General features: G+C 58.7%; 1 protein-coding gene across 2 annotated transcripts; it reads right to left on the bottom strand.

The window, feature by feature from the left end:
- Positions 1-23,350: 23,350 nt before the first annotated feature.
- CXXC5 (CXXC finger protein 5) lies at positions 23,351-59,260 on the bottom strand. 2 transcript variants are annotated; one of them, XM_084215913.1, is made up of 3 exons: positions 59,118-59,260; positions 29,067-30,152; positions 23,351-24,305 (listed from the first exon to the last, which is right to left on the bottom strand). In XM_084215913.1, the coding sequence occupies exons 2-3, from the start codon at positions 29,850-29,852 to the stop codon at positions 24,264-24,266; spliced, it is 828 nt and encodes a 275-aa protein (XP_084072039.1). In that variant the 5' UTR covers positions 29,853-30,152; positions 59,118-59,260; the 3' UTR covers positions 23,351-24,263. The 2 variants fall into 2 exon arrangements, with proteins under 2 accessions (XP_084072039.1, XP_084072038.1); XM_084215912.1 differs by having other exon boundaries at positions 23,351-24,308.
- Positions 59,261-65,707: the final 6,447 nt, after the last annotated feature.

Consider the following 65,707-nt stretch of genomic DNA (forward strand, 5'->3'; position numbering starts at 1 on the left):
AGCCAGTCCGGGCTGCAATTACAGTCCTCGCCAGGCTCAGCAGGGTCTGGGAAAAAAATAGATCTCAAGAGCTTCACAAATGATCACTAGCTCGCTCTTCGGGGCGCGGGGATTTTAGGGCACCATCTGCTCGCTGCGTTCTGCCAACACAGATCCTAAAAACTCCTGGGTTTCACCTGGCTCCTGGAAGAGAAGGAGAGCAAGGGAGAGCCCCAAGGCTCCCGCTGTGCTGGGAGTGAGGGAGGGGAGGCTGAGGCTGGGGAGGTGATGCTGCAGGGCTGAGGCTGCTGCTACTGCTAGGAGGGCTTAGGGTGGGACGTGAGAGCAGATCCCACAGAGAAAAGGGGGTGGGAGGTGCAGAGGGAAGCTGGGATGAGGTTTCCCACTCCCACTGGGACTGACCCTCCCACAGAGGGACGGTTCTCCCAGCCTGGGGCATGCCCAGGCGTAGCTCTGCTGCTGGTGCAAGCCCGGAGCTGGCAGGAGCCCTGTGAGGGTGTCTGTGTGACCAGAGGGACAGCACCCAGCCTGGCATCCCCTGGGCAGCTCACACCACAGGTCAGGGCACTTCTGAAGCCCACACAAGCCATTCAGGACACCAAATGCCACCCCCAAGCTTCTGGCAGGCTTGGCTGCCCTCAAGGTGGTGCCCACCATGGGGACAAGAGCGTGTGACAGCAGAGGGTGGTGGCATTGCTGCCTGAGGACCTGTGCTGGAACCAGGGAGGGCAGAGTGCTGGCTCTCCAGGGAATCTGTCACTGTAACTGGGGGATTCCCTTTAAGCTTCAGCCCACATGCCATTGACCATGGTAAAATCTGATGGCAACAGCATTTTCCACTGTTCCAGGGCAGTTTCTAGGCAAGGATTGGCAAGCTGCAGAGAGAGTAGGAGAAGGCAAAAAGAGCTATATGGAAAAATAGATGGAAATATATGAGAATCATAGTGTGATTCATGGGCTGTCCTGTGCAGGGCCAGGAGATGAACTCAGTAGTCCTTATGGGTCCCTCCCAGCTCAGGATATTCCATGATTCTCTGATCCTGTGTATTGTGCTAAGACCAGCAAGCTCTGGTTTTGAGCCAAACCAGCAAACACTGAAGTGGTGCAAGTGAGAGAGCCAGGTTTGACCTTCAGGCTCTGCCAGGACTAAAGTAACGTGCAAGGGGAGTGTCTGTCCCACCAAACTGAGCTCCTGGAGACCACCACACTGCTCTCAACACATAGGAATTGTGTTTTCTTTGAAGCTCTTTCAATCTCCAAGTCCTGCCTGGCAATTATACACATTTTCAGGTCTGAATTTGCTGGCCTGTCTCTAGACATATGCTGTATGATATGATATGGAGCAGTTGGGCATGGGTTTGCACGCAGCAGCACCGTCTGCTTCCGAGTGCTCCTGCTGTGGCTCTCTCTGCTCCTTCAGCTCTCTGAAACCTACAGATTCATATTTGGATGAACAGGAGGCTGGCTCTGCATCTCAGCATGGGCAGGGAAGGGGTAGACCTCAATCCAGCAGACCAGGGACAGAGTTTAGGACAGGGTGAGCAGGTCTGTCACCACAGCTGGATGCAGGTCACCCAACTCTCCATGCTTTTCCCCAGAATGTTGACCATAAAGATCCCAACATCAGTGAGGAGGACCATGACTGTTCCTGCAGTCAGGGAATGGGATGTGGCAGGCTCTGTGGGATGCATTAAACCCAGCCCTCCTGCCTTGCTTTCCAGGGCTGTCCACAAAACCAGCAGGCACATGTTTCCTGCTGTCCTCCCCAGCCTTGCCTAGGATTTCTGGGCATGAGAGTCATTCAGAAACATAGTGGGCAGACCAGAAGCTGATTTTGGTTCCCATCAGTAGGTTCCAGAGTTAAAATCAAGCTGTACCATGGCAAAGATTGTCCAAGGAAAGCAACTGCACGCCCAGACACGGTGGGGTGATGCCTGCAGCTCCCAGCACACTCTGGATGTGAGGGCTGGCTCTGCCAGTCTCCTGCCTTTCCCTGGCACAGGACCTGGCTCTCTGCAGGGTGCCCTCCATCAGGACACGTTGCAGCAAGGCTCAAGGGCAGATTTCCCTCTTTGCAGTGCCCACTGAGGGTCTGACCAGGGTGAGCACCCTCGAGCACACCCCAAAGGGCTGCGTGGGCAGAATCCTGTCAGTTTGACCTACAATTCATCCTGGAAGTGGTTCCTGAGGTTCCCACTCAACAGCCAGGCACTGAGTGTGCCTCTGGGTCATGAGCAGGGCCACAGCATGTCCTGGCTAGAGCCCTGCAGTTCCACTGGCCAGCAGACCACCCTGTTCTATGTCATGACCAGCCCTGGGAGCGTCCTGGGCTCAGGGGGCAGTGACACCTGGCTGAGCAAGGAGGAAGAGCCATTCCAGAGCTACAGGCGCAGAGATCCCATCCCACATGGGGCCCAGGCCCTGCAGCAGGGAGGTTCTGAGGGCCAGTTTGGAGGCCAGATTGGAGATGTCCCTTCCTGCCCCTTGTTTCCTCTTTGGAGAGCTCTTACTGCCACAGGGATAAGAGGAAGGCCTTGGCCTGGCCTGGGGATGCTCCCAGCAGCTGCCAGTGAGGCAGAGGTGACCAAGCCTGACCCCCACAAGTTTGGCACCCAGTGAGGTGTCAGTCCCCAGTGACTCCATCCCAGCTCCCAGCCAGAGCCAGCTTTACCTCCCTGTGCAGGAGGGAGACCCTGGCTGAGCGTGGTGTTCAGCCTGAGCTCTCCAGCACTTTGCCAGCTGCCTTCCCTGCACTGTGTAGGGTGGGGGGCTGAGGTTTCCTGGCTCCTTGATGTGTTCTGCTCCTCCTGGTTTGGCCCTGATGGAGACACGAAGGGTGGTGATGGTTTGTCCCTTCTGATGAGGTCTTGCTGCCCAGGAAACCCTGCAGTCCTCAGGCTGGAGGAACCACAGAAGCACAGAATCACTGGGTTGGAAGAGAGCTTCAGGATCATTGAGTCCAACCCAGCCCCAACACCTCAACTAAACCCTGGCACCCAGTGCCACATCCAGGCTTTGTTAAACACACCCAGGGATGGGGACTCCACCACCTCCTCGGGCAGAACATTCCAGAACTTTATCACCCTTTCCATGAAAAACTTTTCCCTAATATTCAAACTATATTTCCCTTGGTGCAGCTCGAGACTGTGGGTTCTGTCAGTGCTGCCTGGAGAAAGAGCCCAGCCCCAGCTGAGCACAGGCACCTTTCAGGAGCTGTGCAGAGTGATGAGGGCACCCCTGGGTCTCCTTTTCTGCAGGCTGAGCACCCCCAGCTCCCTCAGTGGTTCCTCTCAGGGTTTGTGTTCCCAGCCCCTCTCCAGCCCCGCTGTCCCCTCTGGATGTGCTCAGTGTCCCAAGGTCCTTCCCAGCCTGAGGGGCCAGAGCTGGGCACAGCACTCAGGGTGTGCCCTCCCCAGTGCCCAGGGCAGGGGAAGGATACCCTCCCTGCTCCTGCTGGCCCCACCATTCCTGAAACCAGGGGGTGAGAGCACAGCCTTGCCTGTGACCCTCACAGGACTGCCAGCACTGTTGTTTAAGGGCTGAAGGAGGTCCCAAATCTCAGTGGGAAACATCACAAGTCTCCACATCAGAACATCTCCAAGTCCCATCTTCCAGGGAGTCCCAGCTGAGTGAATCCTGGACCAGGTCTCTGCACCACTGAAACTCCTTCCTGGCCCCAAACACCACGAGTGGCACCATTTCTGCTGCCTCAGCCCACCAGCCTGTGCTCAGGGCCACAGGAGGATGGAGTCCCCCCTGGAGCCCACCGTGCTGCCACACCTTGGCCCCCAGCTCCCCTGCCCACCACTGCCCCTAAGAAGCCAAAGCCACATGCCTTGCTCCCAGCTGCTGGAGAACAGCCAGGAACCACTTCCAGACTGCGTCACCATATTCATGGCCTCTCCTGGGCTATATTTAGTTTTGTGACTGCAGGTTTTTCTGGACGTCGAGTTGCTAAAGAACTGGCACTCCCCACTCAAAGCAGAGCACATCCCCAAGGGGAACTGAGCTGGGAGGGGGCAGCTGAGCTAGAAGGGGGAGCTGAGCTGGGAGGGGGGAGCTGAGCTCGGAGGGGAAGCTGAGCTGGGAGGGGAGAGCTGAGATGGGAGGGGAGAGCTGAGCTAGAAGAGGGAGCTGCAGGAGCAGAAGGATTGGAGCATCCCCCAGGTGAGGTTTGCCTTGCTGACAGGAACAACCAGCACACAGCAATTTTAGCCCTCCCTGTCTCCTCTGCAGGGAAGTGTGTGTGGAGCTGGGCAGCCTGTGCAGAGCCAGTTTTGTTTTGCCACAGCCAGCAGATCTGGAGAGGATGTGAACCTCAGTGCCAAAAGCTGCCTTGCAAAGAGGTCACAGAAAACACAGAGGGAGAGAGGGAGGAACGGTGGCTGTGCTGCACACCAGCCACTGTGCTCTGCAGGTTTTTTATGAGTCTGAGCTCAGTGCACTGACTCAACCAGCACAGCCTCCCTCTGGTCCCCTGGGTGCTCCAGACTGGCCTGCAGCACAGCAGGGCATGGCAGGAGAGCAGCTCTGGGCATCCCACTGGTTCCCTTTGGCTCAGGTACAGCTGGGAAGCTCCAGACCTTGTGATTCTCCTTCTGCTTCACTCTGATACCTGGGACCATCCTGGGGTGGGACCCGAGCCCAGGAGGTGCCATGGATGGGGTATGGGCTCTATCAAACCCCAGTGCAGAACAGGGGGAGCTCTGAGCAGCCTGCTCTAGGGGAGGATGTCCCTGCTCATGGCAGGGAGTGGAATGAGAAGAGCTTAAGGTCCCTTCCAACCCCAACCATTCCAGCATTTTATTTTATCATTCTGTGAAGCCAGTGCTTCTATGCTCACCTGGCTTGAAAACATCTACATTTCTCCTAAAGATTTTTTTCACTATTCACCAGGAGATTAATTAGCTGCTTGGAGACCCCAGACATTAATTATTGATGATGAAGCCAGTGCATGGTGACCCATGGCCTTAGACATGGCACAGGCACCTCTTTCCAGCCTTGAGGAAACCAAAAACTCATTTGGAGTTCATTGTGTGAGGAGGTGGAGCAGTCCTGGAATGTTGACCTCAACAGAAAGTGGCAGAATTTCCCAGGTCACAGGGGACCTCAGGAGGTCTCTGGTTCAACTTTCTGCTCCAAGCAAGGTCAGCTGCCAGATCTCATTGTCCAGTAGGGCTTGAAAACCTCAGAGGATGGAGACAGTACAGATTTCCTGGGCAAGCTGCTGATGCTTGGCTGCCTTCATGGAAAAAAAGTGTCTTTATCACCAGCCCGTGCTTCTCTTAACTTACCTCATACCTGTTGTCTCTCTTCCTCTCACCACACACTGATCTGAAGAGTCTGGCTGTCTTCTCCAACAGCTCCTCACAGGTACTGCACTGCTGCTTTAGGTCCCTCTGAATCCTTCTCAAGTGGTAGGGATAAATCTCAAGGATTTGAGGTCAAGGATAAATCTTCCACTGCTGTTCTCATCATCCTGGAAAGGGGAAGAAGTACCTTCAGAAAGAAATTAAAAAGAAAAAAAAAAAAAAAAAAGAAAGAAAAGAAAAAAATAAAAATAAAAAAATAAGATTACCAAAAAGGAAGAGAACTCCCTCAAACTCTTGTGACCCTCTTCACTCCAATCCCACTAAAGGTGGCAGCAAATGAGGAGATCCCATCCCATCATACTCTGGGCTGCTCTAAGAATCAGGAACAATAAATCAACTGACTTCAGTCCAAGATGTTCCCATCTCTTTGCTGACACCAGATAACACAGGGCTGTGAATATTCCCAGCCTGGAACACCTCTGAAGGAAAAGAAGCTGCTGTCTGCAAGGCAGGGAAGCAGAGGTACTTAACAGGTAAAGCAAGGGAAAAGGAGGCTCCAGAGGTCTCAGGTAAATCCATTAATCCCACTGTGCCTTCATTTTCCATGCTGCTTCTGAGGAACCAGGGCCTGAATGCACAAAGTATCTGCACAGAGAAGCAATTGCTGCTGATCAGCCTCTTCCCCTGGCTGAAGCTTCTGCCCTGTGCTGATTTCACAGACCCTCAGCATGAGCCAAACCCAAAAATCAATGTTCCCATGGTCAAGGTGAGCTCTGCAGGAGGTGAGCTACATCTTTTTCCATGTTGACAGCAAGATGAAGCAGGGCTGGAGGCACAGGAGGTAGTTCCATCCATCAGGAGCAGATCTGGTATCACCACCATCAACCATCATCAACCATCTTCCCCCTGCCTCCAGCAGTGTCCCTGCAGTGTCTCCTCAAGCAGCACTGACCAAGGCCAGCCCTGGTCACAGAGACAGTAGTTCCAGATGTGGCAGCTGTGGACAGGTAGGCTGGAGACTGGAGGTAAGCAGGGATGTAGAAGGTGTGATGGAAACGGGAGGTTAAGAGCAGTGTGGAGGGCAGGTGGTGTGGGGAGGAACAGGACATACCCAGAGATGACCAGGCAAGAGTGACCACGAGCTTTGGGTCTGCTGGAGAGGACCAGCTCCCATGACAGAAGGCCACTGTGAGCTGGCATAAAGGTGAGAGCAATCCAGGAAGCCTTTGGAAGCCACCAGGAGACTTAAAGAGGTTCAGGAGATTGTAGGGCTCATCTCGAGCTACTCATTAGCCACAAGGACTCTGGCCTTTCAACCGGGCTAATTACTGATTGCTCAAAGGATAACACTTCCCACAGCTGCTAAACTTGCTGACACTGGGCCCTGGATGTCTTCTATTCTGGGAAGGGGGAGTGGAGTCTCCTAGTGTGAACTTGTGGAGCTGGGCAAAGCCACACTGGAGCAGAGATAAAGTCAAGGACAGCTGCAGCTGCTTGGCAATCGTTCAAAATGAGCCACGAGTCACTGACTTGGCTATTCTGGGACCAGCTGAAGAGCCAGAGCTGGGGAGAACGAATTCATGGCCTGCTCACACAGAAATGGACTGCAGCAAGCCTGGACCTGACCGGTGTTCAGGCAAATTGGTCAGGGGCCCGATGGGAGGCTGCAAAGCTCTGTCCCCGGTTACCAGCAAGGAGCTGTGGCTGCAGATCTGCCTTGGGACTGATCTACCACAGCTCACAGGTCTCCAGCACAGCTCACAGCTCCCTGAAAGTCACAGAGAGAAATCGCTGCTTTGAGGACTTTTCAACCCTTCAGGTTGCCTGAAATTGGGTCAAAGCCTTTGCCCAGGGCTGCCATGCCTGAGAACAGCTGCTGCTGAAGCTTCTAGAGAACCTAGCAGAGGTTTCCCAAGTCAGAATTTACTGGGGAACGGGGTGGATGAAGCCTGTGGTATTCCCTGAATCTACAACCAGTGACCAGAGTAATCCTCTCAAATCTTTGCCTGAGGCAAGGAACCTGAATTGGAACCTGAATTGTTTATGTGCTGCATTTCCCAGCTTTTGGGTGGGAGCACTGGGCTGGGAGGCTCTGATGTGGCCCACCAGTGCCTGTTCCCTGCCTCCAGAACTCCCAGCATTGCTGGGACTGACCTGACCCCTCCACACAGCCCAGTGCAGGTCACCTCCAGAGCTGCAAGACTCAGATACACAATTAAGCTCGTTGGGAGCTCACCCAAAGGACACCAGGCCTTTTGAGGTCACTCACTGCATATGCTGGAAAGCAGATATGATCTCATTAGGCAAATATTTATGATCAATATTGTCCACATTCTGGCAATGAGCAGCATCACTTGAAGCTAGAAGGTCTCCAGGGATGGATGTGGGTTAACAGAAGAGCCTGGGCTGAGCGTGAACCTCTGCTCACCTGGCTTGAAAACACCTACATTTCCCCTAAACATTTTTTTCCACGATTCACCAGGAGATTAATTAGCTGCTTGGAAACCCCAGACATTAATTATTGATTATGCAAAAGATTTTGTTCATCACAGTTGCTGAGCTTGTCAGTGCTGAGGACATCAGGATGGAGGGGAAGTCTAGGTAGGCCCTGGATTTGCCACCAGTTTCCCATGGTGGCGCCTCTCTGCAAGGCAGAACAGCTCCAAAACAGGAGCCAAGCGTGGCAGTGAGAGCCCCGCTCAAACACAGCTGCCCTGAGGGGCAGGAAACTGAGGCACAGGACGGCGTGACCCGTTCAGGAGACAGAAAAAGCACCCCCTGCACCCTGTGGCGCCTGAACCGAGCTTGGGGCTGCTCCCGGGACGTGCGGGGGGCAGACATCCAGCATCGCCTCCCCTGGCAGGGACACGGCGGCCCCAGCGGCACAGCCCGGTGCCAGCAGCCCCTCCTCGCCCCGGCTCCCCGGGCAGCGGGAGCCGCAGCCGCGGCGAGCGCGGGTGGCAGTGATAAACCTCCTGCAACGCCCGGCAATTAATCTTGCGGAGCGGTGAGTCAGAGTCACCCGGAGCTTCCTCCCCTCACCCAGAACCAGCCACCGCCGTCTCCAGAAGCTCTCGGCTCCAGGGACCTGCAGATGCCACCTGGCTGGGGAGAGGGATTTTTTTATTTTTGTGCTGTGCCATCGCTGCGAGGTGCTGGATTCCCCTCCGGACCTCTCTGCTGCACTCAAGGGAAACGAGACCCACACGCATGTGCCCGCCTGTCTCTGCAGAGGAGTGGGGTGCTTGACTCCCGGCTTCTCTGACCGTCAGGAAGGCGAGAGGGAGATGCCATCCTCATGATAAAGCCCATATAAAAAAAGGTGTCAAAAGCCAGAGGGGAGGAGGAGGCAGGAAGGACTTAAATAAAGCTCCCGGGAAGGAACGGGTATATTTAACTCCCACCAAGCAAATGCCCCCGCACATTTTCCCCCTGTCCCCACCCCCCAAAATCTGCGGTGCTCCCCAAACTTTCCCAAGCTTTCCCGGGGAAAAGCCTCTTCCCGCCTTGCCCTAGGCATGAATGCAGTTTGCAGTTTTAACAGCAGATGTCTCTCCTATTATGATTTATAAAAATGCTTAAAATAAATAATGCAAACATATTTACAGGAATGAATTCCTGCTCCTGAGCGCGTTTGTCACTCGGAGGCTCCCGAGCAGGAGCGCCTCGCCGCCTGAGTGCCTCCCGCACAGCCTCCCGCTGCCCCCCCGCCGCCCCCTCCCGCCGGCGCTGCGGCGGCTGCCAGGAGCCCAGGGCAGGGTGGCCAAATCCCAAATCCCCCCCCCAGCCCCTCCCCAAACCCCGGGTCTGGGCCCACACCAGCGTTTCAATACAAATGTTGTATAATCAACGTGTTAAATATTTAAAATGGTCGTGCAGGAGAGCTGCCCGGCGGTGCCTGATTTCACACATCCTGACAATTTCACGGACCTCTGGGCTTACGTTTCTTGGCAAATAATGAAAGGCGGTGGGAGCCCCCTTCCTCGAAGGGCACGTTGGGGAGGTTTGCCCTGGCCGCAACTCCCTCAAACGCGATGCGACTTGCGCAGCGCCTCTCCCACCTCCGCGCCCAGCCATGTCCAATGCTTTTAAGCGTGACCTTCGCGCGGGGCGGATGCAGCCGTCACGCCGCCGAGGTGACTCAAAGGCAGAGCGGGGGGCCGGGGAGGGGGGCACGGCCGGGGGCAGCTGCCGCCAGAGCCGGCGCTTCCAATGGAACAACTTTTTTTCCATGGCCGTTCCCGCAGCCGCGCTCTTTCCGGCGCGGTGCACACAAAGAGCCGCGTACCTGCGGTGATGCGAGTGGCCCAATTAGCGCTCCGCACCCAGCCTGGCCGTTTCCATAGCTTCACAGCACAGCGCTTCCCTCTCCCGAGGCCATCGGAGCAGGACCCGGCATCTTATCAGCGATCATCCTGCCACGCAGCGCTCCTCCGGGCCCTACCTGCCGACGGCCAGTCTCGCTGGCAACGCAGGATAATATCTTTTCCCACCAGAGCCGGGCGAAGATTTCTTCCCGCTGTAATTTTGTCTTGCTTCCAAAGCCTCTTGCATAACCGGTGCCGAGGAAGCAGAGCACAAAGCAGGGCAGCTACAGGAGCTCCCCCGAGCTGGGGATGGGGTGAGAGGCTGGCCCAACCTGGAGAACATCCTGAGAGGTGTTCCTTCAGTCCTGCCGAAGGAAAGGTGAGGGAAGGCATTGAAAAGGACTAATGTGTCTCTCTGGCCAAACTCCACTGGCAAGCTGTGAGGCTCAGCCAGGAGGACAGGGAGGTGGAAGGCAGAATTTTCTCCCCAGTGAGCCAGATCCTGCTTGGGTGAGAGTCCAGAAGGACTCCCAGTCCATGGTAGTCCAGAACCACAGCCTCTCAAAACAGGCACAGAATTTGGGCAGGAAAGCCTGCTCCAGGAGGAGGGGGGTGTTTGTGGCCTCCTGAAGGGGTGACTTGCTCTAGCTCCTTGCCTTCTTGCAGGTTCCCTGTGCAAGGAGCAGAAGCACAGGGCATGTAGAGGCATGAGGTGACTCTGCTGCAGCCTTTGTCATGGAGGAGAGACACATTCCAAGTAGCACAAGCAGGAAAATCGTGAACTGAATATGCTGACATCCTCCAAGTGAGGGTCTTGAGTCCTTCCCCACCTCAGCCAGAGCCACTGCCAGCGCTGCACGTCCCATCCACCCTATCCTCCACTTCCCAGCTCCAGAGCTGGCTCTGTGGGCAAAGCCAGGAGAGAGAGCTGCCAGCCTGGTCAGAGGACCGTGGCCGTGCCAGCCATCACACCCTGCACAGCCCAGCAGGATGGTAGCAGCACGCACCATAAAGGCTGCTCAGCACTCTGCATCCTCTGGGTGTTGATATAGGAAGGGCAGATCCCCACATGGATCCATCCACAACTTCCCAAGCAGGCTGGAATTGTTAACACTAACAGCTCATCACTAAAATCTCTGATTTCAGAGGGGCTCTAATTAATTCTTTCAGGTGACCAGCAGTAGTACCTGGGGGAATGGCCTGAGCTGTGTCAGAGGAGACTTAGGTTGGATATTTGGAAAAGATTCTTGTCCCAAAGGGTGCTCAGGCACTGAACAGGTTTCTCAAGGAAATGGTCATGGCCACAAGACTGACAGAGTTCAAGATGTGCTTGGTCAAACCTCTCAGACAAACACTGGGATTGTTGGGATATCCCATGCAGGGCCAGGAGTTGGACACAATGATGGTCATAGATTTCTTCCAGGTCAGGATGTTCCATGATTCTATGATTTGGGAATTTGGGCTCCATCTGAAAGGACAAGGAGCATCTGTTATCTTGGGAAGAGCAGTGTTTATTTTGTGATTTCTCTGGTATTAGAGGAACTTTGTGACTTTTCACTTGCCATCTAGTAAAGTCATTTATATCAGCAGTGGATAAAACCAAGAGCCTCCTGCTGTTCAAAGCAACACTTTTTTGTTTCAGAAAGAGCATCTAGAACAGTTCATTTTGGGTTGACCCAAAGTTATTTCTTTCCCTTGGGTTTTTGATTTAACAGCCCAAACAATACAACCCCACTCTTGCTCCCAGCCCAAGGATACTTTTTGCCACACATCAAGTGCCTGCTTGAAATTTTCCATGCTTTGTGGCTGACTCAGACTACATTTTTCTCTCCAAAATTTAAGCAAAAACTCATTTCTGAGAAGAGAGCTTTGCCCACCAAGCAGGACCATGAAGCTTTCCCACAGCCTTGCCTGGAATCAGGAATAAGATGGCTGTGCTGGACCTTACTCCATTTCCCAAGGAGTTGCACATGCACTTGGGGGAATTACCAGTCTCTGGGAATGGCTGTTTGCAGAGTAGCTTGCAGCATGGAAATGCCACAGAATTTGCTCAGCCTTTGGAAAACTGGGATATTCCAGGGAACAGAGGGCAGCCATGAGGATGGACACCGTGGAGCATCACTGTGCCCAGCAGCTGGTGCCCAGGGAAAGGGCACAGCCAGGGTCTGCAGGGATGAGATGTTCCCAGCCATGCTGATGTGACTCAAGGACTTTGCAAGATGGAAGTGGAATGTTTGTGTTTTTTCTTCTTTCTGGTGTTTGGTTTTTTGGGTTTTTTTTTTTCCCTAATCTCTCTCTGCCAGGTTTGAAAGCTGCACCGGCAGGACAGCTCAAACTCTGGTGTGAACTCACCTGCCTCACACTTCACCCCTGCTGGTACAGCCTCCTGGATCCCACCTGGGGGCAAAGAGAGGTGATGATGCCATGGATGCAGCAGACAGAGCAGCTTCCTCCAGGAGCTCACACTATCAGAAGAGTTTCATTTCCCAGCAGAGCTCCAGAGGCAGCTGGAGAAGGAGGCAGGGGACACCCAGTGAAAGCAAGCAATGCCACTGGGGCCAAGGAAATCCACAGGACTGTGGAGAAGGAGCAGAACAAGGCTGACAGATTCAAGAGTGCCTGTGCCCCACCATGGCTGTCCTTTCTGAGCCACATTCCCAAACTGCACCACCAGCCTTGGGTGGCACCTGCCCAGAAGCACCTGGGCACTGTGCCTGCCCTTCAGGAAGGCTGCAGAGGGAAAGGCCCAGGGCAGGTCCCCAGCTTCCTGCAGCTGCTGCTGGGCTGACAGCCGTCTGTGCTGGGCAGCAAAGGCACGTCCACCCCTGCCTGTGCCCACAGCATTGCCCCACCCAGATGGGACAGGCTGTGACCTGATTGTGGGAGGAACAAAAAGGCTCCCAGGCAGCAAATGCAGCAGCCCAAGTTGTGCTGGGTGTCAGCTCAGCTCTGCTTGGAGCTGACATGACTCAGGACAACCAGCACACTCCTCTGAGACAGCTGCAGCAGCAGAGACATGGCAAGTGAGGTCCATTTCCCTCTTTTCCCTGCTGTCCTGGAGCTCTGACAGTGCCAAGAAAAGCAAAGATGCCCAAAAACTGTGACTAGAATATGAATGTGATGTTCAGGCTGTGGCAGTGGCTGTAACCCAGCTTGAACTCCCCAGCCATCCTGAGCTGCAGGCAGCAGGGATGAGGCCAGCCCAGCTGAAAAACCCTCCCTCCAGCCCCAGCCCTCCTGTCCCAGCATGCCTGCACCCCTTTGCTTGCCCACGGAGCTCTCCTGCCTGCCTGTGCCACAGCCCGCTGTCCTTGGCATCCCCAGGGCACAGCAGAGGTTGTGGCAGTGTCTGAGCAGATGCTGAAGGAGAGGGAGTAACCCACATGTGGTCATGCCTGGGAAAGGTCCAGGCCACTGGGTTTGGCCATGATGGAGAGCAGAGTAAGGGATGTGGACGTGAGAAATCTGCCAGCTCTGAGCACAGGGGGCTGCACCCGCAGGCAGTGAGGGGGTGCCAGGGCTGGACACCCCTGCCTGAGGGCTGTGGTCAGTGGGGCCCCACCAGCCTCCAGCTCTTTGCCTCTGAAAAGGGCCAGAAACCTCAGGAAAGGCTTCTGTGTGCTATATCCAGTGGAGCAGGACTGCCTGACCCTCCCTTTCCATGGGCAGAATTCCTCTGCACTCAGCCAGCTCCAGCCCCACAGAGCCCAGCTGAAGAGCTGCCTCTGGTTTTCCACCCTCAGCACACCAGAGCAGAGGCTTGGGATGAGGCAGAAGGGCCGTGTTGGACTGACAACATCCAGAGAGCAAGACTGAGCTCCCCAGGATGCAGCAGCCATGTGTGAGCCATGCCCTGCTTGTAGGGACTGTGCCTATTCCAGTCATGGTTTGGGGTTATCTTGCCCCACTTTGGAGATGATTTGTCCATGGCTTGAAGGATGCTCCAAGGTCCTGTGGGCAGCAGAGGCTTTGCCTGTTCTTGTGCTGGAGAAGGGCTTGAGCAGGGCTTTGCTCTCCAGCTGGGCAAGCCAGCAGCCAGGAGGGCAAGAGCTTTCCTCTTGCCCTTCTGGAGAGGGAGGGCAAGAGGGAAGGAGGAGGAGAAAGAAAGGCTGTGGCAGATCTGCTCGAGCAGGGCTGTGGCAGCACCAGGATCTGTGTTAAGAACTGGCTTCCCCAAGTTTAGGAGGCTGAGAGATGCATGGAATAAATTACTTGTGACACCGACTCCCACACTTCCAGACTCACACGGGATTTAGCCACCAGACTCTGGGTAAGTCAGCACTGGTTATTAAGGTCAGAGAAGTCGGGTGGCTAAATCCTATCTGGGGCTAAGGCACAGGGCTGGGCCAGCCTGGGGAGGCAGCTGTGCCCCCTGGCACCACTGCCCAACACCCAGAGCAGCCCAGGAGTGCTCCCATCACAGCCTGGATGGCAAATAAAGGAATTACCCACTACTGCATCCAGCTCCTGTGTGGGGATGGAGAGGAGAGGGAGAGGAGAGGAGAGGAGAGGAGAGGAGAGGAGAGGAGAGGAGAGGAGAGGAGAGGAGAGGAGAGGAGAGGAGAGGAGAGGAGAGGAGAGGAGAGGAGAGGAGAGGAGAGGAGAGGAGAGGAGAGGAGAGGAGAGGAGAGGAGAGGAGAGGAGAGGAGAGGAGAGGAGAGGAGAGGAGAGGAGAGGAGAGGAGAGGAGAGGAGAGGAGAGGAGAGGAGAGGAGAGGAGAGGAGAGGAGAGGAGAGGAGAGGAGAGGAGAGGAGAGGAGAGGAGAGGAGAGGAGAGGAGAGGAGAGGAGAGGAGAGGAGAGGAGAGGAGAGGAGAGGAGAGGAGAGGAGAGGAGAGGAGAGGAGAGGAGAGGAGAGGAGAGGAGAGGAGAGGAGAGGAGAGGAGAGGAGAGGAGAGGAGAGGAGAGGAGAGGAGAGGAGAGGAGAGGAGAGGAGAGGAGAGGAGAGGAGAGGAGAGGAGAGGAGAGGAGAGGAGAGGAGAGGAGAGGAGAGGAGAGGAGAGGAGAGGAGAGGAGAGGAGAGGAGAGGAGAGGAGAGGAGAGGAGAGGAGAGGAGAGGAGAGGAGAGGAGAGGAGAGGAGAGGAGAGGAGAGGAGAGGAGAGGAGAGGAGAGGAGAGGAGAGGAGAGGAGAGGAGAGGAGAGGAGAGGAGAGGAGAGGAGAGGAGAGGAGAGGAGAGGAGAGGAGAGGAGAGGAGAGGAGAGGAGAGGAGAGGAGAGGAGAGGAGAGGAGAGGAGAGTCTTGACTTGATCCAGGAACAGCCTGGTTTGTTTTGCTGCTGGTTTCTGAGTGGTTTCACTTATCTCTTTCCTCCTCCACTACCTGGGGTTTCAAATGCTCTAGGGAGATGTCTCCATTAACCACAGTTTTCTTTGGCAGTTATATTTCATTATAGTCTCTCTTCCCACTAATCTTTCCCAGCTTTTGTTGTTGTTATTTTTATTATGACGATTTTCACAAACCCTTTGTTTCCAGCTATACTTAACCTGGCCGTGTCCCTTTAAATACCACAGCCTGGGCAGAATAGGGGATCAGTCCTTTGACAGGAGCTAAAGTCCTGTTTGATCTGGATTAGATGCTGATTTTGCTTACCAGACTAAAGACCGAGGGGGACCACGCAGTGCCTGTGTTTGCACAAACCTGCCTGGTCGCATTCCTCTTCCTGCCCGTGTCCAGCCGCGGGGTGAGCGCGGGGCTGAGCACACAGCGTGAAACCCAAGCGGATAAGCGGTCACTCTGTCTGGAGACGGAAGAAAATGGAGCTGTGGGGGCAGAGGTGGCAGCTCTGCACCCTGCTGGGGGGGGTGCCCCGGGGTGCAGAGTGTCCCTAGGATGGGAGCAGGCCAGCACCATCACTGGGATGCCTGTGGGCGTCCTGCAGCCCTTGGCACTGCTCTCTCTGGAGGCCCAGCTCTGACTCGTTGCCCATCTTGCCATTTGGGGCTTAAATGTGGGTCCCTGATGGCCCATCTCATGGGGGACTGATAGGATGTGGGAGCACCCAGGCCCCCACCATTCCCCCACCCAACAGATTGTGTTTTCTCCAAGGATTCCCATCTCCGCTGTGTCCCTTTCCTACCCCCATTTCCTGCCTCTTCTCCTGCCCTTTTCTCTTGTTCTCTGCCTAAAGGAAGAGTGTTCTCTCTTTCCCTGCGCACTCCTCATACACTCATGTCTTGCCCTGCTCTGGCCCCTTTCCCCAGGATCGGCCCTGAGCTCTCAGGAGTGGCTCTGCCTCCTCAGCTGCCCTGCAGCCTCACCCTCTGCCACACTTCTGCTTATCCTGGAAGGCACCACAGCCAAACCCTGCCCCAGCAGAGGTGACAGGGCCACCAGCCAGCTCAGATACTCCATGGGGGGCAGGGAGCCCCCATCACACACACACACTTGCAGCAAAGCCAGTTTATGCCTCCCCCTGAGGCTGTCTCAATGCAGAAATGTCAGGACTCACGGCAAGGCAGCGAACCATGCTGTGGTGGGAGCCCTCCCAGGCCAGCAGAGAGGCAAGAGCTGGAGCTCAGTGTGAGCCCAGGGCCTGCATGAGCCCAGGGCCTGCACCCCAACCCTCAGTGTGAGCCCAGGGCCTGCACCCCAACCCTCAGTGTGAGCCCAGGGCCTGCACCCCATCTCTCACTGTGAGCCCAGGGCCTGCATGAGCCCAGGGCCTGCACCCCAACCCTCAGTGTGAGCCCAGGGTCTGCACCCCGTCCCTCAGTGTGAGCACAGGGCCTGCATGAGCCCAGGGCCTGCACCCCATCCCTCAGTGTGAGCCCAGGGCCTGCACCCCATCCCTCAGTGTGAGCCCAGGGCCTGCACCCCGTCCCTCAGTGTGAGCCCAGGGCCTGCGCCCAATCCCTCAGTGCCAGCCAAGGGCCTGCACCCTGTCCCTCATTGAGAGCCCAGGGCCTGCACCCCATCCCTCAGTGTGAGCCCAGGGCCTGCACCCCGTCCCTCTGTGTGAGCCCAGGGCCTGCACCCCGTCTCTCTGTGCCAGCCCAGGGCCTGCACCCCAACCCTCAGTGTGAGCCCAGGGCCTGCACCCCGTCCCTCAGTGTGAGCCCAGGGCCTGCACCCCGTCCCTCTGTGCCAGCCCAGGGCCTGCACCCCGTCCCTCAGTGTGAGCCCAGGGCCTGCACCCCGTCCCTCAGTGTGAGCCCAGGGCCTGCACCCCGTCCCTCTGTGTGAGCCCAGGGTCTGCACCCCAACCCTCAGTGTGAGCCCAGGGCCTGCACCCCGTCCCTCAGTGCCAGCCCAGGGCCTGCACCCCGTCCCTCACTGTGAGCCCAGGGCCTGCACCCCGTCCCTCAGTGCCAGCCCAGGGCCTGCACCCCGTCCCTCACTGTGAGCCCAGGGCCTGCACCCCGTCCCTCACTGCAGGCAGTGGGGAGAACACAAGTGAGATGTGCCCCAGGCTGGTTTCACCCCCCCCCCGCTTCAGCACCAAAATAAATCAGGAGAGGGGAGAAGGGTGTCTTCTTCTCTGGGGGTCAGAGCCTTGCTGGGGCAGCATCTCCCAGCTGGCTGGTGCTCAGGTCACCTGGCATTAGGTGTGCCCACGATGGCAAGGTGGAAGGAGTCAGTGGTAGTGATGCCACCAGCACATGTCACCCAGAGGGGACAGAGCACAGCTGGGAGGTGCTGAGCTGTGCCAAACACTCCTGCTCACTGCTGGGGTCCAGCTCTGCCAGGGAGAGGTGCAGGACTTGCAAGATCTTCACGGACATCAGTGTCCTGCCTGGTGCAATCCCAGAGCTGGAAAATGAGCTCTGCTGGAGGTGGGCAGGTCATGGCTGTACCACTGCTGGAGGCATCGCTGCCCAGAGCAGGTGGAGCCTCAGAAAGCACAGGGCAGCATGTGAGGTGAAATGCAGGAATTAATGACTGTAAGGTCAAGCAGGATGCACTGATGGAGGACCTTGGCTCCCTGAACTGGGCTTAGCTGACTCTGCTGCAGTCCCAACCTGCCAGGATGGAAGGCACGTGGGTGCTGGCATCACCCCCTGCCCACTGCCAAGCCACCCAAGACAAGAGAGTGACACCTCAGTGGCAAGGGCACGTGAGGAGAGGGAGAAACCCAGGGGTGGGAAGAGGTTGCTGTGATCTGGCAAGTGCAGGGATGAGGGGGGAAGGTTCTCCTGCTGTTTCCCTGTCCACAGGGAATCCTTGTGACTGGAGGGGGCCTTGTGAAACACCCTGGTCACCTCTCCTCCTCAACCAGAAGTAGGAGAACAGGCAAAGCCAGAAAGCAGACAGGACCAGATGGAGCATTTTAATGATTTGGGAGGTCTCATCCATGCTTGCCCTGTTCCTGCACCCATCCTGGGTTTAGTGGAACCTGCCCTAATCACTTATTGGCTCATGGGTTTGCCAAGAAGACACAGACCAGCAGCTCCTCCATCCCTTACAGGCCTGGCCCAGGCTTGTTTGGGCTCAGGGACAGGGCCTGCAGGAGAAGCCAGCTGCAGAAAAAGCCAGCTGCAGGAGAAGCCAGCACAGGGGGCTCAGAGGCAAGGCAGGAGAGGGCAAGGCATCCCTCCTTCCCCACAGGCATCTCATCCTCCAGCCCTGGGTTAGAGGTGCAGGGGAGGGCTGCAGGACTGGCTGAGGGACAAGGACAAGGCAGCCTGGTGCTGTGTCCCCAGTGCCCATGGTACCTCCTGGACACCTCCACCAGCACTACATCCACCCCCAGCATTTTGGTGTGGGGAGACACAATTGCCCAGACTGATGCTTCACTAGGGCTGTCAGCACCAAGGACTGGCCAGAAGCAAGGCCAGCTGCAGGCTGCAAACCCCCAGCTCGGGCTGGTGGCACCTGTCACCTCTGCTAAGCCCCTGCTCAGCCACTGTCATCCACCCATCGTCACCCAAGGGCTGAAGGCTCGCGCGGCGCCAGCCGCTGCCTCCCTGCCCGATAACACCGCGTCTTGCACTGAGTAGCCTCCTCCTGCTGTCACAGGCCGACCTATTTCTCACAAATCCTGACTGCTCTGCCCTTAAAACATCTTGACGCAGTGTTGAAGCTGGCCTTGGCACCGCAGCCAGTACCGCTTAAGCGGGAGTAGCCGTGGCTTGGCGTGGGCTTTGCAGTGAGCGGGGCTGCCTGGGAGAGCAGCAGGGATGGGGAGCGCCGACGTGCTCCTCAGGAATAATCAGGCATTGATCGTGATTAAAAAGAGGAATACCATTGTTCAAATGAGACCAGACTCCCAGTACAAAAAAAAAGTGATTTCAGCATTTATTACAATAAAAGAAAGACCTAAAGCAGGGAGCCCGCGGGCCAAGCAGGAGCGTTCCCTCGAGGATGGAGCAGCGCTGGTGCTGGGGGTGCTCAGCAGCGATGGCCCTGATGTTTCAGGTGGAGTGGCACAGCTTCCCTGGGTCAGATGCCCCTTTTTATCCTGTTTTTTGTCCCTTTGGATTGGTTTCTGTTGGGATCCTTCATTTGCATGAAGGTTTTAGGCACTTGATTGGCCCATCACATTTCTGTCCAGGCTGGCTTATTTCACTTGGGGAGTGGTGCACTTTACCAAGGTGTAATTTCTTAAGACTACCCTTTTAACCCCTTTTACTGTAACCAAACTAACAATGCTTAACAATTATCAACTATTTTACAACAGTTTCTAACCTATTTTTGACACCATGGCTCAACCAGGCTCTAAGGTCCTTACTGCCCGCAGCCCAGGGCTGCTGGGTGTTGAGGTTCTCTGCTGGGGCTGAAGGAGCTGACGACGGAAGAGGTGTCCTCCTTCACACAAGCACAGCCAGCACACCCCAAGCAGTCACCTACCTTGTGGGGTGTAGGGGGAAGTACTTGAGACCCCAAACCAAGACATGGAGGCAGCACCATGGAGCTGTAGGCAGGATACCAGGCCTGGTGGTGCTCTGGTCCCCAGGGTGGGAGGACCTCAGGCAGTTTCTGTGCAGAAACCACCCTGTGATGGTTGCAGTGACATCCCCAGCCTCCTGCAGAGCCGCAGCAGGGCGGCCAGCCAGGGCCCTTGGCCAGCTGGAGCTGCAGCTTTGCCTTGCTGGGGACACAGCTCATCCCAGGGTGGGCTGGCAGGATGCAGGAATGGGTGTCAGCTTCCACCTATGAGTCCTTTCCAAAGATGCTGCTGGGTAAACATCCCCCTGCCCCAGCTCAGGTGTGGGGAGATCTCAGTGTGTGGGGGTTGGCCAGGAATCCTGGAATTCCCAGAGGTGAAGTGATATGGATGTCAAGCCTTTATCATGGATAAAGGATCTCCCACGGCTCCTGTCCCCTGAGAAAAGCCCTTTTCAGTCTTGCTCTGCTTCAGAGAAAACACAGCAGACCCTCCTCCCCTGTCCCACACCCCAGCAGGCAATGTTTGTGAGGAAGAAGCCAACACAGAGCTTACTCCATGTGGAGAACATGCAAAAAACGAGGCATCCTTAGCCTGAATTCAAAAACTCCACAACCTTTTGGAAGAACTTCAGCCAAGGCTGGAAATGGGCCTGGAAAGCTGCCATGATGTGTGTGACACAAGGAAGGTCACCTGGCCAGCTGCTGGGGAGCAGAACTTGGGAGGCTTATTTCAATTAATGGTCCCAACTGAGCTGTCCCAGCAGCCCCAGCTCCAGCCTGAGCCAAGCCAGATGTGTGGCAGTGAGCATCCCCCAAGCTGCCCATGCCTGGGGACCCCCAGGACATCTGCACTGGTCCCATCCGGCTGCTGTGGGGCTGCCAAAACTCCAACCAAGCTGGTGTCAGCTCAGCCCAGCACCGGCTGTGTTGTCATCACCCAATGATGGCCCGGCCGTGTTGGACATGCTGGATGGCTCTAACACCTGGCACCAGGGCTGGCTTGTCCCCACAGCCCCCTGAACTGTGATATGCCCCTACCGAGGAAAGCTGAGCAGATCCCACCATCCCAACCTCCTGCTGGAGTGGTGGGTGTGAACTGGCTCCCCTCCCAGCAACCACAATTGGGTGCTCATGGAGGTTCCCACCTCACCACCGAGGTGCTGCCGCCTCCCCTGCCTAGCACTGTCCCCTCGGTGTCCCGTCCCCCCGGCGTCCCCGCAGTGGCAGCGGCTGCCAGCCGGGAGGTCACGCCTGGCCGGCGGTGAGCCCGCCATCCGGCTCAGCTGAAGCACATTTTGTCCGGCGTTTCCTGCATCCTGCCCCATCCCCACGCCGGGGGGGCAGGTCAGCCCGGGGTCAGCTGCTAATTGCAGCCCGGGGGACGGCGGGACGAGGCGGCCACCAGCGACAGGCATGGGGAACACGGAGTGGGGACACCCTGCAGCCAAGCCCGGCACCCCACAAAGTGCTGGGGTGCCCCTGTGACAGGACATGTCTCTGGCACCACTGTGAGGGTTCCAGCTTTTGCTGCAGCTCACCCCAGAATCCATCCTCTCCAAGCCAGGCCACTCCACATGGAAAACATCACTGCTGGATCAGCCCCGCACCAGGGTCTGGCCTCACCTAGCAGCACTTGCTGGCACCTTCCCACGCCACCAAGGCCAAGCGGGGTTGGGGACACGGCTGTGCCCTCTGTGACAGCACGCCCTAGGGCCACAGGCAGGTTTGGTTGCCCTTCTGCTAACTCTGTTTAATGAGGATGTTAATTAGGAGAGACTCGAGGCCAGCCCTCGTGGTAGCGCCCAGGGTTGTCCCTCAGCGCCGTGCCGAGCTCGTTATCATCATCCCGAGTGCCCTGTGTCACCTGGCTGCCAGCAGGTACCCTGGGGACAGCAGCCCTGGGTGCCACTTCCCCAGCAGCAGTTGTGGGGACAGCCCAGCACAGGGCTGTGCCTGACAGAGGGTGAGCAGGGACAAGGGATGGGTTCACCCTGCAGGGATGCCTGAGGTCCTGCTCGTTAGGCAAGGCTCCAGGCCAGCACAGGGCCACCCTCCCACACGCTCACCTGGGAGGCAGGGATGGAGCCCAGCCCGAGGGTGAACTGCAAGTGAGGTGGAGGGCACCCAGCACCCCACATCCCACCTCCCCACCTCCCCATCCCACTCACAGGCAAGGTTTGAATCCCACATCTGATTCTTTTCTCCCTAAGCTGTTTACCTGCATGGAGAAGCCCTGCTCCCTTTGTCACCTGCTAATATCCATGTCCTCCCTGGCAGCTCCATATCCCTGCTGTCATTCTCCTCCCCTGCCAGTGCCCATGTCCCCTGCTAACGCCCGTGGTCCCTGCCAGTGCCCTGCCAGCCTGGCACAGTGGGGTTTGCTGTGCCATGATGGCATTTCCCCAAGCACTGCTCCCTGTCAACAACAGCACCAAGCACAGCCCTGTAGTGGGTGACACAGCCAGAGCAGGGTGACATTCCCCGCAGTCCCCAGCCCCAGCTGTGGGTGGGATGAAGCAGCACCCCCCTTGCAGTTCCCCAGGGGATCAGGGCTGGGGAGGGGCCTCTGTGTGCTGCTCCCCAGTACACTCTCCCAGCATGGGATAGGGGCTGGCTCCCTCCAGGTGCCAGGACTGTGCCTTCACACAGCCCCAGCCCTTAGCCACAGTCATAAAGAAAGCAGCCAGACTCCTTTTTCCCAGCACACCCCCACCACATTCTTGCTAAGTGCTTTCGGCTGTTCAAGCAGCACAGCTTGGGAACCAGCTCCCAGCAGCCCCTTGCCAGTGCCACCCTGGTCGGAGCAGAGCCATGCACCAGAGCCCTGCTGGGGCATGACCAGGATCTGTCTGTCTGTCCCTGCAGGCCTCGACTGTGTCACTCACCACACTGGCCCAGCTCCATCACTGTCACCATGTGCTGCAGTCATTCCCACACTCAGCCTAGGGTTCAGCACTGCTGTAACCAGGGTGCCTGGGCTCCAAACCCTCCAAACCCGAGCCACAGGAGCAGTGGGGGAAATGCTGCTGGAGAGGGCATTTGGGGCAGCTTTCCCCAAGGACTTTCTGCTCCATGCCAGCAGGTCGCTGCCGGGCAGGGACAGAGCCCACGCACCGCCATCACCCCCCTCCTGCGGGTGCACATCTGGCCAGCAGATGCTGGCCCAAATGCTGGCTGGAGCTGGGGACAAAGGCTCTCACTCCCTCCTCCCGGCAAGGCAGAGCCAGCACTGCCGGCTCCAGCCGGATCTTCCTCTTGCCAGGCTGGGAGGGCCCTGGAGAACCTCCAGGGGACTGGTAGGAGGTTCCCAGCTCACCTGCCTGGCATGATTCCCAACACAGCACCCAAGCACTGGCAGCACTTGTCCATGACCAGCCCATCCAACATCGCCTCCACCCCAGACAGTTCCTGCTGAGGCCAGGCTGGAAAGCCATCCCAGAGCCCACTCACCTTTGGGAGCTCATTTCAGACTTGTCCCAGCAACACAAGCCTCACAGCAGTTCTTCCTGGCACTTTAATATTATTTCACCAAAACAAATGGTGCTGACAGTGCTGGGTAAAACTCCAGGCAGGTCAAGGAAATATCCCCGGGAGGAGCCAAGGCTGGCTTAGCCCAGGCACTGCCAGGATTAACCGTGGGGATTTAGCAGCCAGGGCGACTCCAGCTCAGCTCATCACACTGTCCCACCACGCTCTGGCATCATCACTGGCGAGGTCCCCACAGCCAGCAGGACCACAGCACGTGGGCCACCACCCCTGCTGGAGGGGCCTGGAGGGCTGGACAGAGGGGTGGGAGAGAAATAACCAAGCTGGAAATCATGACACAAAACATGCATTCATTTTATTCACAAAAACAGCCTGGATCGCTAAAACATTACAAACAGCATTTCAATTTAATGATGGAGAGAGAGCTGGAGAGACTGGGGGTGAACAGAAGAGAAATATCACTTTGCGTAACTGCTTCAGCACAGGTCCTGCAATATTTGTTTTATTTTGATTTTAACTTCTGTAAGTTTACAAAAATTACTTCTAGGAGTAAACCGTTGCAATTAGGAGGATTTTCTGTACGCAGCATTTCTTGTTCTATATTAATAAACTAACAACGACTCTTTTTTTTGCCTTTTTTTTACTCTTTTTTTTCCTTTTTTTGAATTCCGCCAGTTGTGTAGCAATTGTTTTCTTCCACCTTTTATACCGACCCTCTTGTGGGTTAAACTTCCAGAGGTGAATGGCGAGGAGAAGGGATACTACATCGCTTTAAACATATTCTCATTTATAAACATGAAGTTGAGGCATTCTAGAAACTATCCACTCTATTGTATGATGGGAAAGAATCAAATAAAAAGTATAAATGAGGGTGCAATTAAACAACTGTGCTAAATTACAGTAGTGCTTATTAGTAACTAGATTTTAAAAGGTTACTGTAAATTTACATTCCCTACACAAGTACTGCATCTTTCACACATAAACAACATCAACACCAAAACACAGAAAGAAACTGATTGTCCATACTCTGTCTATTAAGTCTTGGTACTTTACAGATCCATTGTTTTTTTCTTTTAATTATTTTTTTGTTTTTTATTTGAAAAGCAGTTAAATGTCTGACTAGGACTCGAAGATGTTAAAACGAACGCAAAAAAAAAAAAAGGAAAAAAAAGAAAAAAATTATAAAAACAGGAATGAGATTTGCGAGAAAATATTTTTGGTTCTAAAGAGACACAGGTGCATCCATTCATTTCAGCCAAAAATCCCTTGCCTGAGACAACACAAGCAAGCAGTGACATTGCACTTGGATGACGGAGCTTTGGGATTCCCGTTCCTACTGGAACCATCTGAACGCGGCTCCTGTAGGAAGCATCACCTTCTGGAAAGGAAGAGAGACAGGGAGGGGGACAGAAGAAGAAGGGACAAGGCATTAAGTCGGGTCCAGCACAGGTCCCTGCTGAGCAGCCACCCCTCACCCCCACCCTGGCACCCCAGTCCCCAGCCTTGGGAGGGATCCAGCCCAGGCTCAGCACTCTTGGATGCTGCTCTATATCCCAAGATTTCCAACCCACAATGCCAGCAGGAGGGAGACTGGGGTCCCCCTGCTGCCAGACGCCTCCGTGGCCATGCACCAGCACAGCAGCTCGGCCATTGCTCCCACATGCCTGTGTCCCCGTGTCCCCATGTCCCCGTGTCCCCGTGCTACAGCTGGCACAATGGCACAGCCCCTGGCTTCCCCTCCGGCCAGCAGTGAGCACAGTGGCTGGGCCGTGGACAGTCAGCATGGCCTGGCACAGCCCAGCACAGTCCCCTCACTGCCAGCCCCCTGCCATGGAGGGACAGACACCCAGAGGACAGGAGCCCAGGCACCAAATGAGTTTAGGAGTGCATTTGGATGGAAATAAAGGTAGGGAGTAGGAGCTGAATGGGCCTGGGGACACCAGAGCAGGAGCTGCTGAGGACATGGGACATACTCAGCCTCAAGGAACATCCTTGACCCCAAGACAGCAGCCCCAGGCACCACCAGGTACCTCAGCCCCTCACAGGGAAGAGGGATGAGTCCCACCAGGCTCAACCCCACACAGGGTCAACAAAGGGCCCAACAACAGACAAGATCTCTTAGGAGCCACCTCCAGGAAAGATGGTGTGGGGCCAAGCTCCAGTAGCACTGTGGTCCTCTGGAAGGAGAACCAGGGACATTATCCATCTGGAGGAGATGGAAAGCCTGTGCAATGTCCATGAGAACATGGGTGGAGTATGCAAGGACCACAACGTCTCTCAGTGCCAACAGCTCCAAACAAGGCTGAACTGTGCCAGCCAGACATACAATCACCACAGGATCACCACACAATCACCTGAGAGGACCTTTCAGGTTCCTCATCTCCAAACAGGCAAAGGACACCGATGGGAAAAAAGCCACAGGCTGCAATGACATGCGTGGGCCAGCATACTGGCCGCCATGGGGCAAGCAGGGGCACAATACTGAGCCCATGTGCAGAGCTGGGACACCTCATGTAGCATCCTAAGAGTCAAACCAGGCACATTTTGATCCTTAATTCCAAACAGGAGTCAGCCAGATCTCACTGGGTCCTTCTCTTGGATCAAGACACCAATCAATGAAACACCTGAGCAGCATCACCCCATCCCTGCAAGGAGGGTGTCCCCTTCCATAGGCACAACCCAAACACGGGGCTTGGGCAAGGGCAGGGGCTTGGAGGCCAGAATGGGCAGGAGCTGCTGGTGCCCAGCAGGCTGCTGACAGAGCCCACCTGCTCCCACTCCCATGTTGTGGAGCAAATTGAGCTGGGGCTGTCACAGGCATCACCCCTTCCCCAAGGTGCCTATAACACATAATCTGACACCTGGGAAGGCACAAGTGCCTGTGCCCAGCTCTGCACAGGGCTGTGGCACTCTACCCTGACCACACTGGATCCCACCCTTGCCACTGAATGCAGAACAGGCAGGGCAGAGCAGGGTGGACTCTCCAGCAAGGGCCACCTACCCTCCATCATCCCAGTGGAGAGGAAGAGGGGAGAGAGGGGGGTGCCCTCATGGGTCTGGAAGGACATGTCTGATAAATAACTCTGCTCCTTTATTATTAAATGAAGATGGACAACCAGCTCTAATGTGGATACCCAGGAGAGATCCCCCTCATCCCCACAATCAGAGACACACAGAATGGTTTAGAGGAGACTTAAAGATCATCTCATTCCCCCCCCTGCCATGGTCAGACCTTCCACCAGACCAGATTGCTTCAGGCCCCATCCAGCCTGGCCTTGAACACTTCCAGGGATGGGGCAGCCACAGCTTCTCTGGGCACCCTGTGCCAGGGCCTCAAACCCTCATCATTAACATCTCTACCTTATGTCCAACCTAAATCTTTCCCCTTTCAGTTTAAAACGCTCACCCCTTGTCCTTGATAGCCAGAGTCCCTCAGTGAGGCTGATGTGAGGGTGACAGTGACCCTCACTGGCTCTATCAGGAGCACCAAAGCTCTTCAGCACAGCTTCTCTGGGTGGAGAACAGCTCTGATGAGTCAAATCCCAACTATTTGTGGCCTTCATGTGACCTCCAGCTCTGCAGACAAGGCCAGGGTGACCTGTGCAGGGCTGGCCAGCAGCCCCCAAAGCATCAGCCAGGGTTGCTAGGGCTGGCAGAGCCCAGAGGAGCCTGGTCAGGGCAGGGACGTGCTGCTGCCTGCTCCCAGCACCCAGCCTGGCTGGTCTCAGAGCCCCAGGCAGCCCCAGCACAGTAGGACACCAGCAGTGACCGGCTCTTCAGGCTCTGTAGATGTGCAGATAAAGCTTAACAGCCACTGAGGGATTTAGCCCGTTTTTTTACGCCACCATAAAGGTTTAAATCTATTTTTTTTTACTGCTTGATTTTAGATCAATGTTTAATCGTAGCTGCAGCCCCTGTCTGGGCTCTCTGAGGACATTCCTCTGGTTGCACAGGGGTGGCAGGACAGAGTCACAGTCCTTCCTCTGGGGGGGCAATGGCACTGCCCCCCACAGACAGGGACACTGCTTCACAAAGCCTTGTGAATGATTCAGCCCCATATGAAGGGCCACTGAATGGCCCCTTCTGTCCCAGTGTCCAGTACAGCAGTGTGTGGCACCCCACCAGCACCAGCAGTCCATGGAACTCTGCATCCTGGCCCCCTCCAGACAGATCTCCAGCACAGCATAGGTGCTGGTGGTTGCCCTACAGTTAGCCCCATGTATGAGCAAGGCTGGTTGACAGATTAGATTCAAAACCCAGCTTTGACCCAGGTGACCTGGCACATCGGCCGGGGTCATGGTGTCCCTGTCCCTGCCACAGTCTTACCAAGGTCAACACACAGTGCAAGTGGATGTTCTGAGGGAGGGGATGGTCTGTCATGAAAAGGGGATGGTGACGCCCTGGAGTGACCCACACCTGCCCAGACATCCATCCATCCATCCATCCATCCATCCCACCTGCATGGTGGCATCTCTCTAGAGCCTCAACACACCTGGTCATGCCCAGGGGGATGGGGCTCATCTCCGGTGGGGCTCAGCTCTGCCAGATGCAGAACCCTATTTCAGTGGCCTCAATTTCCCAGCCAGTCATGAGATGGAGAAACCCATCACAGGGGTGACTGTTCCATGGTTCCTGGTGCTATTTATCACCCCCAGACCCGGTGCTGGGAGAAGGGAGCGACTCCTCCGGCTGCTGCGAGCTCCGAGTCTATTGACCCGCTTTAGGACTCTTTGGAAGAAATGAACTTTTTTTTTCCCTTTCTCCCTTTTTCCAGATCACTGACTCAGCAAATTAGAACAAGAATATAATTTAGCAATACAGCGGTTTTTGAAAGACACAGTCCCCCTCTCCTCATCCCCACCGCCCAAATAGATTTTTTTTCCCCTTCAGTATTCATTCAGAGCTGATGCTAATTGAAAAACGTAGAACGTGGCTAAGGGAACGGTAGGCTTTGGTTGCATGGGGACCACCAGAGGATGGGCAAAGCCCTTGTGCCAGGATGCACGATCCAGCTATGTCCAGGTGACTTTTTAGCCTATCTGCGTCTCCATGGGGATATGCTCACCGGAAGGAGGAAGCACACCAGCATGGCTGAGAGTAGGGTCAGCTCACAGAAAAATTAAACCTGGCTTCAGCACAACACCTGGGTGTGCAGGAAGAGGGAGGCTCTGCCAGAGCAGTGTCTGCATGGGGCACCCCTGCCCTGCTGGCACCCAGCCCCCAGCCATGCCACGCCACCAGCAGCTGCCCACAGCCCCTAATGAGTTTCAGGCCCACACAACCCATGTCACCAGACTTCCCCTGTAGTCCCCACATGAATGTCACACCTCCCCAGTGGATTTGGCAAGGTGGCACCTCAACCCAATGGCTCTCCTCCAAAGCCAAGGACATCCACAAGCAGGCCATGGTGGGCAGTGACAGTCTGAGCAGCTGGCCCACACCAGGGCACCTGGGCATCCCCAGCAGGAGTAGGGATGTGCCTGGCTCTGCTGGGTGCTGAAACAGGAGCACTGCCAGCGGGGACTGCAGCACTGCTGCCACAGGAAATCCAGCTCCTGCCTTATGGACTCATGCTGGCCCAGGGGGACCCAGCAGAGCCACTCCACTGGGGATGGTACCCAGTGCACACTGCAGCAGTTTGCTCCCAAAACCAGGGATCGTCATGCTCCTGCTCAGAGTAGAGTGAGCTGAGGGGTTGGGCTTCAGCTGAACTCTGGCCACAGGTTTCATCATCACCAATTACCCCGAGGTCTGCCCCAAAAAGTCATCCCCCTCATCAGGGGTTAGATGTTGCTCCCCAGCTCAGGGAGCTGCCACCCACTGAAGACAGGGGATGCTGTCACCAAAACCCCAGCAGAGTCCTGCTGCTGCCTGTGCTTGCAAAGGGGAGAGCAAAGTCCAGCATGCCCAGGGAGAGACCCCAGCCCTCCTCCCCACATCAATCAACCCCAGTACGTAGCAGGGGGTGGGGACTGGGGGCACGGGCAGAGCACACATCTCAGGGTGAGAGCTGTTAATGGAAAAGGGAAAAATAAAAAAAAGTAAGAAGTACCAGGTGTTTTATTATCTAGGGCAAGATCCAAACCCAGGAGCGCAGCCCGAGGAGGGGTTAGGGTGCCTGAGAGGGGCCGGTTACCTCCAGTGCTGCAGAAGGCTTCTTTTTGAGTTCTTCACATTTTCGGAATTTGCAAATCTGGTGGCCAGTTTTGCGATTCCTACAACTGCTGCACTGCTCGCAGTTTATCCGTCTTCGGCAGGGCGGGCACATGCCGCATCTTTTCCGTTTCTTTTTCCCCGAATTGATGGCAGATGCCAACTCATTCTGCATGGGATACTCTGCCAAGCCAGCCATATGGAGCGCGCTCTCTGCCAGAAACACGCCGGCAGGGGTCATAATGAAAAGGCCTGGGTTGATGGGAAAAGCCCCCAGGTAAGGAAAATCAGAGGGGCCGTTCATTGTCTCTGCAGCTGAGACTGCCTCCATGTCAGAGATACCAGTCCCGTGCTCGCTTGTTAGAGGAAGATGCTCCTGTACCACTCTTTTGAGCATTTCTGTCGACTGAGCAAACTGTTGGAGGGCGGTCTGTCCTTCTGAGGAGAGCTCCGACATCCGGTCTAATTTGCTCAGCATACTAGAGATGTTTTTGTGCTTTGAGGTAGAATGACTTTTATCCACAGTCGCATCGTTGCCATTAGCTAAGGGGTTGCCTTTCTCTGAATGTTCGCTTACCGAGCTGCTGCTACCAAAGGTGGAATAGTGGGAGAGTGGACGGGACTTCTTAAGACTTTTGTTCAAAGGTTCACTTATTATTCCACTTTTGTTCCTCCTCTCGGAGTTGACAGGGGGTTGAGAGTCATCTTGGTTATTTTTTTCCGTCTCTGGCTTGTTCCCAGTGTCTTGATGGGAGCCCGAATTTGACATGGTGCCCGGAGCACAACAACCAAACCAACCCCAAAATTAAAAAAAAAAAAAAAAAAAAAAAAAAAAAAGCCAAAAAATAAAATAAAAAAAAACAACCCAGCAAAAAACCCAAAAACCCACCCTAATGCCAAAGTGAAAGACCCCCAAAGCCCTTCTGGTAGCACTGGCCCGCCAGCCACCGGGGACGCTCAGACGGGGCCGCGCATCAACGGGGCGTCTCCTCCCGCGCTGGCTGCGGAGGACTCAGGGTGCTCTCAGTGCACAGACATACTCTGCGGCTCTGGGACACACCACGCGGCTCTGGAAGGAGAAAAGAAAAGAGAGTTAGCGCTGGCAAGAGCCAAGAGGCTTTTCAAAGCGGCTCTTCCTCCCCCTGCCATGAAAATCTCAGCGCCGCGAACAAAGGAACTCCAGGGAACGGACCTCAGTGGAGATCCGTTCCGCTGCTCTCTAAAAGGGTCGCCATCCAGACACAAGTGGGGGGTCACAGGGGAAGTCCTGGCCTGGTAGCAATGGCACTCTGATACTTAAAGGCTCTCTGTGCCCAGCTCTCCTCCCCCAGGGACAGCAGCCCCAGGGAAGTCACGGGGCTCATCTCCCGCTCCGCTCCAGCGGCGTGCGGCCCCACACCGGATGGGACCGCAGGCGCCAGCGCGATGCTCCCAGGCCAGGAGCTGGAGCTCATGCAAGGGGTGCCTGGTTCCCATCCTGCAGCCACCCTTGTCCCCCAGGCCAAGTGCCATGGAGGCAACGGCCCAGCTCCCACAGTCCCAGGGACGCTGCTCACCCAGCTCAGGCTAGACTGCACCCTGTTTCCTCCTCCTCCTCTTTCTCCTCCTGGACCATTGTCCCTGAGCCAGCACTGGGCAGGGGAAGGAAGCCACATGGAGAATGGCAATGTCCACCTTCAAGTGCCTCAGGGATCCACAGCATCCTCCTCCAAATCCCACCAACAGCTGCAGTGTTCACCCCAAATCCCATAGGGAGCTGCACCATCCAATTCTGAGTCACTTCCAGCATCCACTTCCAAATCCCATGGGCATCCATGGTTCAACTCCAAATTCCCATAAGAGCTGCAATGACCACTTCCAAATCCCGTGGACAGCCGTGGTATCCACCTCCTAACCCCACCAAGGGCTGCAGTGTCCATCTCCAAACCAAACAGGGAGCTGCAGCATCCACTTCCGAGCCTCATCAGGAGGTGCAGTGCCCACCTTCAACCCCATAGGGAGCCACAGCATCCACCTCCAAGCCCCAGTGCTGACCTCCTGCCATGCCCCAGCATGCCCAGCACACATGCCCAGCTGCTCCAGCAGCACCATGGGCTCAGCAGTGACAGCAAGAGCCTTCCTGGAGCGGATGCTATGCTGTTGTCCCTGGGGCGACTCCGGGGCAGCTGGGTCCAGTGTGGCTGCAAACACTTGTTGTTGTGAAATTCCTCCTCCTCCTCCCTCCCGAGCACGCACGCACACAGGCACCGCCAAGTAATCAGGCTTTAGAGGAGAAAAGCTGCAGGGCTTAATGGAGCAGGAACCCACGTCCCCACCCCGGCGGCAGTTGGGGGAGGGTGGCACTGGGAGGAGGCCCCTCGCCCACCCCACCCCTTCATCCTGGCTATCCCAGCACCTTCCTCTCCAGGGCCCAGACGGGGATGTGGCCACGTCTGGAGAGCTCTGCTGAGACCCTCACTCCTGTGTAGGGGTGATGCAGCAGAGCAAGGGGCATCCTGCACCCCCACACCCCACTCCTGCTCATCCATCACCCTTCGGATCCCCTTCTCCGGTGCAACCACAGGAACCCCACAATAACCCAGGAGGACCCTTTCCCACGGACAGAGCTCGGGCATCGCCCTTAAAACGCTGATGGGGGCAAGGTCCTTGTGCCAACTGCCGTGGTACCGGCTGTGGAAGCAGCCCCGGTGTCTCACTCCGGTGCCAGAGCCGGCTCGCCCACGGAGAAACCCCCCCGCCCTGGCGCTGAAAACCGCTTGCTTCAGCTGCTGCGGGATTTAAGATGCAGCGCGGATCGATGCAGGGCTTGGGCTCCAGCCGGGAGCTCGCCAGGCCACGTGGGGAGGGAGGCTGCGGCGGCAGGACGGGCTGCCCTTCCCCAGCATCCCGCTCCGCGCCAGGCGGGGGGATGCTGGGCAGCCGTGAGGTGGGGCGCACCCCAAAGGGATTATGGGGTGCTGGGAAGATGGGCGAGCTGCTGCCATGCAGCTGAACCAACCAGCCCCCTCTGCCAGGGAGGTGGGGGACCTGTCCCTGGAGACCTTGGGACGGGTCACACCTTAGTGCCGACAGCAACGGGCGCTGGGGCCGGAGCGGGGAGCGCGGCAGGAAAAGCACCGGACGGGAGGATGTGAGATAAAGCGCTCGGTGGTGTTATCTCACGCCTGCCCGCGGCCGCCTTTCCTGCGGCCCTGCGCCTCTTCCGCCCGCCGTGCACGGAGCCAAGCGCCCGGCCAGAGCGGGCCGGCATTGCCACCCTGCCCGCTCGCCCTGGGGCATCGGAACCACCGTGCCGCGGGGCTACCGGGGAGCTACGGGCCGTTCCCAGCCTCGACTGCTGGAGATGCTCCGGCAAAGAGCTGGGTCCTGCCCGCATGGGTCTCCCCACGGCCCCACAGCGGGCTCCCGGTGCCAGAGTGGAGAGGACACCGGCTGAAGCCACGGCGTGGTGACCATTTCCACCAGTTCCCATCTTCTTCTGCAGCCAGACACCGTCCAGCCTCCCTGGCTAGTCCCACCGTGCCACACGGATCGGGTACCAGCAGCTCTGAGCTCCCGCTGGCCGCCCCCTCCCACCGGGGCGATGGCTGCACAGCCTGGCACAGTCCCCGGGCACCCGCGGCTGCGGGACAGGGCCACCCCCGCCCACCCGGTGCGGCTCCCCGCACCCACGGAGACACCGGGCACGGCGCCGTGGCCGCGCTCAGCCCCAGCGGCGCAAGGCAGTGCCCGCTGTTGGCACGGGGTGCGGCGCCGAGCCGTGCCGAGCCGTGCCAGCGGCGCCACCGCACAATCCCGCCATTGTCCGGGCCGCCGCTTTGCCTCCGCCAGCTCCCACCATCTGCAACCACCCGGCGCTGCCCTCCAGCCCCCGGGGCCACCGCGCCAGCAGGCGCCGGACACCGCGGCCGTGCCAGCTGGGACGGGTCTGTCCCCACGCTGTCCTCGCCAGGCACCCCACACCGGGGTGCTGGGGGGTACGTGGCTAGCTCACATGAAAGGGGGGGTCCCCCACCCTGACACCGCGGGACCACCCAGCACAGCAGATATCACTGCTCCCCGCCAGCCGCTGCCCGGCCCTGTCGTTAATTGCAGCGGGGGGAGGAATTAATGATCTTAATCCCTTCTTTATGATTGACCCGAGTAAAGACGGTGAGGGCCCCCCCGTCCCGTTTCTGCCCCTTTTCCGGCCCCCATCCCTTGGGGAAGGCGCCGGGCAGCGTCATCTGGGTCCCTGTCAGAAGGTGCTTAGTCCCGGCCGCGGCATTAAGGGGCACGTGATGGGCTCCCTCAGCCGGGTCTTTGCACGGGGCAGCTTAACAGCCTGGAGGGACGCCAGGGTTCAAGGGGACACCACCAAGGTCGGGAGGCCCCAACCCACCACCAGGAGTTCCCAAGCCTTTGCAGGGCACTGTTCCTCCCCTGCAACCAACCCCTGCCATGTCCAGGGTCCAAAGGCCAGGGGGTCCCAGTGTGAGGGACGGCACGTGTGGAACATGTTGTCCTGAGAAGCTGTGGCTGCCCCATCCCTGGAAATGTTATAGGGCAGATTGGAGGGTTACCCAGTTAGTCCAGGGTTTGGAGTAACCTGGTCTGGTGGAACATGTCCCTGCCCACAGCAGGGGTGGAATGAGATGATCTTTAAGGACACTTCAAACCCAAACCATCTTGTGATTCTATGATTTCCATGGGTCATCCCGAAGACCTGCCTCCCACCAGACTGGAATGCTCAGATGGGGCAAGGCAGGGGTCTTCTATGACCCTGGTGAGGAAAAAATGGGATACCCCTCTACCCAGATCTTCCCCCAGTTCTCAGCCCCACACCACCCCTCACCTCCTTCACTCTGCCCCAGGGCTCCCTGCACCCCAGCACACAGGGGACTGCTCTGCAATAGTCCTGACAACGCCAAAATAAATAAAGGTTGCAAAAGGATCATCTCTGGTGGTCCGGAAAAACCCCTGCCAGCCAGGGAGACCGGCTGAGAGTCCCCTCAGTTGCAGGCACCATTCACTGTCAGAGGGGAGCAGGAGAGGAGCTTCGCTTTTCCTAAAAAATGACAAGCTGCAAATTCCAGCTGGCTCCCCTGTGTTTTCGCTGCATGGCTGGAAAGCCATCAGCTCCCGCCGACCTAAAAAGTCTCGTCTTCAAGAAAGAACTTCTGCTTTCCTTTAATTTTAAATAAATCACCCTCTTCCCAGAAAAGCCGCCGGTTGGTCAGCCGTGCACAGACACAGCGTAAAGGAAGAAGAAAGCAGCAAAGCTGAAGCCGAGCTGCTCCCGGGCTCTGGAAACAAAAGGAGAAAATCAAAATTCGCCTTTTTTCTAATCCCTGGGCGCTGGGTGGGCACTGGGGGCGGTGGCTTTGTCCGCCCGCAGCAGACGGAGGACGAGGACGGAAGGGACCCCGGCGTCTTTTCAGCCTGGAGAAAGGCTGCAATTGTCCCCTCTGCCGCGTTTTTGTCCCCACTTCCTCCCCCTCGCCGTGTGGCCGCCCGCCCGGCATGGCCCCCACCTCCTCCCCACCACCATCACCCCCTGCTGATGGATGGACAGATGGATGGACGGACTCAGCCGTGCCATGGACCGACGAAAGTAGGGTCTCCACCACCAGCATGTGCCCCTCTTGATGGCATAGCAGGAAGGATGTCAGTCAAGGGAGACTGCAACCGGAGGCCCCTTCCCCTTGCAGCTCCAAAGAGGGGCTGGGGGTGGTCCCTGTGCTCCTCAGCTGCCCTGGCCAGCAGTGGACAGGACCTTGAGCTGGCCAGGAGCATGGCATCACAGGTGGTGGAAGCGATGCATGGGGAGACAAGACACCCTGGAGGCATCCTGGTGTGTGAAACACATCCTGGGATGAGACACCTGGTGGGTAGAACAGCACCACGGCCCTGTAGCACTGCCACAAGCCAGAAGGCCCAGCAACAACCCAGGTCAAAGGCTCAGGAGAACAAGCCCCACCAGAACAAGGTTCACAGCAGCTCTGACCCCAGCACCACAGCAGCTGATTCAGCAACCAGGTGCCCATTTCTGCAGCACAGTCAAACCTGCTGTTCCCTCCACCAGGTGACACAGGTCAGCTGAAACAGGCGGAGATGTCTTATCACAGCCTCACCAGCCAGATGTCCAGCAGCAGGGGAACCAAGAGAGAATTCAATCCATGATCTCCCAAGGCTGATTACCCCTACAGGACACCCATCCATGGTGCCTGATAACCAGGTGCCTGAGGCAAAGACAAGCCTGTTATTTGCAAGCCATCATTTCTGTCAACCCAACAGCCCCCAAGCTCTGCTCTCTGCATTCATCCTTCCAAAAACTGGTCCAGCCAGAAGATCCACTCCTGAACGTACCATGAAAGTTACCATCACCCACCACCTTTTCTCCAGACATCAAGAGAGGATACCAAGGCCTGGGGGAGGTTTGGGCAGTGCTGTGAATGCTCAGGCTCACCCTGGGTGGGTTAAAGAGCCTGAGGTATGACAGGTCAAGGTCTGACAGATTGCCAGATGGGCAACTCACACGGACATAGCTCATCTCTTGTGCTCCAGAACATCCTTCGAAGGGCCGGTCGTGGTAGCCACTCTGCTTGTCTCTGCTGCCGAGGTGGCACTGAGGGATGTTAAGAAGCCAACTCCTGAATTAAAAAAGCTATGGAAGATTAAATCCAGCATCTGGAGTTTGCCCTGGAAGCAGATGGCAAATCATCATGGTGCACAGAGTGGCTTTCACCCGTCTCCTCCTCGCAGGCAGCCACTCAGCCCCAGTGACGTGACCCAGGAGCAACTCTGGACATATACACAGGGTGGGCCCGGATGTATCCTGCCAGACACATCCTCAGGGACAGCATGGTGAGGCCATGCCACATCCTGCTGAGCAGGCAGGAGGTGATGCCACCTCCCCAGGTGGGCTCCCTCCCCCAGGGATCCAACAAGGGCATATATTTTCCCACCTGTGCTGGGTTTTTCCATGTAGCCCCATGGTTGCTGCAGGAATCCCAATCTGCTGGCACAGCCACACCCAGATGCCTGATTCACCCCAGAACCTATCACCAATGTGCCCTGGACTCCAAGGAGCTTATCATCGTGGAGAGGACAAGGAAGTGCCCAGGGATACCACTGCCTCAGTGCATATCCTTGAACCCCACCCTGTGCCCTGGCACAGCTGGAGCCCCCACGGCAGGGACCGGCCTGCTCCCGGGGCTGCCCCAGCTGGGAAATGTGGCTGTGTCCTGCCTCCGCGGGGTGGTGGTTACGGATTAAGGAGTCTTAAATGTCAGACGACCAGGCGCTCCCTAGAAATCCACTTATCTCCGCTGCCACTCGGAGCGGCCAGAGCCGGGCGGTTATGGAGATAACGCGATTTGAAGCGTCCACCCGAGCATTGCAGGGCTGCGGGTGCCCTGCGGACAGCGCCAGGCACCTCCTCCCCTCCCCCGCTCGCCCAGCTGCTGCCCAGAGAGCCGGGTGATGGCCACGCTGCTCAGCCCGGGGGCTGCACCCACCTGCGTGGTCCCCCCCTCCCCAATTCCGGGGGATGAGGGAGGCTTGGCAGCCTCGGTGCTCATCCATCCCCCCCTGTGCCAAAGCTGCACCAATTCGCTGCCCAAATCCTAAAACGACTGTAACTAAAACCTACCAGATTGAGCCTGGGGAAGAGCCCCCCCCGCCTCTCCCCCCTCTCCAAATGGGATTGAACAGATCTGCTCTCGCACGAGCCCAGCTCGCAGCCAAGCAGCATCTGACATTCACGCGCCGTGGCACGGCTCTGCCGCTCGCCCACTCCCCCCGGCTCGGCATCGCCCCGGAGATGCGCCAGCAATCCCAGCCCAGCAGAACACCCCCTGTCCTCTGCTAATCCCCTCCAGACCTTCCTGGAGGGACTCTTTGGCCCAACTAGTTCCCCATGTTCTGTCCACTGAGTGAGGTCCCCAAGGTGATTCAGGGCCGAGAGGTTCAGGCAGAATGACCCCAGGGCATGGGGGACAGGTGGGCAGGGGCAGGCGCTGCCCGATGGCAGATGCCAACAACAACGGGTATCCCAGCAGGACCCCCAAAGAACCGGGGGGCTGAAGGTGGCTTTGCCCTGGGGAGACCCACATGTGCCTGCCTAGGCCAAGCTAAGATGTGTGAATCGCTCTGCTAACAGATGGGGCGATTACAGTGTCAATTACTTGGGGTCTGACCGACAACCAGGTCACAGAGAGACCCTTGGCATGGGCAGAGTGAAGGCAAGGTAATTAAAAACCAGGGGAGAAGTTGTAGGCACAGTCACATGGGAATACTGGATGGCAAAGAGCCCCAAAGCTAGCAGTGCCACCTTCAATGGTGTTCCAATAATGTTCTTTTTTGCCACCTCCAATGGTGCCCAAATCTATTCATGCCACCTCCAACTCTCACCCTCAATTGTGCCTAAATCCGTTAGTGCCACCACAAGTGCCACCTCCGGCAGCACCCAAATCCATCAGTGCCATCCTCAAGAACAGCTCCAGCCTGGAGAGGTCCCCTTGTGCTCCCAGCTCTCTCAAAACCTCATCCCTCCACATCCCACCAGGCAGCTCCATGGTGGCAGAGAAGCTGCTCCAGATCCCAGGAGTGCTGGCACTGGGATGGGTGGGTGCATCCACGCCAGCACCTGTGTCATTGTCACCACTGTCACCACTGTCAGCTCAGTGCATGTGAGTTTGGCCATTAATGGGTGGTGGGAACCTTATGGTGCTCACTGATGAGATGCCAAAAGCCCACCATCCCTGCTCCTGAGGGCAGCCGCTTTGGAAGAGCCACTTTTCCCAGCAGGAAGGCGACGGCCCCGTCGGACAGCGGGTCCGCAGACGGCAGCCATTGACAGATGTCTGAGAGGACGGCAATAATCCCGTCTTCCTCTGGGAGGATTCGGGTCGCCCTCGCCCTCACCGGGGGTTTATCCATTGTCTGGATCTGCCGGCGGTTGTTATTTTTGGTCAGCACCGCGTTTTGCTTGGCCTCGCTGGCAGGAGGGAAATAGGAGGAAGAAGAGAAAGGGGAGGAAGGCTGCTTGGCCAGGGCTTGGCGGGGGGAAGACCAGCTCAGCTTTGGGAGGGGGCAGTGAGGCACCCCACAGCCCTCAGGGAGTCCGAGTCGGTCTCTTCCCAGCCGCACAGCCTTGCTGAGCACAGCCAAAACTCACCACAGTGACAGGGCTGGCACCATCCCATCCCCAGTGGTGCCCAGGGGAGTTGCTTCCAGTAAGCCCAGTGGGCCAGAGAGGCTGGAGAGGTTTTGGGGTACAAGTTTTGGGAGGCAGGCAGCAGTCAGGGTTCTCTCTGTCACCAAAACAAGTGGAGGGGTGTTCTCTGAGGGATGAGCAAACCCTGCCCATAGATCCACATGAGTCTCAGGTCCATGCAGACAAGCCAAAAAAAGTTGGGTAGCTTCAGGAAGACATCCCCAGCCTGCCCTGACCCCCTGGACTGTGAACTCCCATCCTTCACGCCTCACCCTCAGCACTGCAGCACCCTAACAGCATCCCAGCCCTGATGGCAGGTCCCGTCCTCCCTGGTAGCTTGGAGCTCACCAGCATTGCAGGGTGCAGCTCAGGCAGCGCCTGAGATCTGCACCTGGATCACTACAGAGGCACTAGTGAGACACTGGAACAGGTCACCCAGAGCAGCTGTGGCTTCCCCATCCTGGAAATGTCTGAGGCCAGGTTGGATGGGGTTTGGAGAAACCCAGGATCGCAGAAGGTGTCCCTGCCCATGGCAGAGGTCTGGAATGAGATGAGCTTTAACATCCTTTCCAACCCAAACCATCCCATGTTTCTGTGATTCTATCCTGCTGAGACAGGTACAAGGGGAGGCAGAGCTGCGGTAAGAGCAACCAAGAGGATGTTTCTAGGGAGAAGACACAGAAATGCCTCAAGACTTTGCTTCTCCCCATCTCCCCAGCAGCGATGCAGGGAGTATCCCCTCAAGGCAGGGCTTGCCATCCTTCTCCACATCTTTCCACCACCTCCCAGCTTGCCTGCAGAGCAGGAAGACAGGACAAAGATGCCTCCCCACTCCGTGGGATCTCGCTCCTACAAGAGATGGAAGGCATGAGCACAAAACTGCCTCTCTCGAGCTTTCCCCACGCTCAGCACCGCTTGTCATTCAAGCAAACCCCGTGGCCTTTAAGCTGCCAAGGTACCAGAGCTGCTCTGGAATTGGAGTTCGCTCGGCTCCTGCCCTGGAGCAAGGAATCTGAAACGCTGCCACTGGAAACGAAACAGAGCATCCGTCATTTTACTTGCCAGAAATATATCCAGCCCCCAAAAAAAGAAATACTGCCTGCAAAAGAGCCAGCAACAAAGCCCTCGATTCCACCGGTGAAGCAGAGCCCGGCGTCAGGCATTTGCACTGGAATTCTGATTCTCCTCCCAGTTCAAAATCACCCAAACTAAACCGAGCAGCAGGGCTGGGTTATGGCCAAAGGGGCCAGAAGAAGGGCACCAGGTCATAATCAGAAGCTCTCACCTAGGATGCTACAAAGAAAATCCATGGGTTTGAAAGGAAAAGAAACAGGTGGCAGAGGCAGGGCTGAGGGGATGAAAGGTCCAGAGGAGCACAGCGAAGCCCAGGCAGCCCCGCTGTGGGGATGTCCAGGGGACCCCACCCTGCCCACGGCATCCTGCCTGCAATGCTCCCAGGCAGGCAGGTCAGCACCCCCAGCCATCCCCAGTGGCATCCCCAGGAAAAGCAGCAGCGCGTTCCCAGCCAGCCCAGCCCCCAGCCCAGGCACGCCAACCCAAATATCTGCGAGAGGCGCTCCCCTCCCTGGGAACGGCCACTCGCCGCAGAGTTCACATGCCCCAGCAATGCCTGATTAAACTCCCAAACTCCAAGGGAATACCCCTGAGGCTGTCTGAAGATAAGCTAGGAGCTAGGCTGCTCTCAGGAAACGCAGGAACTGGGAAAGAGCAATCCCTTTTTTTTTTTTTTTTCCTTTTAGATCCAGAATAACACAGAGCAAAGCCTGTTGCTCTCTAGCTCAGCCACAAGCTGAGCTCACTGCTGTGCACCCCGAGAGCTTCCTGCTCCCTGAGACATCGCAGGTGACTGACCCCTGCTGCAAGCCAGATCCTGCTGGAGGCATTGGGGATGGAACCAGAGAGCCAGGACAACTCCAGGCAGCACAGGGGAGCAGGCTGGAAGGTGCTGAGCAAGAGGACAGAGCTGGAGCCCTGGCAGAGGGGAGGGTGCTGCCCAGGACACTGGGTGCCAGAGGATGGGGACACTTGCTGCCAGCACCTCCAGGACTGGGATGCTTGGCAGGTGCTCCACCATTTTGGTTCACCCTAGGGAACACCTCAGGCGCTGGTTTCTCTGGTGCTCAGGTCTCCTGCACCCCTCACTGTCTTTTTCCCTACCTTGAGCTTTTCCATGTTGGATGGTTATAGCACTGGAACCAGATCTCTCAGGCCATTGGCACACTCAAGGGCAAGGACAATCAAGGAAACCATGTTAATGCAGCACCCAAACAAACGGGCAAATTGGAGCGTCCTGGGAACGAGAGGAAGATGGTGCTCCTCCCTTCTGCACCTGCTGGATCCCAGGAAGCAACCAGCATCTCATCCTGCAGGAGAGCAGAGCCACAGGCAGGGATTGTACCACATCCTGGGGACCCGAGAGCCCCAAGGGTGTCCTGGCTGATGATGGGCACACTGCAGCACTGGCATCAGTGGTGACCAAATGTCCTCAGACACAAGGTCTGCTTCAACCAGGGAGACCTGCACCCAACCAGGGAGAACTGCACCCAACCAGGGAGACCTGCACCCAACACACCGCATGCTCTGAGGTGAGCAAACACACCTGAGGCCAGAGGACGCACATGGACTGACCCAAGCCAAGCTCTCCTTCAGAGATTCCTCTTGGATATGTTTCTTGGTTGTTAACCAAGAATCAGCCCAAATGAAAGGCATCTTCCTTCCCCTGCATGGCAATAGAGGACAGAGAAACAGCACTGCTGGGCAACCTGCTGGCAAGAGTTATTAGAAAAACTGTTCCCAGAAAATTGTCAGGCCCACAATGGGGTGGCAGGGCAGGGAGGTGTTGTACCAAGGCCCAGCTTCTCTATTTGATCAGACACCAGTGTGACTGCATGAAACACTGGGACTGCTATGGGACAATCAGATTCTCCCTGGAGGTCCTGCACAGCCATGAGACCCCAGTGTGGCCTTTCCATGCATGAAGGGGGTGTGGAAGATTGGTGGATGGAGACTTCTCACCATGGCCTGTTGTAACAGAACAAGGCACGAGGGTTTTAAATGACAGGGCAGGGGTAAATATGATATTAGAGAAATTCCCTGTGAAGGTGGCACAGGTTGTCCAGAGCAGCTGTGGCTGCCCCATCCCTGGAAGAGTCCAAGGCCAGGTTGGACAGGGCTTGGAGCAACCTGGGACAGTGGAATGTGTCCCTGCCCATAGTAGGGGGTGGAATGAGACAGTCTTTTCTGACCCAAAGCATTTTCTGATTCTATGGCAATTTTTTAAAAAGCACAAGTGAGGTGGGAGAAGCTGTCAGGTCCTAAAGAACCAGCCCCAGGGGATTTGGAAAGCAGAGCTGGAGTCCTGGGAAGGAGGAAGGGGTCACCACCACCATCACCAGCCACAGCATGAGTCAGGATGGGAGGACCTGCAACTGAAAGGGATGGAGGACTCACAGTAAGAAAGAGAGGGGTTTACTCTAAGACCGGGAGGAGAGCAGCCATGGAAAAACCCATCTACAAGCTGTCACAACACAGAGGAAGATAGGGAAGGGCCACAAGACCAGGCCTGGGGAAGCTGAAGCATGAAGGAAACACTACTTGGTGGGAGCTGGAAAGGGCTTATCACACTGGAGACGTGCTTTGAGGGGACTGACTGCAGGGTGTCAGCCTGTCTGGGCTCCTGCTCCTTCCTGGCCCCAAGCTCTGAGGGGCTGCACTAAAACTAGAGCTAGATGTCAATGCTTCTGCCTTCCCTCACTTCCCAGGTGGCAGGCTGGAATGACAAGGAGCAGGTTGGATAGAGCTGGTGGTCCAGCCCTTCTCCAGCAAGCCCAGGGTGGGTTCAGGACTCCCAGCCTGCTCCCAGGACCTGCCTGCCGGATTGGTGAGCCCCCTGCAAGAGAACCATCTTCCCTCACCAGGGGAGGGTTCGATCCCAGCAGGGTTCTCATCTCTTCTGAAACCCAACACCCATATCCCCATCTCCTGATGGATCTTCCCACAACACTGCCAAGGTCATGGCATGGGAGGGAAGTTCCAGAGCACAGAACTCCCAACCAAACGCGTTCCCACTGCCCACTCTCAGCTTCCAGGATGAACATCCCCCTCGACTTGCTGCTTCCCCAGTCTCCTCCATCCCATCCTCCTCCCTCTTCCCCATGCCAGAGGGTCCTGCACCTTGCCCTCAGCAGCATGGTCCATGGAGGATGAGCCCAAGGAAGGCTGAGGGATGAGCAGGGGCTGTGGGATGAGCTGGGCAAGGGAGCACCCACAGAATCCATCCCCCAACAAGCTGGAGCACCAGCAGATACAGACTTGGTGGTGGTGGATTCAACAAAAAGAAACTCATCCTTGTGTCTGGAATGAGCCACTGGAATTTTAGGGACTGTCCACAACATCTCCCTCAGTGTTCTGACGAAGCAGTTTTCATCCCACGAGCTCCACAAAGACCTGTCTGGGGGGGGAGAAAGGGGTTTCCTACTATCACAGCTCCTGACACTTTTGACATAAGGCACATCTAGGTTAAGGTAGAAAAAATCCCAAGCAATTCCTGACCAGGTTCCCCTCCACCAGTGTGGCTTCCCCATCCCCATCCCAGATGGACCTACCTGCCCTCCCTGTACTTTTCTCCTGCACACCATGATGCTGAACGACAGCACCCGGAGGGGGAACATCCTCCTCTGAGCATTTTTCAGACAAAAAAAAAGTACTTTTTCACCCTGATGATGCATTTTAACAATGCAGCAAAGCCAAATCCTGGCCAGGGCTGCAGCCCTCACCATCCCAGGGGAAGCAGCCAGCACCCACGCTGGGATTCAGGATGGATCTCTCCAGAGGATGGCCATGGGCGTCCTTGTGTCCCCACAGCTGCACCCCCACTTCAGCTCAAGGGGTTTAAGCTGGAGCAGTGCAAGTCCCTGCTGCAGCCCCCCGAGGTGTAAGGCTCCCTGAGCTCTTAATGGGCTTATGGAGCCGCTGGGGCCAGAGCAGCTCCCCCAGCACAGCGCCAGGGGGGACTCAGAGGCATCCCCAGCTGGCACCCCCGCCTGGCCCCCCTGCCTGGCACCCCCATCGTGCCAGGGGCCACCCACCAGCCCCATCCCAGACTGCACCGAGCGCTCTGCCTGCTCTCTCCACATCCCAAATCCCACAGGCCTCCTCCTGTTCTCTTCAGGGATGTGTGTCCTCCCCAGCCCTACAGCAGACCCACTCCCCCCAGGCCATGCCACCAGCCTGGCACCCACACCTCCCTGCCTGCACCTGCAACCTGTGCCCCACACTTGTACCCCACTCTGGTTCCTGCTCCAATCCTCACCCCGTCGTGACTGTGCACCCCCACATCTCACCCTACACCTGCACCCCACACCTCACCGCACAGCATCACCCAAGGCCATGCTGAGCAACAAGGCTGGGGGGTGCCTGGACCGGCTGCAGATCCCCCCCACTCTGGGGAGTTCAGACCCCCTCAAATTCAGGCTGAGGGTGAGAGGAGCATGTGCTACACAGCCTGGTAGGGCTGGAGGGCCAGCACATCATCCCATGCCATCCCTAGGAAATCCTGTTTTTTCCAGGTTTGGATCAAGCACAGTGGACTGGGAACAACAGCTGGCAGGAGCGGGGCCATCCAGGGAAAATCCTACTGGAAAACCCCATTCACTAAAACCCCATTCTCAACCAGCACAGTTTTAGGGAGGCAGCCCCTGGCTGGATGCACTCTGGCAGGGAAGGCTCTGCCCTCCTCTTCGTCCTGTTTTGGGGATTTGGACTTTGTGCATTTGGGTTTTTCCAGAGGGGAAATATTTTTTAAAAGCAAAAAGCCACCCCAAAACCGAAGAACGTGACTGAGCTCCTGTGAATTCCCTATCAGCTGCCGTACACGCACATGGCACAGAAAAATTCTTAGCAAATTCCTGCTGAAAATAATAAAAAAACTGGGAAAACCCACCAAAGGCTGAGCTTGCCGGACACAGCGCGCCAGGAGGGGCTGACAGAGCTGTTACGGTCTATTGGGCCAATAATCCACAAACTAAGACAGATTTATTGTACATGGCAGATCCTAACAGCTCCAAAGAAACCATCACTGTCTCCTGGCGCTTAAAATTCACTTTCTTGGGGGGGAAAAAAAAGGGCCAAAATATGGCTTTATGAGATAAGATGCGTGGTTGGACCATTCTGTGACAGGCAGAAGCCTGTGCAAACACATCCACGGCTCTTTTTTTCCTTGGTATATAAATATATAAAATATCTCCTCTTCCAAGGCAAGCGCGACTGCATTACCCGTCGGAGCGCTGTCCTTACCACCGGATTACCCGGCTCGGTTTCACCTCCCTTAGCAAGATGGATTTGCAGGGATGTTGCTTCCGCCTCGATATTACTGATCAAAACCAGGGGGAGATAAAAAATCAAGTTAATTAAAGATAAAATGAGCGCCTGCATCCATCTGGCTTGCTGGGATGGGTGAGTTTGGGTCCCCTCTCCTTGGAAGGTGTAAGGATGTGAGAAGGGAGATGCTGGAGAGGAGAGCAGGCTCTTCCCACTGGCGTGACAGTGATGGCAAGCCTGGGATGGGGGGATAGTTTGCTGCTGATGATGATAATAAAAATAATAATATTAAAAAGGTCAGAGCTGGTGCTTTCCCTGTTTCTGGCAGACAGGACCCCAGCCAGTGTGGAGCAGCAGGCCGAGGGCGGGATCAGCCCGATCCCATCGGTAATTGCGGCGTCTGTTCGGATCTCCGCGACGCTGAAATCACGCTGGGCCCGGCTCTGAGCTCCCGGCGGCTGATCATATCGGACGGGGATCAAAGAGGCTCAGCTTACGGCTTTAGCGCGGCTCGTCCCAGCCGGCGCTGCCGCCGAGGGGGGGCCGGGCTCCGCTGGGGCCGCGCACCCGGGATGCTCCTGGGAAGCCCGGAGGGTGCGTGGGTGCAGCGAGCATCCCTCGGCGGGACGATGCCCGGGGGGACGGCCAGCCCGGAGCCCCCCCGGCACGGCGCCGTGTGACAGCCCCACCAACCCCCGTGTGCACCCCAAACCATCAGCGTTATGGGGGCGAGCGTGGGGAGCTGGAGCAGGCAACCAGGAGAGAAGCTCTAGGAGACTCGGAGAGATGCCCAGGGGCAGGGATGGCCGCAGGGAGGGGGGTTTGCACGGATGCCACAGCTGCAGACCCCGGTTGCACCCCAGAACCGTGCCAGGGGTGCGAGCAGCGGGATGCTGGGCCAGTCAAGGGGAGCGATGCCCGCGGGCACGGACGGGGGGAGGGAGGGGCTCTGCGGGGATGCCCCGGCTCCAGCCCTCCGGCCGGCGGTGCAGCAGCGGGAAGGGATGTGCCGGGACTGGCCGGGTGGCTCCAGGGAGGGAGTTGAACGAGTAATTAGAGCAGGAGGCTGTGAGTCAGCAAACGATGCGTAACCTCGGCGAGGCTGACAATGAGGCAAAAGATGGCAGTTTCGACCGAGAGCGCCGGCTGAAAGGGCACATTTAGATATGCAAAAAGCAGCAACTCCTGACAATCTCAGGGCTGCGACCCGCTCGGCTCCGGAGCCGCCGTCTGCCGCCGAGCTCTCGACGCCTTCCTCCAAAATCATTGCGAATAGAGACATGGGTGGGCGCAAACCCAGCCCCACGGAGCGAGGTCTTGGGGTTCGCTCCCGAAAAAGCAGCAGCTAGGGAAAAACAGCGGGCAGCCTCTGCTCCGGCACCCCGTGCTGCCTGGAAAGTGGGATGCAACCAGCCTCGGCAGCTGACCTTGCTCCGGGTGCCCCGGGGAGAAGCAGCCGCGGCGCACTCCAGGATGGATATTAAGGCTTGGCTCGGAAGCAAACCCCAGCTCCAGCCACAGGCTCGTCCCCCCCGTTTTGGGGGGTGCAGCAGGGCTGCAGGCAGGTACAGCCGCCCTCGGCGAGAAGAGTTTAATTAACCCCGGAAAGCGATCGTTAAACGGCCGGCCCGGGTAATCGATGCGGAAGGGGCAGCTTTGCTGCCGAGGGACCATCTGCTCCGGGGAGGGAGCGATGGCGGCTCCTCGTCCCCCCCGTCACCCCGCGCCTGCCGGGAAGCGGCCGCCGCCGCCACGGGGCAGCTGCTCCGGGGGCCCGATCCCGAGCTGAACCCCGGCCAAGCCCTCCCGGGGGGATGGGAGCTGCCCCTCGCCTCAACCCTCGCTTCCCGTAAAGGCCCGAGGCCCGGCGGCACGTGATTTCCGACACGCCACGGCCCCCCCGGCTCACGGCCCACCGGAGGGTCCCTCCGCAGCCAGGCATCCCCCCGCCCCCCACAGGACGTGGCTGAAGCAAAGCGGGGCGGGGATGTGGCCGAGCACCCTGCTCGCCCCACGGCTGCTTTCACCCTTGAGATGAGTTGGTGGCAGTCTCAGCCTTGAGGGCTCGGAGGGTTTGTGTCTTGCCCCCGGCGCACACACCTATGGCCGCATTCCCGGGCGAATGCTCAGAGGGATGCTCTCAGCATCCCGGCATCACCCAGGATATCTCATCCTGGCCTGGGGCACTCTGTCCCTTCCCATCCCCCAGCACCCCAGGCCTTCCTCCAACCCTGAATTTCCAAGTTTCTCCTTATTTCCACCCAGTAAATGATGGGGGGTGCTCAGGGGCAGTAAGGCTGGGTGTGGTGCATCTGCTCCCGAGGGACCCAGGAGCTACTCCCCACTCCAGGCACTGACTCCAGGGGACACTTGGAGAGATCAGTGTCCCCAGCAGTGTCCCTCTGCTGTGAGAAGACCTTCTGCCATCAGCACAGCCGGAGCAGCTCCCAGGATCAGCACATTCTGGGAAACCTGCGGGGCCATGGCACTGGCATGACCCTGCTGGGGTGATGCAGACCCTGGGCATGGAGCCACAGCCTCCTCCTGGTCTGGATCTGTCCCCCACCCATGGGGAGGAGAGGAGCACCCAAGGAGGGGGAGAGCTGCACCCCCCAGGAAAAAAGGAGCCCAAAGGTGCTTCCAGGTGTGCTGGCACAAGAAACAAGCCCTGGGACACAGCATGGCTGGGAGGCCAGGAAAAAGCCCTGTCCCATCCTGTCACCTTGCCTGGGACAGAGGGGATGGTGCAGCTGCTGCTGGCCCAAGCATGGGCAGGGTGTCAGGTGGGTCCCCAGGCCAGGGGGCCAGCAGGGTTCAAGGTGACCTGCAAAGCACAGGGTGATCCCTGCCCCATGGATGGAGACATCCTGGGCTCCTCCTCACCTCCCCAGCCCTGCAGACCCCTGGGAAGGGGACCCTGGTTCTCCCCACTCCCATGGCAGCAGCTCAGCTGCACCCACCCATGCCCTTCCCCACAAACTGGTGCCAGTTTGAGGATCACCCTGCTCCAGGCAGGGAGATTCAATTCCTTTGGGAGAGCAGGTGAGGCTCCAGCACAGAGCTGGCTGTGTGAGGCTTTGCCAGGACACCCAGCACACCTGAGTTCCCAGGGGAATGCTCAGGGATGCTCCTGGTAGCCCAGCATTACCCAGGGTACCAGCACCCAGCCACTGGATGTGGGGATGAGATGACCCTTTTCCCCCCAGCTGTCTGGGCAGGGATGCCCATGGCAGCTGGAGCACTCTGGGCAGGAGGCAGCAGAGAGACCCCTGAAGAGGAAGGGGAATGCTCTGCTTTCACTGCAGGAGGGAAACTGAGGCAGGGGAAGGCTGGGATGGGCCCACACACTTGGCACAGCTAGAGCCAGCTTTTCCTGATACTCCTCATCCAGAGGGGGATGTCTGTCCCTGTCTGGGGACAGACAGGATCCCCGTCCCCACTCTGTGCTGAGGACAGGGAGCAAAGGCAGAGCAGGAACAACCCCCTGCCCTGGCACTGCCACACCCCAGTGTGGGACACGAGACAAGATCACACCTGCAGTGGGGTGCTCCTCTAGCTCTCTCAGGTAGGATCCAGCCCTTCAAACTGGGGCTCAGCCCCAGAACAGCACTTAAACCACCCCCCAAACCACTGCTCAACCTCTGACCAGTACTCAGCCCCCTGAAATGGTGCTCAGATACCCAAACTGGTGTTTAGTGACCAAACTGGCTCTCAGCTTCCCAAAACAGTGCTCAACTCTCAAGCCAGGGCTCATCCCCCAAGCCAGCACTGAAGCCCTGCGTGGGTGCTGAACACCCCAGCCAGGTGCTGGACCCCTGAGATGGTGCTCAGCCCTCCAAAACAGTGCCTGACCCCCAAGATGGGGCTCAGCCCCCTGAACCAGGCACTGAGTTGCTGCCCAGACCCCAAACTGGAGTTCAGGCCCCAAAACAGTGCTTGAGCCTCAAGCTGGTTCAGTCTCCTAAAATGCTCTTTGTCTCTCAAGCTGGTGCTCAGCCCCCAAAACACCAAACGCCCAAACCAGTGCTTGACCCCCCCCAAGCCAGAACAATGCATGACCACCAAACCAGTCCCCAGCTCCCCAAAATGGTGCTCAGCCCCTCGACCCAGTGCTCAACACCCCAAAATGCTGCTTGACCCCCAAGCCAGTGCTCAGCCCCCAAAAAGCCTTGTCCCAAAGGAGGGGTCAACCACTGCACGGTCCCCCCCAGGGACAGCCACTCCAGTTTCCTCCCAGTACACCCACTGGTCACATGGTCCCTCAGAATGGCCAGACAGCCCTGAGGGGGTTTTCCCAATTTCCTTTGCCCCTCCATCAGCAAAAGGACACAGGAACACCATGGCAGGGAAGCCATCCCTCCTCCACACCCTGGTTGTGGGAAGGGACATGTCCCTCACTCTGTGTCCTGGAGGAGAGCCCCCCGACCCCTTTCCCATCATTTCCCAGGGGAGCACCAGCAGTGGGACAGACAGGATTGCCAGAGCTCTGCTGGGAGCCTCCCCAGAGCCATGGAGGGTGGGGGTCCTGGCCAAAGGTAAGGAATATCAGGCACCAGGATATCCCTGCTTATCCTGGGAGGGGCTGCCCGGTGGGTGGGATGGTTTGTGGGGTGCAGACCAGGGGCCTTGGGTGGGGTGAGAGCACATCCAGTTTCTAATGGCTGTGGGGATGTACTCTCCAGTGCCAGGGGGGCTTTCCAGCCCTGTCCACCGGGATGAGCTGCTGAAGCCACCCCCCCACAGCCCAGTGCCACCTATTCCCAGGATCAGGCTGGCAGTGGTTATGGATGTGGCTGTCCCCCAAAGCACCAACCACAGGCAGCCTGGGGACCCCCAGGACTGGCCCCAGGCCCCCAGCTCCCCCAGATTCCCCTTTTCCCCCAGCTTTGGCACCACCAGAGCCCCAGACACAGCCCCCATTCCTGCCCCCTCTCACATCCCTCCCTGCTGCCCCCCACCCCTAATCGAACTGGCTGCTGCACAGACTCATCCCAGTTTAATCTTCACGGTGCATCAGGCACGGAGGGAAAAAACACAACGATTTTCCTTTTTTTTTTTTTTTTTTTTGGGTCTTAATCTTTACCTGGGGTCAGATTTACCAATCCTCCCACTAATCCCCCAACGCCTTCGCAAAGCAAAGGGCCCCCCTCCTCCACCAGCCCCGTGGGAGCCAGCCCAGGGAGCACCCATAGCCCCAGGGTGCCTCGGGATTAGCGCTCCAGGTGACTCCAATTTTTCCCAACGAGGTGGCAATACAGTTTTTAAAAGGCTTTTTTTATTTAAGGAATCTGAATGTGAGCACGGAGGGAGGGAGATTACACGGTGGTGAGGAGATAGAGGCAAAGCCTGGGGGATCTTGGCTCCACTGACAGGCTCAGATTTGGGGGAAATACTCAGGGAAAGGATGAAAAAAACACTTCTTAGAGAGGATTCCATGCCATTCCCTGCCTCAGTTTACCCCTGTGTAGGGATGAAAGGTCACCCCTTCTCTGGGGTGGCACCAGCTGGCCCTGAACAACCTCCAGTCACCCCCGGGGGCAGGACTGGGAACCACCCCGGCCCTGCAGATGTGGGGACAAGAGTTCCTATGGATGTGGGGGTTCTGGGATCCCTGTGGAGGGGGGGACACGGGGCTCTGCAGAAGGGGGGCAGGCAGAGCAGGGGGCAACAGGGATCTCTATATGGGGGCACAGGGGGGCCTGCAGATGAGGGGACACGGAGCTTTGAAGATGAAGGGACGGGGTTCTCAGCAGAGCAGGGGGACAGGGGTACCTGGAGGAAGGAGGGAACATGGGTCTTAGAAGATGGGGGCACAGGAGTCCCTAAAGAAGTGGGGACAGGGGTCCCCACGATGAAGAGCTCTGTAAAAGGGAGATGGGGGCTTTGCAGATGAGGAGGGACAAGGGCAACAGAGTTCCCTGCAGAAGAAGGGGACAGGAGCCCTGGCAGATTGAGAGGGACAGAGGAGAGAGGTCCCTGCAGAAAGAGATCAGAGATCCTTGCAGATGGGGGGGACAAGGGTCTTGCAGACAGGAGAGGGACAGAGGGGACAGAGGTGCCTGCACATAGGGGAGACACAGATCCCTACAGATCTGCCCTTTCCACGCCAGCCTCCCACCGGGGCTGCCCCCAGCTCTGCTGCGGCGGGGGCTGCCGTGGCTCGGTGGGAGGCGGGGGCTGCCAGCAGCCGTGCCCAGCCCCGAGCCCCCGCGGGCGGCGCTGGCCGAGCTAACCGGGGATGGCAGCGCGGCCCCCGCCGCGACACCGCGCACGCTCCGCCGCGGCCGGCACCGCGCCGCGCCAGCCTGGAATTTGCAAGCTGTCCTGATGCATTAAAGCGCAAACGCCTGGCGTCCGGCTCCCAGCCCTGTGCCCGGCTGTGCCAGGCCATGGCATCCCCTCCCCGGGGACGCCGATGCGGGGCCAGCTGTCCCCAAGGGCGCCCAGAGCCACCATCATCATCTTCATCCTCCACGGTTGTTTTTTCCCCCCAGCCCCAGCTTTAAATAGCAGAATGGGGAGACGGTGACAGGCTCATGCTGTCACCGTCGTGAGGCATGGGACACTAGGGACATCGGGAGTGGAGGGTCCCCAGCAGTGCTGGCATGGGGGACAGTGGAGCCCCTTCCAGCAGGCAGCACGTTGTGCCAGCCCAGGGCATGGAGGGAATGGGGAGAAACAGACAGACACGGATGGACAGATGGATGGGATGCTGTGCTTGCCATCCCAGGGACAGAGGGATGGGACCCCGAGGTGAGTGCCACGGCACCCCTGCAGGCACCACGCTGGAGAGCCAGATTCAGAAGGGCTGCAGTCCCCTTGGACAGCACCCATGTCACGGGGATACCAGGGTCCCCTCTCCCCTTCACCCATCCTCACACTGCACTCCCTCCAAGTTCACTCCCATGGGTGCAGGAGGGAAAGGTGGGGAGGGACAGCCCAGCCTGGCACTCACAGTTCAGTGTCCAGCCAGCACCTCCCATTCCACATCCCCCACCCTGATGCCTTTCAGATTCCCTCAGACTCCCCAAGACCACTGTCACGAGTGCCATGGGATCCCCTGACTGAGTCCACTGTGGGAGGATTGGTCACTTGCCAAGGGTGGTGGCACAGGGGACACCCCGATCCCCGGCACACGCTCACCCCACACCCACGCACCCCGCGATGCTCCCAAATGGTTCAAGAGCCCCACGCCCACCCGCTGGCCGGCAGGACACACTCCTCGCCCAGCCAGGCAGGATGGGCTCAGCCGGCCGTGCCGATCCCAGCCGGAACGGGCAAACAGCAGCGGGATGCCGTGGGAGGAGGGAGGGAGGGAGGGAGGGAGCGGCACGGCCGGCTGGAATAGGAGTGTGAAGAAACGGCTCTTGCGTGCTCTGTCCGGAGCCAGCTAACGAGGCCATATTTGAAATGCCTCGCATACCTCCGGTCATCAGATTAGTGAGATGCAGAAGGTAAAGCAGAGGGCAAGAGCAGCGCTCCCGGCTCCCGACAGCGATCCCCGCCGGCCGCGGGAACGGGGGCAAAACCCCCGGCTGGCAGTGGGGCACGGGCAGAGAGAGCCCCACGGGCAGAGAGAGCCCACGGGCAGAGAGAGCCCCACGGGCAGAGAGAGCCCACTGGCAGAGAGAGCCCCACGGGCAGAGAGAGCCCACCAGAGAGCCCACGGGCACCCCGGCAGTGATGGGTGCTGGGAGCTCCTCCCCGCTGGGATCCCGGCAGATGCAGAAGGGAAAGGTGGGCAAGGATAACCCACCGTGCTGCCACGTCCTGGCCACCAGCCACTGCCACCTCCCCGTGGCCCGGGCAAGGCCTGGACCTGCTGAAAAACCTTTCAGCCTTTTACAGGGGCTTACAGGAAAGTCAGAGAGGGACTATTCAGCAGGATCTGTCATGATAGGACAAGGGATGAGGGTTTTAAACTAAAAGAGTAAAGTTTAAGATTGGATATTAGGAAGAATTCTTCCCTGTGAGCGTGGGGAGGCCCTGGCAGAGGTTGCCCAGAGAAGCTGTGGCTGCTCCATCCCTGGAAGCGCTAAAGGCCAGGTAGGATAGGACTTGGAGCAACCTGGGACAGTGGAAGGTGTCCCTGCCTGTGGTAGGGGATGTAACTAGATGACCTTTAAGGTCCCTTCCTGCCCAGACTGTTCTAGGAGTCTGTACAAGGAGGAAGATCCCACAGAGCCTCCAAGAATCATCTGTGGGCACAGCTCACCTGCCCTTCCCAAGGCACCAAATCTGCTTGGCCATGAATGGGTTCCCCTGGCCCTGCTCCAGGTCCAGGAGTGGCAGGAGAGGCAGGAAGCTGCCTCTGAGCAGCAGGTGGGTGCAGAGGAATAAGAGCTCTTACAGGGTAAGAGCACCTGGATCTGTGAACACTTGGGACCCTTCAGGGCTGGGATGTTCAATTGGGAATGTCTCAGCTTTCAGGATGTTCCAATGAGACACTGGGCTTGGATGTGGACCCCAAAATCCCCTCTCTGAAGGAGAGAAAGAGACACAAAACCACAAGGGCAAGTCCTAGCAAAGAGAAGTGAGAACCAATGACACCAAGACCCCTGGGGACACCAAGATAGAACCCGGAGGCCGAGTGGATGGAGCTGCATTGCTTGGTTGGGAATGGACAACTCCACACAGAAGACTGTGGCAGCTAGATATTACCCAGATATCCCTACAGAAAGCTGGAGCACAGGCATGGACTCAAGACAGATTTGCAAAGGCAAAACCAAAACATCCACCAAACAAGGGCTGCTTCCAACCACAGCCAACCACCCACACAGCAGGAGGTGACCAGGGACAGCAGCACCAGAGCAGACCAGAGAGGAACATGCCCAATCTCAAACCCAGTCCCCATTCCAGCAGGCACCATACCCAGGGAGCTCAGCACGTGCTCAGCAAACCTGTGCCAGGGGCAGCCAAGGGTATCTCGGGTAGCAGCAGCCACCAGAACCCACTGGAGTCACTCACAAGGCCAGGACAGCACTGCTCCCAGCCCTGCCACCAGCCAGGTGACAATCAGACCCTGGGGATGAAGCCCATCTCAGAAGTGACCCAGAAATGACAGGGTCACCTCACCCCGTGGGCAGGTCCCACCCAGCACCCACAGTGTCCCCACTGAAACGTCACAGGGCTGGCACAGGGCAGGGCCGGTAACCCGAGCCCTCTCCAGCTCCCACCTCTCGGGGCTGGGAGGGTGGAGATGGAAAAGCACATCCTGCTTGGAAAATCCGAAAACAGCTTCCAGGGTCACAGCTGACACAGATCCTGCCATGCCCAGGCCACCACACTGACAGCATCACAGTGGGGAGGTGATGCATCCTCATCCTCCCAGCACAAAGGATGTCCCAGCTCAGGCCATGGAGGATGCTCTGGTACAAGTGACACTGTTCCAGGACAAAGACATCCAGCCAGACCCACACATCCCAAGGCAAGCCCACAGCCTGGGAGCCATTAGCCCAGTCCCTTCCATGCCATAACCATGGATGGTGGGAACCAGGGACACCAAGGCAGCCACTGGAAAACCTTCTGACCTCAAAAATCCTTTTATGCACATAATCACAGGCTGTCACCCACGTGCAGCACGGGCTGTCATCTCAGACCATCAACACACTCCACCTGCTTGCAGGCCTTGGGAAAAGACAAGCAGGGATGAAATCACTCTGAAGATTTAAGGGATCAGCACTCCAGCACCCCAGAAGGACAGACCGTGGGGTGGGCACATCACCAGCACTGAGATGTTGACAGACCCCAAAGCTTTTTGTCTGTGGATGTCAGGTGCCTGAGGGCCCAAGGCCAGGGTAAATGTGTCCTTTGGACACATTTGGGTCCTTTGGCAAAGGGACCCACAGGTTGCCCTCAGCCACTCACTGGGGTCACACTGCTCTGCTGCCTGCTGTCCCTGCAGCTCTCCTGGGCTCCAGCCCCATGGGTGTCCCAAAGGATACAGGATGCAGGCTGCTCCTCACCCACATGTCCTGATGCTCCCCAGTGGGCTCCCCAGGACAGCACAGCAAGGCAGCCTCCCCACCAGGACACGTCCCTCTGCTGAAGGCAAAGGCAGATGAGAGCTGATCCTCATGGCAGAACCACTGCTGAACAGCAGCAAACTCACATTTCCTCCACTCCAGCCTGGGATTTCCCACTGGCCACCTTTGGAGGTGGTTCCTCCTCCAGCCACCCCTTTGCCCACACCTTCTTCCCTCCTGCCCCTCCCACACCGCTGCTCCCTGCACCAAATCCCAGAATGGTTTGGGTTGGAAGTGACCTTAAAGCTCCTCTCCATGGGCAGGGACACCTTCCACCATCCCAGATTGCTCCAAGCCCTGTCCAGCCTGGCCTTGGACACTTCCAGGGATGGGGCAGCCCCAGCTTCTCTGGGCACCCTGTGCCAAGGCCTCCCCACCCTCAGTGTAAAACATTTCTTCCCTATGTACAAGTTAACCCCGACCTGTTACAGTTTAAAACTCTCACCCCTTGTGCTGTCACTCGAGGCCCTTGTCCAAAGTCCCTCTCCAGCTCTCTTGAAACTCCTTTGAGCACTGGAAGGAGCTTTAAGGTCTCCCTGTGGCCTTCTCTATGCCAGGCTGAACATCCCCAGCCTGTCTCCAAAGCAGAGGGGCTCCAGCCTCCGTGGCCTCCTCTGGACCTGCTCCAAGAGGCCCCACATCTGTCTGTGCTGGGGATACCACAGCTGGATGTGGTGCCCCAAGGGGGTCTCCCCAGAGCAGAGCACAGGGGGAGCACCCCCTGCTCACCCTGCTGCAGCCCAGGACACACTCACCTTTCTGGGCTGCCAGTGCACGGTGCTGCCTGATGTCCCATCTGTCACCCACCAGCACCCCCAGTCATTTTCTGCAGGGCTGCTCCCAGCCCATCCAGCTGTGCTGGGCCTGGCCCCACACAGCTGCAAGATCTTGCACTGGGCATGGCTGAACCTCCCACCTTCCTCTTTCCCCATCACCTGCCTGGCAGGAAAACAGCCAATGCCACACACCACCCACTGCCAGCATCTCCATCCTTTCCCAATCCACAGCCCATCCATGCTCATGTCCCCAGCTGGGTGGAGGGCCAGCCTCTACCTGGGGCGGGGGCTCCCATCCTGCTCCCCATCCTGGATGAGTCTCCAGAGCACCAATTGCTTTGGGGACACCCATGCTCCATGCCTGGGCTCTGTGCAGGGAGGTGGCTGCAAGGGGCAGCAGTGACAACTGGGAGTCCCACAAGACCCCCCATGCTCCCAGGAGTCAAAGCTGAGTCAGGGGGAAAGGAAGGGGAAAGGAGAAGAAAAAAAAGAAACAAGCCTTTTGAGTGCAATATTTTAGTTGAGCACCAGAGCATGAGTAAAGGAGGGAGCTTTTCGTGGTCTGGTGAGTTTAAGCTATGAGCTGAAAGTTTAACTATTAATACACTTAATCAAGAAGTTGTTCCTACAGCCAGGATTTAGGAAAACAAAACAGGGAGGCAGGAGAACAGTGGCATCGCTGTGGCCACCCCGGGGAATGTCCCTGCTGGGGGAGGTGGAGGGTCCAGGACCAGCTGGGGCTGGATCCAACCTCGGCCAAGCCTTGCATGGGCACACAAGGAGGTGCCAGGTGCTGGCTGCCAGGGCCAAGCACCCTGGATTTGGCCATCCCCCCAGTGCCCACACAGGAGGTTTGTCAGAGGGGACAGTTTTGGGGAGAGGATGTCACCCCCAAACCCTGCAGCATCCCCAGGGCACAGACAAGTAGCACCTGCACGGCTGCCACCTGCCTGGAAAGGTCCTGGTGACACCAGGGGATGCCAGTGGGTGAGGGACCCCCAGGGTCGGGGATCCCCAAAACACCCCCCACACCTCCACAGCGTCTGATCTGGCACAAAGCTGTGCCACGGACGAGGAAGAGGAGGGACAGGCTGAATTTTGGGGTGTAGCAGGCAGAGCTCCTCTCTGGAGCAGAGGCAGGAGCGGGAGGTGCGGGCAGTGCCTGGCAGCGCGGCGCCGGCTGCCCGCATCCCCACCACAAAATCCATGTCAAGGACGCCTCGGCCGGCTCCTGCCTCTCCCCACCGAGGCGGGGGGAGGACACGGCGACATTCGTGACGCCCGGCACAACCCCCCCCACCCCCTGCCTGCACATCCCGCCCGGCACGCAGCCCCCCCCGACCCTGCCCCCGGGGCCACCGAGCCCCGGACGGCGCCGGGACCAACTTCTGAGCGGCACCGGCGGGTCCTTTGTTACTTTGCTTTTGTTGTCACACGCCGGCGCGCCCCCGTCCCCATCGTCCCGTCACCGTGTCCCCCCCCACGTCCCTCCCACAGCCCCCCCCAGGCGGCGTCCCCGAGGTCAGGGCGCGACATCTGCCAGCGCGACGGGGCGACGCCGGTACCGGCACCGGGGAGGGGGCGCAGCGCCGGGGGCATCTCCGGGGGCATCTCCGGGGTACCCCGCGCAGGGACACTTGGGGTGACACTGTCACCGACGGTGATGCGCTGCGGCGGCCCCGCGGGGGCCGCTGGAGGAGCCGTTTCCCCAAAGCTGTTCCCGCTGGGAACGCGAAGGACGGACGGACAGACGGAGGGACGGAGCGAGGTTTCCATGCCTACCAGCGCTCCCGCTGAGCGGGACCTCGGGGAGAGTCACCCCCCCCCCTTTCCTATCCAATCCCCCCGGCCTCGGCCCCGCCGGTGGATGCAGCGCAGCCCGCGGGCAGCAGCGGGGGCCGGGGAACGCGGGGGGCCGGGGCGGGGGGGAGGCCGGAGGGGTCTCCGTCCCCCCCAGCCCCAGGTGCGGCCCCGCCGCCGGGCTGGGGGCCGGGGGGCGCGGACAAAGCGGCACAAAGGGGCCGCTGACACAGCAGGGCCCGTTTCCAGAGAAACAAAACTTCCGCCGGCCCCGGCTCCGCGCCCCAGGTAGCCGGGATGGGCATCCCCCCAGGCCCCCCCAAAGCCGGCCTCACCCGCCCTCCCACAGCACGGCATCCCCCATCATTCCCCCGGCCCCCCCGGCACGGAGCGGCGGGGGGTGAAGGTTGCCCGGCCGGGTCAGCGCACACGCGGGGCCGTTACCGCAGGATGTGTGCGCAGCTTTGTTTGTGCGTGGGATGCACCCCCCCATGCCCATCCCACCCCCTAACCCCCCATGCCACCCCCCCATCCTCCTCTCCCCAATCAATCATCCCAGCAAAGAATAACCCGACCCGAAGCAGCCCCGGCCCCGCAGGAAGGACGCTGCCGGCTGCGGGATGCGGTGGAAAAAAAAAAAAATAGGAATAATAAAATTAAAATAAAAGGAAAAAAAATTAAACAACAACAACAAAACGCCTCACACCTCCGTGGGGCGCACGGGGCCGCGGTTCGGCGGAGTTTTAGGCCGTAATTCCCAAATTCGGGTACAATCCACAGCCCCCACGGTGGTTCTAGGGCCGGTGGCACCCACGCCGGTGCGAACGAGAGATGTTCCACGGCGCGGTCGCGGTGGCTCGATGGGTGCCGGGGCGCGTGGGGCACCCTCCCCGCCGCGGCCGGGGGCAGCAGGGGGTTTGGGAATCCCGTCTGACGGCGAAGCGGGGCGGGGGGGGTTCGCCGGGAACGGGGGGATGATAAAGTTGGGTGAGTTGTCGCACATGGCTGGGCGATGGCGAGCGGCGCCGCTCCCACGGCCACCCCGCGCCCGGGCACCGGCGGCGGAGCCGAACTGCCGCGGGAGCCCGGCGCACCCCGGGGAGGCGGCAGCGACCCACGCGCGGACACCGGCGCAGGGTGGGGGTTCCCCCGCGCCCCCCACGCGAGCCCCGCCGCGGGTGGCACCGCCGGCCCCGCTGCCCACCGCCTCCCCCCGGCGCCGCCGCCCCCGCCGCCCCCCGGCCCCGCCGCCACCATTGTCACCCGGGAAACCACCGGGCGCTGCCGCGGCGGTCCGGGGCGGCGGGGGGAGCCGTGGGGGGCTCGCTCCATCCCTCCCCGCGGCTCCCAGCGCATCCCCGCCGGGCTGCGGGTACCGGCAGCGGGGTTCGGTCGCACCGAGAAAAACTTTGCTCGTTACCCCGACGTTTCCCCCCCTCCCCTCCCATCCCCGGGAAGCGGCGGGGCCGCTCGGGCGCCGCGCAGGCAGCACCGGCCGGGCCCGACGCGGGCAGGCGGGCAGGCGGCCAGCTCCGGCCCCGCCGCCGCCGCGGGCAGCCCGGGCACGGCGCCGGGCAGCGGGGCGAGCCGCGGATCCCCCCGCCAAACTTTTTCTTCTCCGCCGCCTCCCCTTTCTCCGACGGCCCCCCGACACCCCCCACCCCAACTCCGCCGCCGGAGCGCCCCGGGAGCCGGCACCGAGCGGCGGTCCGGGAGCCGCCGCGCTGCGGGCAGCGCTGCCGGGAGCGGCGGGGGCTGCCCGGGCGCAGGGAAGGGGGCAGGAGGGGAACGGAGCGGGGTAGAGAGGGGAGGTCAGCACCTGCCCGGGGCCGGGGCCGGGGCCGGGGCCGGGTAGCCGAGGCGGGCTCGGTGCCTCGCCGCCGCCGCACACCCACCTCCACATCGCCGCTCGCTCTGGGAGTGCGCAGCCCCCGCTCCGCGCTGCACGGCGCTGCCGCCGCCGCCGCCGCTGCCCGCGGCTGCCGGCAAAACCCGGACCGGACCGGGCCGAGCGCCCCGCGCCGCCGGACACCGCGACACGCCGCGACACGACACGCCGCGCGCGCCCCCCGCCGCCCCGCGCGCGCGCCGCCCGCGCCGCCAACCCCCGGCTCGCCCGACCCCCAGCGCCGAGCGGCTACACCCATCCCCGGGGCCCTGCCGCCCCCACGGGTGTCACCCCGCCGAGCCGTGTGACAGCCGACCCCGCGCGTGGGGACAGAGCGCGACCCTCGTGTCCCGCCCACCCTCCACGGGGTTTATCCCGCTGTGACCCCCATGTCTCATCCACCCACCCCCCCCGTCACGGGTGTAGCCGGGGTGTGCCCGCCCGCGCCCGTGTCCCAGCTGCCCCCATGGGTGTCACCATGGTGTGTCCCCTCGTGTCCCTGATGCCCCCTCATGGGTGTCACTGTGCCGCGCCGTCCGTGGGCTGTACACCCCACACGGGTGGTGCTGCGGTGTGTCGCCCACCGTGTCCCAGCTGCCTCCCCCCCGCCGAGTGTCACCTTGGTGTCCCAACCCTTCATGTCACACATGGATGGGATTGGATTGTGTCCCCCGTGTCCCATCCACCTCCACGGATGCCATCCTGTTCGTACCCCCTCCATGTCCCACTGTCCCCCACAGGTTTCACCCACTGTGCCCCCCCTGTCCTGGCCGCACCCATGGGTGCCAGCATGATGTCCCCTCCGGCTCAGTGTGCCCCCCCCTAATCCCCAGCGATACCCAGCGGGATGTCACCATCCTGTCTCTGGGGTGTCACCCAACTGTGCCTCCTCCCTCCCTGCTGTTCCCCGAGGGGTGACACCCCCACGTGCATCCACATCCCCGTCTGTCCTCTGCGGGGTGCACATCCTTCTGTCCATCCTCCCCTGCATGTGCTCCCCCCATGTCCCCAGCGTGGGGTGTTCCCTGCAGGTCCCCCATCCCTCTGCATCCCCTCCGGGGTGCCAGTCCTTCTGTTCTCCCTTCCCTGGGGTGCCCACAGAGCGTTCCCGTCTCTCTGTCCCCCCGTGGGGTGCACTGGCAGAAGGTCCCAGAAGAAAGAGTCGCCCCCCGGTAGCCGGGGTGCAGCGGAGGGGACCGAGGGGTGCAGAGCTCCCGTCGCACCGCACAGCGAGGATCGCTCCGGGGAGGAGCCCCAAGCCCGGAGCCCCGGAGCCCCAGGCGTGCTGCCGCCACCGGGAGGGACCTCACGGTCTCACAGCGGGACATCGCTGAAATCCCCCTGAATAAACAGCAAATAATCGATGGTCCGATAAGTCAGCTGGAGGGAGGGGACAAATCCCGAGGTTTGGCCCCGCGGCGAGGGGTGGGGGATAACACTCTTGGCCCAGAAGTTTCCTGCTCAACTTTTTGCCAGAATTTTTTGCTGCTGAGGGGGAGAGTTGTTGTTGGGTTTGGGGTTTTTTTTCTCCCCTTGGAGTTGTGGGCACTGAAATATTGGAAGTTTAAAAAAAAAAAAAAATCCTTAAATCCCCGCTCCTCAGCCGAGAGCAGCTTTCCAGGGACAAACAGCCCAAAAAAAAACCCACCACCCCCAATTCCTGCAGCCTTTTCAGTTGCCAGCAAAATACCCAAACCCTCTCAAAAGCAGAAACCCTGACAAAAATGAAACTGGGTTTGTGTTGCCGTTGATTTTTTTTTTTTTCACAGGAATGCGAAATCTCTTCCCACCCCGCTCCCGCCTCGAAATGAAACAAAAAAATCTGCGATGGGGCGGGGGGTGGGGGGCGAGCGGCGCGGATGCTGTTTGTATTTGATCCACGTCTCGTTAATTATGCGCCTCTCGCAGATTTAGCCACTGGGATTTGCAACCGCGGGTGCTGTGACGATGCTCCAGCTTCCCAAAAAATCTCCCTCCCTGGTGGCAGCGACGGGGGAGCGCGGTCCCATCCTCCTGGGCACCCTTTCAGCTCCTCTGCTGGCCCTCTCAATGTGTTCCCAACCTGCCTCCCTCCACAGTTCAGCCTCTCAGCCCCCCAAAAAAGGAGCAGGGGAGCCTCGTGCCCAGCACACGGGATGAGGGTGGCACTGGTGACACAGGAGAAGGGACAGCATCCCCCCAGCGCCACTTCAGGTGACACTGCCCAGTGTACAGCACCATCTCACCCACATGGGCTTCACCAAGGGCATTTTCTTTGCCCCTTTTTTGGCTATTTTTGAGGACCTGACACAACCCTCTGATGCCAGCACGAAGCACAGGGTGTTGATGTCCCCTTTGCCAAGGCAGGGCCTGTGGCAGTGGCACCTGGAGTTTGCCACCCAAGGAAGGTCCCCAAATGCAGCAGCATTTCACTTCTCAGAGTGTTTGGAAAACTTACATGTGGGCAAATGATGTTTACTGAGGTTTGGGATCCTCAAAGAGAAGGGAAACTGAGGCACAAAGCCAAGCTGGGACTTGGTGACAGCGACAGCAGCAAAGCTGTGGCTTCAGCCCAGTGTCCCCAGCCAACCTCCAGGCTCCCCAGCACTCCCACTGCCCAGTGCCCAGCTCTCCAGGCACAGGGAGCCCCCCAAATGCAGAGGAGGGTTCCCCAGCGCTCCCCACAGCACGGGAACACTGAGCCTCCACCCTGCTCCTGGAGCCCTTCCCAGTGACATGCTAGGGGCTGGGGGGAACAGGAGGATGAGGATGGAGAGCAGAGGGGACAGAGATGGAGGGCAAGGGGGACAGTGGTGGAGAGTGAGGGGGGCAGAGGTGGAGGATGATGAGGATGAGGAGCAAATGGGACAGGAAGGGAGAGTGACAGCACAGGATGGAGAATGATGAGGCCAGGGTTGGGAGGCAAGTGGGACGAGGCTGAAGGGTGAGCAGAATAGGGGCAGGGATGAAGGGCAAATGGCACAGGGGTGAAAGGACAGAGAGACAGGAGAATGATGGTGCCAGGGATGGAGGACACAGGATGCAGGGAAAGATGGGGACAGATGGCAAAGGGACAGGGCAGAAACCCATCAGCAAACAGCAGCAGTGCCCCTGCTCACTGCCTGCTCACCAGGGCCAAAATCTCCCCCACCGGTGCTGGGCTTCAGGCTCTGCCAGTGGGGTCTGCACTGCCCCTCCCCAGTGGAGAACAAATCCAGGAGCTCTGCCCAGCTCCAGGAGAAGAGCCAGGAATAACTGGGGTGGGACATGGAGGTGTTACAGAGCAGCCTGACCCCGCAGCAGTGAGGGGCGTCATGCAGGTCCATGTCCCCCTCCCCAGGGTGGCAGTGGGACACCATGAGACAGTGGCTGGAGGGCTGCTAAGGCTGTGTGATAGGGAGACATGTCCCAACAGTCTCCAGAGCACAAACACCCTTCCAAATTCCCAACCCCAAATTCCCCCAGCCCAGCCGCTGCCATCCAAGTGGGTTACAGAGCTGGCACTGCCTTGTCACCTCCTCCGTGCAGAGTGCTGGGTGGATCCTGGTGGAGGGGACCCAAATCCAGCCAGAAGCTGTGTCAGGAGCCCCAGACCTTGGTGACACCCCTGATTTTGGGGAGGGGGCTGCATTAGGGACCCCAGCTCCTCCCAGGGCTATGCTGGGATTCACCCCTCCACTCTGGCAAGCTGGGGCCAGACTGGCACACCCCCCTCGGCCCTGGGGGTGCTGGCAACCAGCTGGAGCAGCCGCTGCTTTTTGGGTGAGCCCTCCTGGAGTGTGGGTGGGAGTGACCCACCATCGTGCTCAGCTGGCTGCTGCAGCGACACAGGGCTCTGTCTGTGTCCAGCCCAGCCCAGGGGACACCGCAGCCCCTCGTTCCCGGCTGGAGGGCACGGGATCCCCCCCTTGCTGGTTACCCTGAGTCCCAGCACGGCCGAGGGTCCCGCGGGCAGCCCGAACCCTCCGCCGGCCCCCGCTGCCCCTCAGCTGAGCTCTGCAGCGTTAATTTTTAACCCCAGCTGTCTCCCACATGGCGGCTGGGCGCGCTGGCCCCGCTCACCGGGGACGTGCCACAGCCACGGGGGACCGGCCACCCCTCCCTGGAACGGGCTGGGCCGGGGGAGTGACACGAGGGGGTCACTGGGTGGTCCCTGTCCCTCGTGGGAGCCCAGCGTGGCTCCCCGGGCTGCTCCAGGAGGGGGACGCGGGTGCGGGGCGGGCGAGAGGCACCGGCCTTTGTGCCCGGGGGGGTCCGGGGTGTCCCCCCGGCTCCTGTGCAAACGGCAGCGGCTCTTCCCGGGAATGTCCTGGCAGGAGGGACCCGGGCCTCAAAGCAAACAGACGCCGCGCCGGCGGCCGGGAGAAGGGCAGGAAGCCGCCCTCGCTCTGCCCTCTCCCAGCCCGGCACGGCGGAGCAAGGGGGGAGCGTGTGTGCAGAGCCCCGGGGGCTGGCAAGCATCCCCCAGCCTGCAGGAAGGAAGCACAGCCAGACCCCCACCCAACCCGGCCCTGCTGGGGGCTGAGGAGCTGCTCGCATCGTGCCAAGGGACAGCGGGGCCATCGGGGTGTCCCAGCCCTCGGCAGGGGGAGGGAGAGCGGGCACAGGGGGTCTGTGCCGCAGGGCGGGTGGGCTGGAGCCCGAGTCCCGCCTACGTGCCAGGCAGCAGGAGAACCACGAGGACACTCGAGCTGCAGCGTTTCCACCTCCGGGGACCCTGGCAGGCGTTGGGAAATTTTTTTTTTTTTTTTTTGAGCCGGGGATTCGCCTGGAATTCAGACGCCCACGTGGTCCAAAATAGCCTGGCTCCAACATCCGGAGCGCCCTGCAAAAGCCATCTGCCTGCGCAGGCAGGGCGGGCAGCCGCGGGGCTGGGGCACCCGGCACACTCCCGTCCCATCGCTTCCCTTCCCTTCCCGTGGCTGCTGGGCGTCGCAGGAGCCTTGGCCAAGCCGTACCGAGGACAGAGGGACGGGCAAGTGCTGTGGTGCGTGGCCAGGCAGGGGACACTGGTCCTGGTCACATTCACACCGGGGTTTTCCCAGTGCTGGCAGATTTTTGGCTCCAGGAAGACACCAGTGACATGAAAACGGCCATTCTCAGACCAGAGAATGGTGCCCTTCAGATGGGAGCTGAAATGCAGAGCAAGCCAGGCTCCAGAGGGGAATTATAATTATTCCTGTTCCACCCGTGTTCTCCCACATCTCGTCCCCTGGCCAGCCCTGTGGTGTCATCTCAAATCCATCCCCAGCCCCTGGTGGGACAGGATCCTTCAGCTTCAGCACCTGGGATGGGAGGACGCCTGCCCAATGGTCCCTTCTCGTGAGCCCTCACCACCAGGACAGCAGAGCCAGATGGGGTTTTCCAAACCTCTCCTGCCTGTCCACACAAACAAGGAGACAGAAAGGTCAGAGCAACCCTGATTTAAAAAAAACAGAAGTGCCAGTTACATGATTTCCACTGGAAATATCAAAGTTACTTACAGGAAGAGCTGATTTGGGCACACTTGAGTCAGGAGCCCTGGAGAAATGAGGGTGAAAACCATGCTGGCCTCCTCCTGGCCACTGTGGCAGCCAGGTCATTGCCTCCTGCCCAGCACTCCACCCCCATCCCTCCAGGTGTTGCACACTCAGCAGGCAGCAGGGATTTGGGGTCCTGAGGAGGATGCTGAGAGCCACCTGAGCACGGCTGTGTTTTCTGGAGGGCCATGGAGGAGCCTGCAATGTGTAGTGTAAAATCAGCCAGCAGTGCTGTGGGCATAGGAGGAGGGGGTGATGCCCTGTGACCTCCCATGGCCATGAGGCCTCTGAGAACAAGAACGTGGTTGGTCCTTCCCCTGTGAGATCCCACCTGGACGCATTTCCCTCCATTCCACATCCCCTCTTCTCATCAATGCTGCCGCAGCTGAGCCTTCACCAAGACGTTGTGGAGGTGAACCATGCTCAGCTTGCCTTGCAGAAAGGATCTGGCCATTGGAACAGGCTGCCCAGGGAAGTGGTGGAGTTGCCATCCCTGGAAGTGTTAAAAGACCAGTGGGTGTGACACTTGGGGACACGGTAAACACAGTGGTGTGGGGTTAATGGCAGGACTTGGTGTCCTTAGAGGGCTTCTCCAGCCTGCAGGATTCTGTGATTCTGTGACTCTCACAGGCTGCCTTCTCTGTCCTCCTGGTCTCCTTTGCCCAGCTCCATCACCCAGAGAGGAAATCACCCCCTGACTTTCACAGGCTGGAGCAGTGCCCAGAACCCACAGAAGCCAGCCCTTCCCCTCTGCCCATAACAGGCAGCAGCAACACGTGATGGATGCTGTGGAAGGGGCTGGCAGACCTGACTCTGGGGGTGTAAGAAGCTGTCCCCCCTCATCACCTGAACACCCCTGCACTGATCTGAAGCCTGGAATGGACTGTGATGTGTCAAAAGGACCAGCTCTGCCCAGGCCACTCTTCCTGCTGACAGGAAGCTTTGGAGCTGAGCATCAACAGGATGTGTCTCACATCACATCTGTAACCACCTAAAGCCTCCAAGATCTCTCTCCTCACTCTGTCCTCAAGGGACCCTTCAACAGCAGGGTTCAGCCTCAATGGCAGCACCCAGTTCTTGGGTGAGCTGAGGTGTGAGG

Source organism: Fringilla coelebs (genome assembly GCF_963513975.1).
Source record: "Fringilla coelebs genome assembly, chromosome: 15".
Classification (NCBI taxonomy): Eukaryota; Metazoa; Chordata; class Aves; order Passeriformes; family Fringillidae; genus Fringilla; species Fringilla coelebs.

Excerpts from the sequence above, each read along its gene's own strand:
- CXXC5 (XM_084215912.1), bottom strand. The coding sequence starts at position 29,852 with ATGTCAAATTCGGGCTCCCATCAAGACACTGGGAACAAGCCAGAGACG. Across the intron at positions 24,309-29,066 it reads AGCCTTCTGCAGCACTGGAG|AAGGTGATGCTTCCTACAGG; the intron begins GTAACCGGCCCC and ends CTTCCTTTCCAG.